Here is a 72,089-nt window from a genome sequence, read left to right on the forward strand (position 1 = left end):
TTTCAGTCATATTTCAAATTGTTTTAAATTTATTATCAGAGGTGCTAATCCCAAACATAATGCTCATACCTCTGGCCTTTTTAATAACTTTTCTTAATACAGTGCAGTAGATTTTATAATGTTTGATTATTTCTCGATCATCGCTCCTGCTAGCTGTAAAATATGTTTTCCTTTTCTGTTTTCAAGATATCTTTTCCTTTTCGAACATGCCACCATAGTGTCGCGCGGTTCCAGACTGAAGCGCCTAGAACCGCTCGGTCACAACGGCCGGCACTTACGGGTTGTAATACTGCTGTAGCTTTATAAAACTTCAGTTGGGTTTTTTTCCTGGCATTATTCTGAAAACGTTTTAAGTTCATTACATGTATGGAATTAAATTAATATAATTTCTTGTCCACGTCATGGCTATATTCGGAAGTTAAAAATGTTTAATTTTATCAAGGTTTCTATTATTCAAGACTCCGTTACATCTTACTGGTTCCTTGCCCTGAAATACGATCACTTTCTTTTCATCCATGCGTAATTTCAGGAATTTTATGGAGCATTATCCGTGGAGAAAACAGCAACCTAGAAAGCTGTAATAAAATTATTTCAATACAAGCAGTCTTTATCGCTTATACGTTATTTCAGACTGTATTCTTCACGGCCCTCCAGAGCGGCCTGCTCCATTCCACCGTAATTTGCTGTCACGAAGGAGTAAAATGGTGTGATGATGATCTTATAAGATACGGGTGGGCAGCCAGTGGCCAGTGGGCCGCACCCGACTTTCGATCGGTTTCGGCCTGACCAACGAAATAAATTCCAGCTGAAAACAGAGTGGATGTACTATCACAAAATCGTGTTTCCAGGCATAGTTTGCTGGCGTGGCGTGTCAGTATCGGTCCAAAACCGCAAAAACAGTAAACTCATGGACACTCTAGTATTCACTTTATGCGCTAAAGCACTGTTTCCGCATGAAGAGGCGGCCCGCGAGCTTAAGTTAGCATGGGAAACAGGCCCACGGGCCATTAAAATTTGCTCACGCCTGCTGTAAGAGATCGAAAACGGTCACTGAATGAGATACATAACATATATGCGATTAAGGGAAAAGATAAGTTACCTCCTCCATTGTCAGATGCTGTAAGGGCGACCACAGTCACACAAAGGATGATCCCTGTGGCTAATGGGACCAGAGAGACTGTTTTTTTAGTTTAAAGTCGAAGTCCAGATAGACAACAATCAAGAAAAATAGAATAAAAGAAGCTTCATGCACATTAAATGAGGACAAAGCTAAGTGTAGTACCAATTTACTTCATCAGAATATCAGGGGAATAAAAAATAAAGTAGGTGAGCTCTTAGGAGTGTAGGCGATCTCAAAAATAAGAATGGGACCAACATACTCTGTCTGCCTGAACACCACATAGCTGTGGGGACGGAAAGTTCCAGGATAAATGGGTATAATTTAGCATCTTACACTTGCAGATCTAGCATGGATGAAGGATGGAGTTGCCATTTACATAAAACAAGGATATAAACACAAAACTGTAGAAGTAAGCAAATTTTATGTCGACCAGCACTTTGAAACTGGTGCAAGTGAGCTGCAGCTACATAATGCAGTGTTGATATTAGCAACAGTGTACAGGACTCCATTAGGAGATTGAGAGCCATTCATAAAAACGTTGACTCCCTATTGTGCTGCCTATCACACAAAAAGAAGAAGATATTAATCTTTGGTGATTTCAATGTAAACTTTCTAAGCAATTCTGATAGGCAAAGTGAACTACAAGTGTTATTAATGACATATAACTTAGAATCAGTGATCAATTTCCCTACATTTTTTTAGGGAAATTTATTGCTCAAGACAGTAGCGCTCTAATAGATAATGTATTTCTACAGCAAGAAGATGTAAAATTAACACATGCTTTCAGTGTGATAAATAGATTATCAGACCATGATGAACAAACAACCGATTAGCTTACAAAACCTAGAAGGGTGTGCAGTTCAGAAACCATTAAGTAAAACTGTAAGGTTGCTAAAACCGGTATCTGTACAGCACTTCAGAGAAAGTGTAAGAAATGTTATATAATGAAGCAAATGCTAATGATAAATCATACATATTTCTTGATAAATTTATATCCCTTTTTAAACATTGTTGATCATAAAAATTACTATATGTAACACCAAGTAGTTTAAAAAGAAACCTTCCATTACTAAAGGTATTAAAGTGTCTTCAGGAAGAAAAAGAAAACTGTATCAGACAGCAAGAATTAGTAAAGACCCAGAAGTAATTTTACACAATGAAAATTATTGTAACGTACTGAGAAAAGGTATCAGAAAATCAAGAAATATGTATGTTATAGATGAAAGTAACAGCTCGGGCAATAAGATCAGATCAGTATGGAATGTTGTTAGAAGGGAGACAGGATTAGTAACCACTGGGGGGTAGTAATACTATTAAAGAGAATGAAGCCATCTTAGCCAAGAGTACACAAGTAGCTAATGTATTTAACAACCATTCTTAAGTGCAGGTGAGAAATTGGTGAGAATAGTTCAAAAGAAAAATTCAATCATTACATGAAGAGTCAGTTTTGAGACATCTAAGTTAGATTAATTTTCACCTAACAGTCTCCTGTGATATAAGGAAAAATCATAAAAATCTTTGAAAAATATATGTTCTGTTGTTGCAGATGACATGTCTAACAAGATATTAAAACAATATTGGGATATTACAGCTGATGTTCTGAGTCACCTATGTAATGCATCACTAACTCAAGGTATTTTCCCTGATAGGTTAAAATACGCCATTCTCAACCCTCTATACAAAAAGGAGACACCACAGTAGTCAATAATTATTGACCAGTATCGTTGCTTACAGCATTTTCAAAAATTGTTGAGAAAGTAATGTATACAAGAGTGGTTAGCCATCTCAACAGTAATGGTATATGTAGCAAATCAACTGTTCCACTGGGACAGCAATATACAATTTCACTGCCCACATAACAGTCTTTAAATAGTAAAGTGTCACCAGCAGGAGTTTTTTGAGACTTATCCAAAGCATTTGATTGTGTAAACTATTACATAATGTTACAGAAATTACAATTCTGTGATATAAATGGAACAGTATATGAGTAGTTTAAGTCATATCAACAGAACATGAAGTGAAAAGTTTCTTTATATAGTGTAAGTGATTTAAGGAAGTTTGCCACTTCATCTAACTGGGGTGAAATTACATTAGATGTTCCACAGGGTTAGATAATAGGTCGCCTTCTGTTCTTGAAATACATGAATGACCTCCCTTCTTATCTGAAACAGGAAGATAAACTGGCACTGTTTTCTGATGGTAGAAGTATCATTATTAATCCAGTAAAATAAACTCCAATAGAAAATGATAAAAATAATCTCTTTGCAAAAGTTATTATTTGGTTTTCTGTGAATGGACTTGCTCTGAACTTTGAAAAAACACAGTACATCCAATTTCCTGCCGCAAGGTGTACAGTTCCTTCAATCAATACAACACATCAACAGCAGTCAGTAGCCAGAGTAGAGCATGCTAAGTTTCTGGGTGTACATATAGATGAGAATCTCAATTCCAAAATTCGTACTTCGGATCTCCCAAAGCAACTGGGTTCTGCAACTTTTGCAATCACAGTAACTGCCAATTTTGAGGATGTAGAAATTAGTAAGCTAACATACTTTGCATACTTTCACTCTCTGATGTTCAAAAATGGTTCAAATGGCTCTGAGCACTATGGGACTTAACATCTATGGTCATCAGTCCCCTAGAACTTAGAACTACTTAAACCTAACTAAACTAAGGACAGCACACAACACCCAGCCATCACGAGGCAGAGAAAATCCCTGACCCCGCCGGGAATCGAACCCGGGAACTCGGGCGTGGGAAGCGAGAACGCTACCGCACGACCACGAGATGCGGACTATGTGTCGTGTCAGAGAGTCACTAAACCCGCCCAAGCTGTTTATGAGGTGAGGTGGATGACCTCTTCTGGGCGCTATATTCCATAACATTTCTCTGTTCACATTATCAAATGCCTTTTCATAACCCATAACAGCAGGATGGGTTTCCATATTGAATTCTTGTCTCTCTCTTCTACAGCTTGTTGTAGTGTTAAAATATTATCGGTAGTTAATAGTCCCTTTCTAAAATCAGGTTCTTCTTCGGATATTATTTTTACCATGATATTTTTTTGTCTTGCATTCAGTATTTTGGCACATAACTCCAGTAGGCATATATCTCTGTAGTTACTACATTTACATTCATCCCCTTTTTAAAGCTATTATAGCAAACACTAGTGTGTCACCTTAGAAAGTATCACAACCGAAAACTATGGCAGTAGCACTGAATGTAGAACTGAAGTGTAGCTTCAGCCAGTCGGAATTCATAACTCTATTACCAAAATCACACTTAGGCGGTAGCGACTAAAGCAAGCATTATAGAATACCTTAACTAGTCAGCAATCAAAAAATATGGTGATAGCCACGTAATTAGCGCAAAGAAGTAGCTTCGAGTTTGAATGCTTAGCCATCCCACAAGTGTATTGGAGAAGTGAGTAGCTTGTACAGGGTATTCCAGAAAAATTACGACAAACTTCAAGGGGTTGTGGAATGTGTCTAGAGGAACAAATCGAGGACTGGAACCAGTGCCGGAAACGTTTTCCATACGCTCCAAGTAGCGTCAAAGTGACAGGGGCCGACGCCTACCACAAGGCCACCCCTTCAGCAGAAAATGTGACTTTGTACACTGACAGACTGTAGGCGGAATGTCTCGTAATGTTGTTTGTTATTCAGCGATCGCGACCGATTACTACGATCTCGAATGTAGAAGATGGAGCTATATGTGTAGAAAGGCCTTGTGTCCTACGAATGCAATGCCCTGTTGATTTGATGGATGACGGTTTTGGACACTTATTTCTATCTACAGTTTATTTTTCTCCAGGAATCCTCTAAAATCTTTATTGTTTTTCAACATAAAGAAGAAAAATAAATTGGAATAAATAATATAAAAATACTATATTTTATACATATAAAAAATAAATAAATAAATTGGAATATAATGAGGAAAATGAATGTTTGAATCTGTCATCTTCCAAGGCAACAGAGCATTGCATTCATAGGAGACAAGGCCTGTCTACGCATCAGCAAGCTCGATCTTCTGCACTGACGATCATGGCAATCAGTCACGATCACTCAATACCGAACAACATTGCGAGACGTTCCGCCTATGGTTCGTCAGCGTAAAAAAAGTCATTTTTGCTGTCAAAGGAGTGACCTATTGGCAGGTGCTGGCGCCTATAACTTCGACGTTCTGTAGCGTCGTTGGATGACGTATCTGGACATGGGTTCCTATCGTCGATTTGTTCCTCAAGATACCCTCCACAACTCCTCGAAGTTTTTCGCTACATTTCTGGGATACCAGTGTGTGTATGTGCAGTAATGAATGAAGCTACACCATTAAAAACATGAATCGCAACCATAGAAAATGTTTCAAACTACAACCGATAAAAAAAGAAAAATTTGATGTGACAATAACAGTCTGCAACGTAGTTGCGTGATGCATTTTCTCAGGAAGAAAACTATAGAACTGAAAGCAGTACAATGCAGCACCCACTAGCAACAGAACGGTTATGCTAGTACTGACGCATCCAGGTGGCTGTGATCCCAAAACTGACACCCTACAGCATTATTACGAAACTGACACCACAGTTGCAACTAGGACTTCATGCAGTTTCAGTTTATTCTGATAACGCATGGATTGTGGAATAATAATTATTGTTCATAGCAACTATGAAGATGTGCTGCCAGTTAGCGAGTACAAATTAAAGAGTGAAAATGAAGAGCACAACAGGTTCCCCTGCCAAAAGAGTATCTCCAGCAGTTTAAAAAATGCTGAAACAATCACTCACAAGACAGATTACAACACTCCAAATATCACACATACCAGATGCCACAAATAAAAACAAACCACTGGAAAGAGTAACATGGGAAATTTCATAGACTTAACAGTCCTCCATCAAAATATACAATGAATAAAAACAAAATACTATTAGAAGTTGAGCTGTAATCTTTGAACTCAACAGTAGTTTGTGTTACTGAGCACTGGTGTAGAGGCACAGCAATCCAACATGTAGTATTATCATTGTATGAAAGGGAAACTCTTACTGCAGAGGTGCTTCAAGAAGTGGCAGATCATGCACTTATATCAGAAAAGTAAAACAGTTCAAATCAAGACATGACCTCAGTACAATAAGTGATGACAAACACTTTGAAACATCAGCTATTGAATTAACATGGCTTGATATCACCAAGAAATTAATTAATTTGCGTGTGTATAGATCTCCCGTGCTGCTGTGGACACTTTTTTTCAATACATCAACAGAAGTCCTAAATAAAGTCCCAAGTACAAAGGTCAACATAATTCTGTGTGGTGACATTAACACCAACGTTAATATCATAAATGAATCCAGCAGCCCCCTCATTAATATCCTTCAAAGTTTTGGCATGTCCCTATTGGTCAATAGCACAACAAGGGTTACTACAATGACTCTATCAGTAGTTGACACACAAAAATGGTCAGGGAAAATGTGAAGTAACTGTAAAAGATCCCAGACTATCAGACCACCGCTGTCAAATAAAAACAGCAAAATCACGCATCGAATCATACCCTAAACTACAAGCCTACAAACAATATTTATCAGAAATCAAAATAAAATTTTTTTCAAAAGAACTAGGAAAACAAAGCTGGGTTGAAGTGTATAAGGAAACCAATGTGAATACAAAATTCTCTAAATTCTCCACATTATTTAAATTGAAGTTTGAAAAGTCATTTCCAGAAGTATGCATATCTGTATCAACATCTCACAAAAACAGATGGATGACAGCAGGTATTAAGAAGTCCTACCAAACACTTAAATATCTCAGTTCCACGAAAAAGAGTCACAATGAACCACAATTCTTAAATTTCTATCATAGATACAAAAAAAGACCTATAGGAAGGTGCTGATTGGTGAAAAAAGTCATTTAATGACAAAATAACATGTAATGCAGAGAATAAAAGCAAAGCAGTCTGGGATGTTATAAAAAAAGCAAATGGGAAGAGGCAAACAACACAGAATAGCATACTGTTAAGGGAGGGGGATAAGATAATAAATAAGCCACAACACTTAGCAAACTATGTAAAAAAGCATTATTCAAGTATTGCAGAGAAGTTACAGCAAAAACTTCCCAACACAAATGTAGCACATGTAAATAATGTTGCACTAAATACAATGATCTTACCTCCAACCACAGAGAATGAAGCCAACAAAACTGTTCAAAAACTAAAAATAAAAAGTCAGTAGGCTTAGATGAAGTACCAATGTGTGTACTGAAACTATGCATAGAAATTATATAACGCCCCTCAACAAATATAATAAATGAATCCTTCACATCAGGGAAATTTCCATAGCAGTTAAAACATTCAAGAGTTGCACATTTGCTTAAAAAAGGTAACGCAGAAGACAAAAAATTACTGGCCCATTTCCCTGTTGTCACCATTCTCAAAAATAATAGAAGCAATTATGAAAGACAGATTAATGAATTACCTGAATAAATACAATCTTTTAAGCGGATCACAGTTTGGTTTCCAAAGTGGCAAAACTGTGGAGTCAGCCATAGTAAAACTGACAAAAGTTGTATTTGATGCTCTTGACAGAGATGAGGAGTCATAGGCATATTTTTGGATCTTTCTAAGGCCTTTGATACAATCGATCAGAAGATTCTATTAAAAAAATTAAAAGCATTAGGAATAAGATGGGTAGCTAATGACTGGTTTCGATCATACCTAACAGACAGGGTACAAATAGTAGAGATAACACACAATTCAAATAGATCTAAACATTTAATTAAACACGTATCAGAATCAAAATACATTAATATAGGCATTCCACAAGGTAGCATATTACGTCCAATACTACTCTTGATATACTCATACATCAATTACTTTCTTAGTAGTGTTAGTCATGGTGAAAAAATTCTCTTTGCTGATGACAGAAATATTATAGTCACTGAAAAAACAAGAGAACTCCTTACAGAGAAAGCAAATGAAACTCTCAAGGAAGTTTAGGGTTGGTCAATAAGTAATAAAGTTACATTGAACATAAAGAAAACTAATGTCATGAATTTCAGTTTGAAGCGGGAAAATGACAAGGTTAAATTAAATGTACGTGGTACCTCTATAGACTGTGTAACAAATGCAAAATTTCTAGGAATGAATATTGATTCTCAGTTGAAGTGGTGTGAACACACAAAGGTACTTGCAAACAGAATGTCCTCAGCATGTTATGCCCTTAGAATACTATAACCAGTGTTTAACATGCAGTGTCTTTTAGTTACATATTATTCACATGTACACTCAATTCTTAGCTATGGCATTCTTTTTTGGGGAACAAAAGCACAAAATATGAACACAATTTTCAAATTCCAGAAAAGAGACATAAGAATAATAACCAAAAATAGTAGTTGAGCTCATTGTAAAGGTCTGTTCAAAACACTGGGGATACATTTACCAGTCAGTTGTACACATCAAAAGTAACATTGGCGATTACTGCACAAACAGCTCTGTCCATGACCATGGAACAAGAGCTAGATTCAAATTACATTTACCAAGAAAAAAATAAACATAAAACTCAAAACAGCATTTCCTACCAAGAAATAAAACTATGCAATAAATTACCAAAAGAGATTAAAGAAATTGCAAAAATACACTTACTTAAAAAGGCAGCTAAAAGTACCTGTTATGTAATACATTTAATACACTGAAGGATTACTTAGATAAAACAGAGTAAGGGTTTGGTAGAAAAAGTTATACAAATGAATAATAATAATAATGCTCATAAAACATTCAACATTCCGCATAATACCTCCACACTATGTTTTTTCCTTTTCTAGGAAAACTTACCCCCATGCTACGCATAGCACAATACTAACACCTCTTTCTGAACTCAACATCTCACTCATAATAGAGGGATGCTGTTTCAGAATACCAAATGGGAAACTGCAATAGAGATAATGGCCCAGAGATCACCAGTATGTGTGTGTGTGTGTGTGTGTGTGTGTGTGTGTGTGTGTGTGTGTGTGTTTAGTGAGTAAAGTGTTATGAAACAATGTGTGTATAATGTGTGTAGTGACTGATAGTGAGATATGAGTGAACAGTATGGCATTACATTATTTAATAAGTTATTTATTGCAAGTATTGTATACCAGGATTAAGTCTAATGATTGTCTCTAACTAGAAGTCTGTAAACATATGTGTATACGAATCAGCTTATTTTAAATTGGTCTAAACTTGTAAATACTTTGACACGTCCTATATCCTTGTAAAAAGAGACCTACAGATCGATAAAGCTACTACTACAGTAGTAGTAGCAATATCCCAAATAGATAAAATTTCAAAGTCATGTAAGTATTGCAGTCATTTATACGTACTATCAATGTTATTCACTGTTGTTGTGGTTTCAGATGATACCTGTGAATATTTATTGAAAAAGCCACCACAACATAATTCATGTGATACAAATGCATTGACACAACCACCACAACATGAATCATGTAGGTATTACATTGTTATATACTAGCATTGAATACATATATGGTTAGTTGTTCATTGCTGTAATTTTCAGATGATATCTGCAAGTACTCACTGATGAAGGAGATAGTACCACAACATGGCCCAGCAGTAACAATGTTTAAACTTTGCATTTCTTAACACAAACAACTCAAAAAGAGTCATTTGTGTAATTCCATTGTGTAAGCAGTTTAACCCTGTTGTGATAATTGAAAATTCTCAGTTTTGTAGTAGTAAAGTGATGCTATCATCGGTGAATATGTGCATCTTTATGATTATTGCAGTGTTTAGCCAAGACACTGAACCCCAGCATCTCAATTGGAACACCATGCAGTTTGTGATGGAGACTTTTAGCAATCAATAAAAATATTAAAAAGAACAAGTACATACACATTCAAAAAGGACTTTTAATAATTTAATGTTTACAAGATATGCTATGCAGTGTGCTATCAGTGAACATATTACTTGGATATCAAATGTTCTAAGTACTTGTGACAATCTATTGAAGGATTTAATAGCACTCGCTTGTTGTGGTTTCAGTCACACTGAAGATAGTGTAACCAGACATTTTTAGTTGTATTCTACCTCAACATGTGGCCATGTATATGTACCTAATTTACTACATTTACTTATAGACCTGAGATCATATTTAACTTTAATTATTTATCCAATTATTTGCAAAACCTTATAAATGATGAAGAAAGTCATGAGTTGTTTTTTATTCCTATAAAATTCACACATATTAATGTAACTGCATAGACATCAACACATCTGTATAGATGAAACAACCTCTTTGAAAAGAGTTAATAGTTGCCACTGATCATGTGATACTATAGGGAAAAAAGGAATAATAGAAATGGCTCATTCCTACCTGACAACATATGTGCAATCATTATTGGTCTTTTAGATTGTGGTGAAATGAATATAATAATGATGCTACTATCTCATCCAGAACAGGTTGACTTTGAAAATGTGTATGTACTCTACAAAACGATATTCCAGCCTGAATATCAATTATTACAGGATACAATGGATAGTATTAACGAAGTAACATTTGCAAAATATATTGGTAGCATCGCTGTCCGACTTCCAGACAATGTAAAACGAAATTCAGTGTTCATTTTCGATAATGTGGTTACTGAAAAGCAACAATATATAAGAAATTATTCTTGCCTGAACAGCATAAAACAACTGATGTTTTCTATATTTCACAAATATATTCAACGATACCTGTACAATTGCTATGAGATAATAGAAAAATTATTACAGCTATTACACAGGACAAGTAGAACCTGACACATATTCATAACTGTCATGTCAGCTGGTATATGACTTTTAATGAATTTGAAAGGATTTGAACAGATTCAGACTGGTGGTATAATAATAAATATGGCTTCATAGTAATTGATAAAATTAGAAAATTGGATGACACCAGCTGCAGGCGAATTTGATAAGGGTATTTAAAACAAAAGCAGTGTAAAAATGTCCATACATCATGGACGAGTGTGTGAGAATGATTCACTCATGTAAATGAACCAGAGTTGATTCAATGAATATTCTTAAACGGCATGCCAAACTGATGCAGGAAATCAGTGTGATAAAAAATCGCTTAGCGACATTATTACATGAAGGTAGTAAAATGAATGAACGAATTAATAATCTTGAAGCAACAGTCGCACAGTAACCGCAGTATTGGAAACACACACAAAACATAATTTTCTCAAGTGGATGTAATAGACATCAGTCTGTTTAGCACACAAATATGTTGCTCCCAGAACCTATCAGCAGTATACAAAATGTGAATCTCGTATAAGTATTGAGACACTGATGTAAATACGTCATTAAACATGTACTAGAGACAAATTTGATACAACATTGAATATGTAGATGCAAAAATTCAATCGATTGCTAATTAGTCTGAAGGTGCAGATATAAGCTGCATGCAGACACTAAGTCTATTTAGCGCACAGCAACATGTAAAAAAAATTATCAAATTGGCAAAGACAATTCGTCAAAAATTACAATTGTTATGAATCAGACAACTGATTCAGGGATCATAACCTCAATGAAACTTTTCAACCAATATTGAAGTCACTAAATGAGTCTTGCAAATGGTCTTAAAGGGGCTGATGATGATATGATTGACAATTTCAGTAAACAACACACAAATGACGACTTTAAAAGGACATACAAAGTTAGCAGGATGCAGACATATAGACTAGGTATATATTTATTAAAACTAACCAGAAATGCATCTCAGAGAAAGAGTGTTTGAATCAACACCATCTTAACTAAAACTAATATTCTTTAAAAAAGGATCTGACTTATAAAGTTATAAGCCAAAACATTTAAAATCATATGCAGAAATACTTTGGATGACCAAGGCACATGAGTGAAGTGGCAGGAACATAAAAAAACAACTACAGCATGACATACATTAGTGTTATGAAACCTGTGTTGGACGGTAGTTATGCTAGTAAGGGTACCACAACTGACCTTCAGCATAAGAAATTGAACAATCGATCTAAGGAGTATATATATTACAATTATGCTGATGGGATTATAGGCTATTTAAAGCTTCTGGTGGCATCAAAGTCTGTGGGAATTATAGCGCATACAAATGAGAACATGTCATTTATTTCTGGGCTTCAACAAAGGTGCAACATTCAGTAATTATGAAAATAGTGGTGAAGAACTTCAGAAACAAGCCCATAAAAATGTTCACATAGACACATTATAATTAGAGATTTGGAACATTTATGGCAGATGTATCATATAGATTATGGCAGTATATGTAGAAGAATAAAGCTTTCAAATGTATTTTAATGTTCATTCAAACCTACTAAAACTTTATTAGGCATTACCTGTCAAAACAAAGACTGAGAAGGCAATCATATATTTGAACAACTGTTTCAAACTGATATCCATTGCATTCCAGACAATTTACAGAGAGCCCATGATGCAGAATTTTACAATCAGTACTATAAAACCCTAATGCACAGACAGGGAATACACCATTATTCCACTTTCTCACAGATGCATACAGTCATGAAACAAAAGGACAGAACAATAAAAGGCCATACCTGGAAGCAACTCAGTCTGAATGAGTCATGTAAATCGATTGATATACTTCCACAAATAATCGAACAATAAACATGAAATCTACGAAAATTCATTACAATAATCTTCTAAATACAGTATACAACCGTATTAAAACGGTAGATCCATATTAACAGTCCTTTAATGTTGGAGATTTCGTTTTTATTTCTAAACACAGATTTGTATTTCAGATATCATATTTGCGAAACAGCTCGATGGAGATATTTACAGTTTGCACTGTGCAACTAGCAAAACCAGACACACATATATCTTGAAAAATTGCAGAGAAGTGATATATCAGGCAGTTTCTACACATAAGAACTAATGAGAACTAGGGAAATGGATGATCTGCTCCTAGAGCATATCGTTAGACGCGAAGGAAATACTGAGTTGATCAAATACCTCATGTTTCTATCATTAGTCAATAGCTGGGTCGATTTCACGATGTCATATATAACAGAGTGCATGAAACAGCAAACCAAACAGTTCTGTAGCATGAGTGAAATGAGGCGCATCGTATACGGATGTGGTTTTACTTGACAAACTCCCAGATAAACTGCATATTGCGACATCTAATAATTGTGTTGTATGTGCAAAGTTACAGACGTAGTTGGCATGACATGATAAGGGAATTAATCTGTTGGATGACCCCTGTAAGGAGCATGATATAGCATACACTGAAACTAAAGATAGGATCCGACATCAAGTATCAGATCGAATTTAGTGGAGTAGCCCAAAGAGACATGGAATGCTATTGGTATTGGATAGCGTATTTTAGCATTAGCGGTTCATAAAATAATGTGAGCCGAAGTTAAATTGGATGATGGAATAAGTTTTCAACGAATTATGAATGCTAATCCTTCTCCAACAAAGCCCAGTGGGGTTTAACAATGTGCATTCGCTCATCTTTGACTGCAGCTAAAGGAGCTGTAAAGCAGAAGCAAGGGAAAACTTAACTTAAAACACACAGGACTCTACAAATACCTAAAATATCTGGAGGATTTCTTCCATTTCTAATATGTAAATGAGGACGTGGTGCATAGGTAGTTCCATTCATTTTATATTAAAAAACTAGCAGCAAGGAAGCGTAGACTCCCTCCTATATCTGTACATTATTTAAGCTGAGCGTATTTCTAGAAGCCGAAGCTGAGACCAATGTGAGTGCCCATACAGGAGGACAAGGGAGGCCATTCCCCTCGCCCCCCCGCCACCCCACCCCCCAGATTTCATGGAAAGGAAGAATTATGCTGCATTCATCTGAATTTAGTTCTATATATATATATATATATATATATATATATATATATATATTCAGCGGTTCAGGAAGGGAGGGCAAAAAATATAGCCAGGACAAAAAATTTAGAAACCTCTGCTTTAAGACATATTAACAATTAAAAAAACTTTTGTTTTCATTACCATTAGCGACACACATTATACCTTTTTCGTCTGAAACTAAAATATTTGTATGAAATTCTGTGTGCACTCTTCTCTAACTTTATTCCAAGTGCGAAAATAAAACTTCTCTGTCACCACGTCCAGATGACTTACTGTAGCTGTTCCTGACGCCCAAAATCGATAAATCATACGTATTTGTTACGAATGCTTTTGTAATTGGCTTTATACAGAAACTCGTTTCCTGCGAGCTAACTCGCAGTTGGCGCCACTGGCCAGTTCGTTCGTACGAGATACCTTGTAGTCGGCAGGCAACATGTTAAGAACACAAAGTACTTTTCCGGCTCAATATTATGTAAAAATCAACACCTATTTATTTCAGGCACTGTTTATAATGTATATGTTTTACAGATTTTTTGTTGATATCAGTTAATGCAGAACACTTCCTACGCAAATTCTGAATATTTTTGATCCTGATTAGGGTTATTAAAAAATTACAACGAAACTGATGCAATCCTCAAATTGAGGTACCGTTTTATCCAATGTTATACATTTGAAGGAGATCAAATTTTTACCAAATGTACACTACATGATAGCTTAGGTACTAGACCTACTTAATTCCATCTATTATGTATATTACAATATTAAAAAACACATCTTAGATTTTAATTTTTACAATTTTTTTAGTGAAAATGTTATTTTTTCTATAATTTAGTTGATTCTGCAATAAAGCTTAGGTCAATTACATAAGTATGGACTACTGCAAGTTACAGAAAAAAATTAGAGCATGCTTTATAAACTTTAGGAAATATTTGTACGTGAATTCTGAAAAATACAAATTGTGGGAAATTGCGGATGAAGATATGAGTCCAAACAAACTGTGCCTCAGAACATTCCTGGAACATAGTCGTCATCCTGCAGCATTTCTTTATCTTCAAGCTCCCTCTTGGCATTCCTTTTAGCACTTCTTGCTTCTTTGATAACTTGAAGAGCGCATCTTTCAGCTACATGCACCCGTTGTCTGTCACACGCAAGCAATTGATCTTCCTTATTAGAGCCACATTTCATGCCTAAATTTCTCAGGACTTCCAACCTTCCTATCACTCCATCATTGAAGCATATCACTGCATCTTCTACACCAACTTTTAATGTATTTAGTCCTACAAAAACATTCTTAGGTAATCTTTCCCATATGCAATGGTTGAATCTTTCATTTGTATTCTGAGCGCCCCCATGAAGACATTTACTAAGCAAAACAGGGTCACTCAGGTCTCTAAAAATTGGTTTTATTTCATCCATAACGGGCTCAGGAAGATAATGCTTATGATGGTATATTTGACCACTTTCATTTGCTTTTTGGTAACCACACCAAGAATCTGCTCCTTTAGGGCAAAGTCCGTGAACAAGGTGGTCATCTGTGGACAAATTATGAAAGTAGGTGGCCCATACAGCTTGTCTCAATGATGTAACATAATTCAGAGGTGCAGTTCATCTAATGGGCAGTTCATAATAACTCTGAAGAACGTCTATTTCAGTTTCTGTCAATCTGCCTCAGCCAGACAGAGATTTTCCATCAGACAGCAAATTTCCTTTCATTTCTCTTCGTAGCTCCCTCAGTGTAGCACCTATCCTCGTTTGCACATGTCCACAACACTCCAGTTTCGTTGCCGAGGTATCACCATAAACATTGAACTGATTAATTTTACTGAAAGCCTTAGAGTCCCCATCACCTAGGTACTTCGTGTATCTAACGTTATAAATGGGCACCGACCTCTGAAATATTTGTGCAGCTCCATCACATTCCATATCTCCACTGCAACCGTCATAATTCTTAAAACACTGATGTTCAATATGTCCTTCAGTGTTACCATGCCAGGTGTGGTAGTACTTACATAAGCACTCAACATCAACAACTTTTCCACTCTCCACAGAAGTAGCACTTACAACACAATTCAACGATTAATTTTGCCCATCTCTTTCTCCCTCTCACCTACACGATTGGCAATGTCACTAATTTCTAAATTTATATCGCTTTTATGAGCATCTTGCGTTTTTATACAGTCGCTTACCTTGCCCCCAAGTTCTGTCCGTATCTTATCCATTTTTTCTCCAAGATCTTTTTCCACTGATTCGATTTTTGATTTTGCAATTACAACTTCGTCTGTAATTTTCCCCATACCCATTCAGACACATTTTAATTTACCATCAATTGCTTTTTCAAGGTTACACATATTTTTTTCAACTTCGTTTTTCACGGTGGAACCTATTTCAGTTCGCATTGTACCCATATCAGTCCAAATTGTACCCATAAGTGTTTCAATTGTACTGATATTATTTGCCATTGTATTCATATTATTTCCCAATCCCTGGATCATTTGCATTAGCTGAGATATCATATCTCCCCCAAATTCATTCCCCTTGCCTGAATTCCTACTAGTTACACTTTAGTGCATAGATTTGGGAATAACAGGCTCACTTTTGTTTATAGAATTACTCATACTGGGTAACTGTTTTATATTCGCGAGATTTATAAATTGAACTTGAACTTCAGAGTCAAACACTATTTCTCTATTTGCACAGGCACGTATCTGATCTGAGATGGTCCCCTCTGCCATGGTGATGCCGTCGGTGTAGTGGAAGACGACACTGAAGACTGTCCTGGAGCACTTGAAGATGCTACCGTGGTACTGCTGTTGTACTGCATCTGCCTCTGGAGAAATCGCCTGATGTAGTTGTAGCTGCTGCCGGTTACCGCGTGTTCCAACCGTCTCCGATACCGCTGTCCGTTAAACGCGCTAACCGCTACTGTTCCCTGCACTCAACTTATTTAGACTCCGGGCCCCCACGATAATTGCCTTTAACGTGGTATATTAGGACCTCTATAAATAGCTTGTGTTAATTGAGAAAATTACTGCGTGATTTCACTGTTTCCACAAACCTCCTTGAGAGAAAAAAGCCGATCTCACTTTGTGTTTTGTGAGAGGTTCACTCTACATACATGTCTACTGGTTTTGCAAAGGCAATACACTTTGCATAGTACGCTGAATAGCAGAGGGCAAAGGAATTACCACTTTGCGGGACACAAATCCCGACGAGCCCACAATTGTGGGCTTTCAAAATAAAACTGATGAAATGTGGTGGCCCTCAGCCACGTACCCTCAGATTCAAAGTTGAAATATTGAAAGTTTTGGCTGGTTTCGTTGTCTAGGGGTTGGGATACGTAGTTGCCGCCTTACAGGCCAAATATTGCTGAGTCTACAGTATACAATCTACATATGAATCAAATGGTTGAAGGTTCCTATTACTCGGGAATTGCGAATTTTTAAATCAACATCGTAGTTTATAAATGAAAGATTGCAATTAAATAGAATCTGCGGGTACTATCTTAACGACTTTAAATGATGAGTACGATAGTAGAAATACTTTTTAGAATGCGGTATATTTCTGAAAAACACTTATTGGTGTAGATGGTCCATCAATTAAATAAAATATAAGTTGAATAACAGGGAAACAATAGATTTCTACTTCACGTATTTAGTTATGAATGACAATACATCCCGTGAGATATTCGCTTCTAAACGCATACTACGTCTCCACTGTAGAAACCACGGAAATTTCACACGTTCGCAAGTCGTCACTCCGAAGTATTTCTATCTCCCGCGATCATGCGCAAACCGCTCCCCACTCTGCAAGTCTTTCTCGCGACCGTGCGTCCGCCGTGCCGTATAGTCCCGGACTCCTCGTGTCCTGTGCGGCTCTCCCTCACGCCGCACTCTTCAGAACTCCCCTCCTTTTTTTTACGGACCTTGCTCCCCTCCATTCACTTCGGTAGTCGCCTCCCTTAGTAACGAGCGCTGTGATTGGCTATAGCACTCCCTCCATGTCTCCAAACCAACGTACACCGAGCGAGGTGGCGCAGTGGTTAGCACACTGGACTCGCATTCGGAAGGACGACGGTTCAAACCCGTCTCCAGCGATCCTGATTTAGGTTTTCCGTGATTTCCCTAAATCGCTTCAGGCAAATGCCGGGATGGTTCCTTTGAAAGGGCACGGCCGATTTCCTTCCCAATCCTTCCCTAACCCGAGCATGAGCTCCGTCTCTAATGACCTCGTTGTCGACGGGACGTTAAACACTAACCACCACCACCACCACCACCACCAACGTACACTCACAAACATATTTAAACACATACGAAATGCTGGATTTACATTTAAACAACTTGAAATTAAATAAATATTCCTATCGTTGGACCATAAACACGCTCTAACACACATTATTAGACACATAAACAAAATAAATAAATATGTATCAATGGAATGGAACAAAAGGTAGGCTAGTAGCCTAATGTATCTGTGCTTTCTAAAACACAGTAAATATTTAATAAATTTCAAATGCCTCTGAGCACTATGGGACTCAACTGCTTAGGTCATTAGTCCCCTAGAACTGAGAACTAGTTAAACCTAACTAACCTAAGGACATCACACACATCCATGCCCGAGGCAGGATTCGAACCTGCGACCGTAGCGGTCTCGCGGTTCCGGACTACAGCGCCCAGAACCGCACGGCCACTTCGGCCGGCATTTAATAAATTTCTTCGTGAATAGTATATATCGGATATAAACAAAGACATAGACAAATACATATATTTCTAAGCATACTGCTACCGCTTTTTCGTATCACTGTGGAGTACTTATGGCCAGCCATGATCGATAGTAATTGGCCACTTTGACCTCCAGTAACTCATGTACTATCAAGTTACATGCCTGTCATTCATACCAATTCAGATTTATACTAATAGCTTTCTAAATACACATCGATCGACAAAGTCGGATGAAATGTTTAGATTTTGGAAATTCGTTGCTGGGTGTTACTTGTATAATTTACAGTCAGATACTAAACTTTAAACTAATAAAGACATTGATAATCCGATTACACCATCAAAATTGTCGTGCAAATAATAGTAATGCACATGTTTCTTTTTGAGGTATCATGTTTCATCTGGCTACTATTACTTTCTATATGAACAGTGAAATGTCTGCCATGATGGATCACAAAGTCCGCCATCTTTGGCATTCTCAGCGTGTCTCCTGCATCGACACAGCGTCACCATGGAATTCCCAGCCACGATTGCTGCCGGGGCGTGGCCTGCCGAGGGGCCCCCGCGCAGCCACGCCAACTCCGAACTTTGAATATTTCCAGGGCGCCACAACTCACCCATTACCACACATAGTTGAGGGTTAATTAAAAGCAGAGTTACTACACTGTTTATGACACTAAATTATGAATCGTTACTTATCTCTCTTGCAGTTTATAACTGAAAATGCAGTGAGGTTTGGGCATTGCGAAGCTGGTTACAGTCGGTAAACGCTACAATATGCACGCCAACAAAACAATCACGAAAGAGATACAGCTAGGGAAATCTATCTCAGGAATACCAACTTCAGCACAACTTTTATTGAAGGTTTCGAATTTGAACGCATCAGCAGACAGGTCGTGTAAACGCATTCTATAATGCGGTATGTTAGGTTTGGGATATGATATGGAAATAAAGTGTAAAACACTTTTACACTGGTAATAATGTGAGAAGTTACATGCTGAAACATCCCATGACCGCGACTTGAATCTGATCTGTAAAAACTGGAACATTTATGCATCCCGGCTGAACCCGGTTGGGACAGGACTCCAAAAACCGGATCCTCCCCAGCCAAATCAGGCCGTCTGATAACTTTACATTATTTTGTCTAGTTCTTTATTAGGAACAACGAGAAGCCACCGACAATCCACGACCACATGCACCAAACCACCACTCCACCCAGCAGAGTTGTGTGGTGGCAAACCAATCATGCATGTGTACATTTTACTCCACACATCTGTGCCACAAATATAAAGTCTAGACGCTGCATTACAACGACTTACGTAAGTTTGTATCATTTATGTTCATAAAGATTTTTTACTCGTCATCGTTTTTTTGTATCTCTTGCCTACTTCTTTTAAACGTATTAATTGCGCAAACAATCACGTTGTTAAGCGCCTAAAACCCCAATATCAACAATCTGTTTCTTGTTTCCAAATGAAAAATGTCAAAACTAAATGCACATTTAATAGTGATTTTTAAAACAAATAACCTGTTTAAAAAAGAGAAAATCATGACTGGGGAGTAGTGTGCATGATTTTTTCGACGATAACTTCAAATGCAAATAAGAGTGGTTCTGACATAAATGGTCACTTAACCTAAAAAAAATTATAAAGATAATTCGAAACACCAGACTAGTACAGGGTGGAGCGCGGTAAATTGGTTTTTCATAATTCACGTTGTGGCGGCGCTGTTGGTCGAATAGAGGGAAGATTGGACGTCGTTTATAGTGACAGACGGGAGGGTTGTATTCCGTTGTTGTTCAGTTACGATAATGGAGTGGATACGCGAGGAGCGCTCATTTTGTGTTGAAGTGTATTTCTCGAATTCCCGCTCTATCATTGCAGTGCAGCGTGCTTTTCGTTTGCGATTTGCAGTATCCCCACGCGGACGTGTTCCTGGACGGCAATCCATTTTAAATTGGGTAAATGCGTTCAGAACAACAGGGGATGTGCAATCTGTACGAAGAGGATCTGAGAAAAGCGTTACAACACCAAAAAATCTCGAACGAGTTACAGCAGAAGTGCTGCAATCTCCGAAACGCTCAGCTCGGAAACACGCACTTGCTCTTCGCATTTCAAGACGTTCTCTCCACCGGATTCTTCATAATGAACTGAATTTTCACCAGTATAAAATGTGTGTGGTGCAGCAATTGTCAATACGAGATTATGTAACATGAAGAACATCTTGTGAAGACATGCATCCAACCATATCCCGTGACGCAAATGTGTTCTTTTCTGATGAGACACATTTTCACCTCAGTGGGTGTGTAAACAAACAGAATATGCGGTACTGGAGGGACACGAACCCCAGGCAAATTCACCAGAGACCCCTGCACTCGGACCACGTCACTGTGTGGTGCGCCATATCACGAATAGGCATCACTGGCCCTTACCTTTTCCAGGAAAATCGTCGTGCTGTAACTGTGAAATCGGATCGTTACTTAACTACGCTGCAAGAGTTTTTCCAGCCGATATTCGAGGCAATGCAATTACAGGATGTCTGGTTTCAACAAGACGGTGCCACTGCCTGCACACACGGCGGGAATTACCATGAATTTTCTGAGGCAAACGCTTCCTGGAAGGCTTATCTCTCGGATGGGGGATCTCAACTGACCCGCACGATCACCGGAATTAGCTCCATGCGATTTTTTTCTTTAAGTTTACCTGAAGTCAAAGGTGTATTGCAACCGTCCCAACACGCTGGAAGACCTACAGAACAATATTGAGGCTGAAACTGCAAGAGTACGAGAAGACATGCTTGAAAGAGTACATGAGAATTTCAGAAAAGGACTGCGGCAGTGTGTGGATTGTGAAGATAGACATTTGTCAGATGATGGTTCAAATGGCTCTGAGCACTATGTGACTTACCTTCTGAGGTCATCAGTCCCCTAGAACTTAGAATTACTTAAACCTAACTAACCTAAGGACATCACACACACCCATGCCCGAGGCAGGATTCGAACCTGCGACCGTAGCGGTCGCGCGGTTCCAGACTGAAGCGCCTAGAACCGCTCGGCCACTACGGCCGCCAGACATTTGTCAGATATACTGTTTAAACCATGTAATTAGAAACTTCCATTACCGTCCAACAGGAGAAAATAAACAATGTAGGTTTGTAAGTGTTCTTTTTTTTTTATTTCATTCCCAAATCAGCTACTTACCACGCTTCACCCACAGTTCAAACACACCACATTCTGTGACAAGCCGCGCGGGGTAGCCGTGCAGTCTTTAGGCGCCTTGCCACAATTCGCGCGGCTGCCCCCATTGAAGGTTCGAGTCCTCCCTCAGTTATGGGTGTATGTGTTGTTCTTAGCATAAGTTAGTTTAAGTTAGAATGTGAGATTAAGTAGTGTGTAAGCCTAGGGACCGATGACTTCAGCAGTTTGGTCCCACAGAACTTACCACAAATTTCCCTTTTTTTTCCTGTGATAAGACTAGATAGACCTGCCCCAGAAGAAAACCTGATTCATGCAGCCACACAGTTTTTCACCGAGTAATGTTTCCATAGCCAAATACGGCAAAAAAGAAACATGCTGTCGGCACGAAAGCTGCAGCTCTAGCGAAGAATTTGTTAAGCCCTCTATCACTCGGCAAAACGAAAAGTGATATAAAAGATGTGTATCTCATAAGCGCATTTGTCGATGTTATTAATTATGAAAACACTAAATCACCCACGTCATCATTCAGTGATTGCATCAAAATCGTATCACAGATCAATGATATCGAAAATATTGAAAATGAGACGTTCTACACAATTCCTTAGATTATTCTACAGCAACTACGGAAGCATAATTATACGTATCTGTCTACCTTCTCACAAAATTTGAAACGAGTCACACAAGGTGGAAGAATATAACTGGCGAGCATGAAAAAAAGTGTTTTCGCACACAAAATCCGAATGAAGTTTTGAAAGCAAGTTTTCAATTTATAAACACTCTAAATCGTTTCCGCACATTCAGTTCAAATACGAACAATTTTTACGTGCTACAATTACCTCAAGAACGGATAAGGATTGTTGGATAAAAATGTTTTAAATTTTACTTTATCCATTATCTACCTTCGCGCAAGGCTTAAGCTGATTCGAAAAACTAAATTTAAAGTGCAAAAGTTTTGCGCTTCAAAAAACTCTCAGAAAAACGTCTTTTTGCTAGTAATTTTTAACATAGAAGTGGTGCGCCCAAAATACTCATAAAAATAAAGCTGTTTTTTGAAAATGAGATTTGAATTTCATCCTAAGAACGCATTTTTTATTTGTTTGAATCACTTTAAGCCTTTTTCACGCATTCAGTTCACGTAAGAATGAATTTGGTGTGTTACATTTAACTCGACTTAAACCACCGTATTTTAATGACGCATAAATATTATTAGATATAAAATATCATTTTTAGTTTATCCATTTATCTACCATAGTCTAAATCTTTTACTGATTTGTACAAGTTTAAAATACAGAAGTGATGCGCCTCTCAGGCATGTATTTGCACATAAAATCAGAACGGTGCGCGTACAAATGGTGCCATTAGCTGAGCATTAACTTCAGCCCAATTAACATCTTTTGCAAGCTACAGTAACACAGATATTCGAATGGCTATACAGATTACCGCTGGTCCACGCTATACCAACAACCTATTCTAGCTGGAATAGGAACCGAGCATCAAGACCCCCCCCCCCCCCCCTTACCCCTGAAACCGTGATTGTGCTTGCGATCTTCTCAACCATATGTTGTAACGTTAACTACGTGTATAATGGGTGTGACTACTGCGATGTTTACAACATAGTTCTGATTTCAGATATGCTGGATAAGGCAGTATTCAAGTAGTTTACGTAATGGAATGGCTGTGTGCCGTCATGTCGCAAACCCACATTCATTAGGGCTTTCTCAGTTTCGTATATCTGTTGATATTTACCAGTATTTCATTACTAACCTTCCAATTAAGTCTGACTCAGCAGAATATTCGTTTTTCCAATTGAGAAGAAACCAGAAAAAATTTGTAACTTTTTAAACTGCTCAGCCAAATTTTATAGTAATTGTAAAACGAATACACATCGTCTTCAATATCAATAACTTCCAGTGATTATTTTTACTATCAGGTTTCATAATTGCCTCTTGATTTACTATCTGTACAAGTAGTAGCTGATATTTCCTTATAACAGTGAGAAGAAAATGGTTGATTTCATAAAACACAACCACTGTCTGGCTTTTGTTTCTTGTCTAGTAAACAACGTGTCTCACGTTCGTCTTCGTAACAAAAGCAGATGACATGCTAAGTCAGTGTCGCCTGCGTGCGAATTCAGGCTACATCAGCAACGAGGGAAGGCTGTTAGCAACGGTCGAGTACCTTCGATTTGTGTCGTTTCAGCTAGGCTCCTCACCAACCAACGCGCTGGATGTCTTCAAGGAGTGAGCGAATAGTAATCACTTATCTTTTCGGAAGTTCCAGACTTAAGTAGGGCCAGTACTCCTTAATCTTCTTTAGTGAAGGAATATTAGGAAACGGGAGTTCAGCACATCTGATTTTTCTTTGTCACCCTCAGTTCATCGATTCCAATTAAAAAGTGTGGAAACCGAAGTAAATTTCATTATCGCTGTTTTACAAGTAATTTCAAACGTTGTATTTAACTGTATGAATATGTATTTCGTCTTTTATTTTAGTTTGTTGTTGATATTGACACTTGGCGTTCATACCATGTAGCCATCACCGTACTATAGAGGTGAAATATTTGATTATTAAAAACAATGGATACTTATTCAGAGCACATAGACGGTAACAGATCATAACAACAACGATCAAGTTCCACAATGTTTCAGGGTTCATAACTTGTTACCACCTGTCGCCATATGAGGGTACGCCCAGCATTGTCGAACATAAACGTTTACGTGGTTCAGATGCTGTGGTGGGAGGCATAATGTTCCATGGGCGTATTGAACACCAATTCTCTGAACGCGATTCTCTCTTTGGTCAATGTTATTGTGAGACACGTTCACAGGGGTCTCTTCAGGGGTGCATTCGGCACGTATTTCGTTTGTATGGATGACAATGTGCGAACTTACCGTCTGTGATGATCACACACCCTATTAAGCATCATTTCCCGCCGTTTCTAATGTCCAGGAGACCATCATCAGTCGGGGTGACTTCACTGTAATTGTTATCTTTGAATAAAGTGTTACTTCTGTTCGTCTCATTGCATATTTCTTTCAGCTGCCTTTTATACTAAAGTGTAGCAGTTCAGTTTGACAGTGACACGTCATACGAAAGTTAGCTTCGTTCTTAAGCTTTGCATACCAGCCTGTATATTATTGAGGTAAAAAATAAACATATACTAATTTGTTCTTTAGTCACATTGCTACACAGTCTCCTCTTTAGCCGGCCGGTGTGGCTGTGCGGTTCTAAGCGCGTCAGTTTGGAAGCGCGTGACCGCTACGGTCGCAGGTTCGAATCCTGCCTCGGGCATGGATGTGTGTGATGTCCTTAGGTTATTTAGGTTTAAGTAGTTCTAAGTTCTAGGGGACTGATGACCTCAGTAGTTAAGTCCCATAGTGCTCAGAGCCATTTGAACCATTTTCTCCTCTTTATACGATGGATTCCATAACGCAAAAATAAGCATCGTCGTCTGAGAGTCCGTAAGTTTGGTATAGCAGCTCGCTCCCCAACCCCGTCCATCTCAAGAGTGTGACAGCGTGTAAAATATATTAGTTCGGCGACTAATACATCCTTTTCCAATACACTCTCAATGTGAGTATCTCACATGTGCATGTCATTTACCTTGGTGTTATCGTCTGATTTCCGCAATATTAGTCGTGTTATTATTGTAATCAGCATCAGTTTTAAGTTGACGCAAACATTAATGCCAGACGAAATTTCTTTCAGAGCTGTGGAGTCTGCTCTCTAGGTCTCTCTCAGACAGTGTAAGTTGTAAATCAACAGTTCGGTTTCTAGTCTCTGCCCAGTAAACTGTTTCAATCTGTCGCTGTCTGCCTCTGGTAGCTGAGTGGTCAGCGCGACGGAATGTCATACCTAACGGCACGGTTTCGATTCCCGGCTGGGTCGAGATTTTCTGCGCTCAGGGACTGGGTGTTGTGTTGTCATTATCACCGTCATTTCAGCCTCACCGACGCGCAAGTCGCCGAAGTGACGTCAACTCGAAATACTTGCACCAGGCGAGTGGTCTACCCGACGGGAGGCCCTAGCCACACGCCATTTCCATCTGTCGCTTTCGTTCAGTATTGTTGCTCCCTTACAGTCAAAATGAATGCTGCCGTGTTCTTAATTTACTGTGATAGGTATGCTGTGTGTTCGAACTGTTCGCAAATCACAAATACTTTCATGCTACAGGCCAGTTGCACGGGCTGATTTATCTTGAATACTCGTGGCAGTAGTGAAAGTATTTCTAAACAACGGTGTAAGCTAACTATTAAACAGACAACTTTCCGCGAATTGTATTGCCAACTGTGAACAACACTTACCGAAAAGCAATGTTATTTGCTAATGATTTCTGAAACTTTTTTGGAAAAATCGTTTCAATTATTTCGTTACGGTGTGAAACTAAAAAGTTTCGGAGGAATCAGTAAACCTACAATAAAAATTACTGTAACAGCCGTACCCGTAGTTGAGCGACTGACGAACATACAAGGAGGTAACAGTAACGAAGTCTACAGGTTGTTCGGAACTTCTAGGACGTGTAGAGAGGAGTGAGTACCATATTTTGAATAGGAGCCCATGTCCGGAAACGTACCGTTTCCCTCCTTCAGGTATGTAGCGACTCCTCGTCTGCTGAGGGAAAAAAGTCTCTTAATTGCTTGTTCTGGTACGCAATAGGATAGACAGGTTTTAACTCCTACAGACTGCTTCTTGTGAGGTCGTATGCAAACTTTAATTTACGAGATTCCTGTAGAGATAGAAGAAGACCTGCGGGCACGAATTCCGGCTGCTGCACTGGAAACTGAAGAGACATCGACCCACTTTGTAAAGCATCAGTACTGTTCTGTACGTACAGTACGCTGGGTTCTTTTTTGTTTTGGAATAATGTAACCATGTTATGTCTAAGTGTTAATACAATCAAATGGGCTTAAGTGGTAAGTGGATGTTTCGTTATTTTTCCTTTCGAATTGTTACCTAATAACTGTATCGCGTCGTGCCTAATTCAGTTCCACAAGCAGAAGTGGATGAGTTACAGCTCTGAATTGAAACAGTAGTAGAACGGAAACGGTAATATTCAAAATATTCTGTGCTCACTCCCTTCTACAAGTCCTAGAAATTTGTAACGGGAATTTCCGAACAGCCTGCATAACTGAAACGCACAATACGTCGTTACCTCATTCTTAATAGTAGTTCTCCTCGTATTCGTTTCTGTCAAATGAGAAGAAGCGCTACATTAACAACATTATCTTATGACTATTTTCAGAATAAATCAACAGCAGTGAATGTTGAAAGAGAGTTAAGAAGGAAACAAGAATTTTGATACTATATTCAAAGATGTGAATATACAAAAATAAGCGAAAAATATCTTGCACCAAAGAAAATGGTCAAGGCACGTAACCTGAGAACCATAGAGTAGTTTCTAGTGTCATATCTCTGGTTTCAAGGAAAAAACAATGTAAACGAAAAAATTGAAACAGTGAAAATATTGCTCAACTCATATTCCCCACACCAACAAAATTTTTCGTAACGTTTTTCTCAATTCAAGTACATAAAATTCTTTTTTATTCTTCAGCTTTAGTCACCAAAATAGTCAATATGGTAAGTTTATTGAAACAATTACTGTAAAATCAAGTTGTGACTGCTACTTGGCGATTTCTATAATACATAACTTCAATTTACTTTCAGAGGGAATGCATTTCAATACACATTGGCCAAGCAGGAGTGCAGATGGGAGATATGTGTTGGGAGCTCTATTGCCTAGAACATGGTGTGACGCCTAATGGCACCATGAAGATTACAGACAGCCAGTCGAATTCAAATAACTGCCACAATTCGTTCTTCTCTGAAAATGAAGCCGGGAGGCACAGTCCGAGAGCCATCATGTTGGATTTAGAACCTACGGTCATAGGTAATGATCAAATCTCTTTTCCCCCGCTCTGTTTCCTAAACCGCGCGCGCGCCTGTGTGTGTGTGTGTGTGTGTGTGTGTGTGTGTGTGTTGATTCACGGGTGGATAGGTTGTTGGGGTCAACATGTTGTTCATGATATTTGTCGCACGTTCCCTACGTTACTGGTCAAAGCCGACGACTGGTATCCGATTGTTGGGCACTGATATACGTATGCTTTTTCTTCGTCTCTTTTTCTCTCATAAGCTAAATCGTTGGGTCTAAAACAATATGTGTCCACTTTTGCCACATTTTTGACTCAGTAACCTCCAGTATAATAATAGTGAACCGATGTATATACTGCGAAATTAAAAATAAGAACCATACTCTCACGGATCAAGAATACTACAGCATAAAAAACTACCTTTTTTAAAAAAACATTCATGGTAACAGGTGAAAGGGCTTTCTGTTCAGATTTTAATGGTCTCCCTTGACAAAATATGCGCAGTCAAGCAAAAAGTCGCACAAACGTCTATCGCAGAAGCTATGATTCAAAATAAGGCAGATCACAGTTCTCGCCAAAGGGAATACGTCTGTAGTTCCATGGGCAACGTGGTCATAAGGGACAGAGAACGGTAGCGGTTGGAAATGGGTGGGTAACAATATCAGACTAATCGAAGAAATCATCTCAGCGTACACCTAAGCGCTTAATGGAAATCTAAATGGGGATTGCCGGATGGGAATTTGAACTCCGCAACTCCCGACTACGGGTACAGTGTTTGAATTACTGCACCTCCTCCATCAGTAGTATCCCCAGAATGTTCAGAACTGCCTACTGCAACAATCGGTACTAAATAGAAGATATAAAAAGTGTACAAAAAGATTCAAGGATATATCCAAAGCCGGTATTTAACTATGTTAGTAATTAGTTATGCTATCATCCTCAATCCAGATCTGTTTTATTCTTACGATAATTTACCGTGGTTACTATTTAGTCCTTCTTATCTTTGTGTTGATAAATACCTAGAAGATCTGTTGTAATTCGTTTTACGTTTTCTCAGATATATTAAGACCCCATCTTCAAGAAAATACTTTTTTTTTCCTGTCGTATGCCGCGCTTTCTGTCATAAGGAAGTTTATTGTTGACATACAATGATTGTAATTGTCGTGATATGTCTGTTTGTCTTTATGTGTGGAGCTCCTCTCAAAGTTCCTTCTACAATGTATTTTTTCCATAATCTTGCCGAAACATAAGGCTTCACACCATAACTGTTCACCATTTGTTACACAGTTTTGAAAACAAAATATATCTTGTCATGTCACGTATTGGCTGATCTCTGATTCCATACAGATAATAAACTCATCGTAAAACATACCTAATAGGAAAAGAAGGCTCATGATTACTATTTCTGTCTTATGGCACGAAGAAGCTCTATGATATCGTTAGCACTTTCCACAAGTTATAAAACGTAAGATGATTCAATTATTAAATATATATGTATATTGTTTTTTAACTATGTAAGTTTTTAATTTAAAAATACCTTATTCCTCTCACCGACTTACCAGTATTCATATTATTTTGCCAGCAGAAGTAGCTTGAACTTATTAAAGACGATACTTAAGTTTTGCCTCCAGGGCGCTCACGTGTCACAAAGTCCCCCACCCCGTTTTACATGAAACCCTGAGTGAAGTGGCGCCAAGTTTAAGACATTGGACTTGTATCCTGGAAGAATAGGATACAACTCTTCGTTCATCCATTTAGGTTTTTCGGGATTGCTCCAAATCGCTGATGGGAAAAGTAATTATTCCTTCAAAAGGAAACAACCAATTTCCTTCCTCAATCCAATCTTACGCTCCCTCTCTGATTATCTAGTGGTCGACGGGACACTGAACACTAATGTCCCTTATCTTTTCCAAGATGAAACATGAACACCACAAATCTCCACTTTCTTTTCTGACTCAGTGTTTTCCAAACCACGATGGCTCTCAGTTTCTTCTGCCTCTATAGCCTAGGTCGTTAAAGCACTCGATTCGAAGGCAAGCGGTTCGACTCCGGACGAGAGAAGAAATTTTCACATTTAGTGTTTGGCAAGCAAGCAGAAAACACATGATAGGATTAAGTTACCAATCGCCAGATTATTTATCAACATCGTGGATTAAATCTCATGCCCCTGTACAGTATCTTACTAGCCATGCCAACAGCAATAGGAGCACCTCACTTCACTGCACGCGAACTCAACGACCACCACCCATACTTCTTCCTTTGCTCGTGTCAAAAGTACCAAATAAAAGCAGATATTGAATACAGAGAATATGAAATACACGTGGACAAATTATTTACCTGATAAGCTGTTGTTGTTGTGGTCTTCATTCCGAAGACTGGTTCGATGCAGCTCTCCTTGCTGCTCTGTCCTATACAAATCTCTTCACCTCCGAATAACTACTGCAACCTACATCCTTCTAAATCTGCTTACTGTATTCATTTCTTGGTCTCCCTGTATGATTTTTGCCCCCCACACTTGTCTCCAATACTAGACTGCTGATCCCTTCATATCTCAGGATGCGTCCTGTCAACAGATCCCTTCTTTTGGTCAAGTTGTGCCATAAATATGTTGTCTCCTCAATTCTGTTCAGTACTTCCACACTAGTTACGTGATCGACCCATCTAATCTTCAGTATTCTTCTGTAGCACCATATTGAGTACAGAGAATATGAAATATACGTGGACAAATTATTTACCTGACAAGCTATTGTTGTTGTGGTCTTCGTTCCGAAGACTGGTTCGATATAGCTCTCCCTGCTCCTCTATCATATACAAGCCTCTTCACCTCCGAATAATTACTACAACTCACATCCTTCTGAAAATGCTTACTATATTCATCTCTTGATCTCTCTGTACAACTTTCCCCCCCCCCCTCCCCCCACACACTTCCCTCCAATACTAAATTGGTGTTCCTTTCATATCCCAGGAAGCGTCCCGTTAACCGATCCCTTCTTTTAGTCAAGTTGTTCCACAAATATCTTGTCTCCTCAATTCTGGTCAGTACTTCCACATTAGTTACGTGATCGAGCCCGTCTAATCTTCAGTATTCTTCTGTAGCACCACATTTCGAAAGCTTCTATTCTCTTTTTATCTAAACTATTTATCATCCTTGTTTCACTTCGATACATGCCCACGCTCCGGACATATACCTTCAGAAAAGACTTCCTAACATTTAAATCTATATTCGAAGTTAAAAATTTCTCTTCTTCAGAAATGCATTTCTTATCATTGCCAGACTACGTTTCATCTTCTCTCTACTTCGGCCATCATCAGTTATTTTGATACCCAAATAGAAATCTCATCTACGACTTCACCTTTCTCGTCTCCTTATCTTGGCTCTGAGCACTATGCGACTTAAATTCTGAGGTCATCAGTCGCCTAGAACTTAGAACTAATTAAACCTAACTAACCTAAGGACATCACACACATCCATGGCCGAGGCAGAATTCGAACCTGCGACCGTAGCGGTCCCTCGGCTCCAGACTGTAGCGCCTAGAACCGCACGGCCACTCCGTCCGTCCGTCTCCTTATCTGATTCCCTTAGCGTCATCTAATGTAATTCGACTACATTCCATTATCTCTGTTTTGGTTTTGTTGATATTCATCTTATATCCTCCTTTCCATTCCATTCAACTGATCTTCCAAATCCTTTGTCTCTGACAGAATTATAATATCATCGGCAACCTCAAAGTTTTTCTTTCGTCTCTCTGAACTTTAATTCCTGTTCTAGATTTTTCTTTTGTTTCAATGTACGTATTGACTAACACCGGGGATAGGCTACAACCCTGTCTCACTCCCTTTTCAACCACTGCCTCTCTTTGATGCTCATAGACTTTTATAACTGTCATCTGGTTTCTGTACAAGTTATAAATAGCATTTCTCTCCCTGTATTTTCCCTGCTACCTTCAGAATTTCAAAGAGAGTACTCCAGTCAACATTGTCAAAAGCTTCTCTAAGTATACAAACGCTAAAATGTAGTTTTGCCTTTCATTAACCTGTCTTCTAAGATAAGTCGTAGGGTCAGTATCGCCTCGCGTGCTCCTACATTTCTCCGGAATCCTAACTGATCTCTGAGGTCGGCTTCTAACAGTTTTTCCATTCTTCTTTAAACAACTCATGTTAGCATTTTGCAACCACGACTTATTAAACTGATAGTGCGGTAACTCTCATACACTATGTGATCAAAAGTATCCGTACACCTGGCTGAAAATGACTAACAAGTTCGTGGCGCCCTCCATCGGTAATGCTTTAATTCAGTATGGTGTCGGCCCACCCTTAGCCTTGATGACTGCTTCCACTCTCACAGGCATACGTTCAATTAGGTGCTGGAAGATTTCTTGGCGAATGGGAACCCATTCTTTACGGAGGTGTTCTATAGGATTCAGGTCAGGACCCAGTGCAGGCCAGTCCATTACAGGGATGTTACTGCCGTGTAAGGATTCCACCACAGCCCGTGCACTATGAACAGGTGCTCAATGGGGTTGAAAGTGCAATCGCCATCCCCGAATTGCTCTTCAACAGTAGGAAGCAAGAAGGTGCTTAAAACATCAATGTAGTCCTGTGCTGTTATAGTGCCACGCAAAACAACAAGGAGTGCAAAAACACGACCACATCACAATACCACCGCCTCCGAATTTTACTATTGGCACTACACAGGCTGGCAGATGACGTTCGCCGGGCATTCACCATACCCACACCCTGCCATCGGATTGCCACATTGTGTACCGTGATCCGTCACTCCACACAACGTTTTTCCACCGTTCAATCGTCCAACGTTTACGCTCCTTACATCAAGCGATGCCTCGTTTGGCATTTACCGGCATGGCGTGTGGCTTATGAGCAGCCACTTGACCATGAAATCAAAGTTTTCTCATTTCCCGCCTAACTGTCATAGTACTCCTAATGCAGTCTGGAATTCCTGTGTGATGGTCTGAATAGATATCTGCCTATTACACATTGTCACGCTCTTCAACTGTCGGCGGTCTCTGTCAGTCAACAGACAAGGTTGGCTTGTACGTTTTTGTGATGTACATGTCCCTTCATGTTTCCACTTCACTATCACATTGGAAACAGTGGACCTAGGGACATTAAGGAGTGTGGAAATCTCGCGTACAGACGTATGACACAATTGACGCCCAATCACCTGACCACATTCGAAGTCCGTGAGTTCCGCAGAGCGCCCCATTCTGCTCTCTCACGATGTCTAATGACTACTGAAGTCGCTGATATGGAGTACCTGGCAGTAGGTGGCAGCACAATGCACCTAATATGAAAAACGTCTGTTTTTGGGGGTGTCCGGATACTTTTGATCACATGTGTACCTCTCTGCAACTGCTTTCTTTCGAATTGGAATTACAACAATCATCTTGAAGTCTGAAGATCTTTCGCCTGTCTCATACATCTTGCACACCAGAATGGAACAGTTCCGACGGACGATAGTCTACCACCAGAGTCTTGTTTCGACCTAGATCTTTCAGAGCTCTGTGAACTGCTTCTCGCAGTATCATATCTCCCGTCTCATTTTCATCTACGTCCACTTCTCTTTCTATAATATTGTTTTCGATTTCATCTCCTTTGTATAAACACTCTATATACTCCTTCCACCTTTCATTTTTCCCTTCTTTGCTTAAGACTGGTTTACTGTCTGAGTTCTTGATATTCGTACAACTCCTTCTCTTTTCCCCAAAGGCCTCTTCAATTTTCCTGTAGTCGGTATCTGTCTTTCCCTTAGTGAAATATGCCTCTAAATCCTTACATTTGTCCTCTAGCCGTTCCTGCTTCGCCATTTGCACTTCTTGTCAGCCTCATTTTTTAAGCATTTGTGCTCCCTTTCGCCTGCTTCATTCGCCGAATTTTAAAATTTTCTCCTTTCATCGGTTAAATTCAATATCTTCCGTGTTATCCAAGGATCTCTACTACGCCTTGTCTTTTTACTTACCTGATCATCTGCTGCTTCAAAATTTCATGTCATTCGTCTTCTGCTGTATTCCTTTCCCCTGTGCTAATGAACCGTTGCCTAATGCTCCCTCTGAAACTCTCAACAACCTCTGGGTCTTTCAACTTATCCGGGTCCCACCACGTTAATTTCCTAGCTTTTTCCAATTTCTTCAGTTTTCATCTACAGTTCACAACCAATAAACTGTGGTCAGAGTCAACATCTGCCCCTGGAAATGTCTTAAAATTTAAAATCTGGCTCCTAAATCTCGGTCTAACCATTATATAATCAATCTGAAACCTTCCGGTGTCTCCAGGCCTATTCCACGTATGCCAACTTCTTTTATGATTCATAAACCAAGTGTTAACCATGATTAAATTATGCTCTATACAAAATTCTACCAGGCGGCTTCCTCCTTCATTCCTTTCCCTCAGTCCATATTCACCCACTATTTTTCCTCCTCTTTCTTTTCCTAATATCGAATTCTAGTCCCCAATCAGTTAAATTTTAGTCTCCTTTAACTATCTGAATAATTTCTTTTATCTGATCGTACATTTCTTCAATCTCTTCATTATATGTGAGCTAGTTGGCATGTAAACTTGTGCTGCTGTGGTGGGTGTGGGCTTCTTGTCTATCTTGGCTATGATAAGGCATTCACTGTTGCTGTTCATAGTAGCTTATCCGCATTCCTATTTTTTTATCATTATTAAACCCACTCCTGTAGTGTCCCTGTTTGACTTAGTATTTATAGCCTTGTATTCACCTGACCAGAAGTACTGTTCCTTCTGCCACCGAACTTCACTAATACCTATTACGTCTAACTTCAATCTATCAATTTCCCTTTTCAAATTTTCTAACCTACCTGCCCGATTAAGTGATCTAACATTCCACGCTCAGATCCGTAGAATACCAGTTTTGTTTCTCCTGATGACGACATCCTCCTGAGTAATTCCCGCCCGGATATCTAAATAGGGGACTATTTTGCCTCCGGAATATTTTACCCAAGAGGATGCCATCATCATTTAACCATACAGCAGAGGTACATGTCCTCGGTAAAAATTATGACTATAGTTTCCTCTTGCTTTCAGCCGTTCGCAGTGCCAGCACAGCAAGGACGTTTTGGTTGATATTACAAAGCCAGATCAGTCAATCAAGCGGGCTATTACTCCTGCAACTACTGAAACTTCATAACCAAATGGCAATTCTTCTTCCTTTCTCATATGTTCCGCGTGTTCAGGATACTCTTGTTTCCATAGTTCACTCCTGGTTTTTCTGGGATCTCATTGAAGCAGAGCAGAATACTGCAAGAAACTCATTCTGGACTTCAGACGAGCTCAGGGTGACCGATGTTCATGAACGGGATGTGCTGAGATGTCACAAACCTTTTGCCGCTCTATATTAGCGGCCACTTCACGTCTGATATCGGGCAGGGCTCTGTCTGCAAATGATACAGCCTCTGGGTTGGTGTTGGTTTCAAGCAGCCTGTGTATTCTCTACAGGTTCCATTCAGGGCAATATTGACAGTTTACATGAGAAGATTTATGCCTCACAAGACTAGCATATTCAGTAGCAGAGTGCTGGGACACTTACTCTTACTTTATGAGGCTCGACACCCATCCAGACTCAGTTACCTTATGAAGGAAAAATGTGTGTGATAAAACCTTTTCCCTGATGTTGATGTTATGTGTCTTGAAGGTTAGAGAGCGGTCCAAGGTAATGCCATGGTAAACTGGAGCATTACAATGTTCCAATTGTTTTTCTTCCCAAATCACACGCAGCTTCCGGCAGACTTATTTGTTCTTCAAATTAAAGGCGCAAACTTTGCTTTTCACTGGATTTGGCTGGAGATGACTTTCCTCATAGTAGTCTCAAAGCACTTCAAGGGCAATGCTGAAGTTTTGTTCCACAGTCTCAAACTTTATACTCTGAGTTACCAGGGCCAAGTCATCTGCATACAGGAAGCTCTTTTCTCATTTGGCTTTTGGTTACGTAAGCCCCACAGCCACACGTTAGTGTTGTCTGTTAATTTCGAATACGTTATTTATAGGTTATTCTGAGATTCTGAGATACGCTGTCATCAACATCCTCCTTAGCCATTCTACATTCACTGCTGGACAAAACGTCTCCTACAGACTTCTCCATGCGTCATGGTCACCACGTACATGCAGCCGGTTTGCTCCAGCATGTTCACTAATGTTATCTACCAGCCTTATATTGATTGAGTAGTCGTCACCGTGCTGAATTCCAGCACTACGAAAAAACTTCTCGGTACGTCTACCGTAAATGTTCTAAGTTACATGTCCTTCCCCACTACATGCCTTTCGTTACAGTCATAATTATGACTTTCATTCCAGTTTGTTCCCTCATAAATTGCTCAGTTTTCCTTTACTCTTGACAAATCTCAAGAGGTATCTCTCCACTGTCCGCTGTTCAATCCTCGGTTGCCGGTGTCTCGCTGCCATAAACCAGAACTGGCCGCACGCTGACAGTAATCATTCCTTTTAATATATGCTGCCTTACGAACAAAGTGAACCACCCAGAAGACATGGTTGGATGTCAGTGTAGCTTCCTACATGTAAACATCATTGATGGGTATGTAAATGATTAGAGCTGCAGTTCTCTGTAACATGTAGAACGGCAAACAAAGTGCGTTAATGTTGTTAATGTTTAGTGTTGTTACCAGGCCTGATATGGTTTCATATAATGGACCTGAACGGCGTTAGATATTGAATGATCACTATGAAGAACACGGAGATGCCGCCTTCTAATGTGAGATAGCGTTATCATCACCTGATGGAATAGGAAAGGGGCCTCATTATGAGTCTCTATCTGGGTGGTTGGTCGAATTGTGCGATACCCATATTTGTGGGATCTTCGGCTGTGACAGTGACCCAATGTTGGACTGCATGGCAATGGACTGCATGACAATGTGAGGACAGAAATACTCGTCATTAACGTTCCGGTCGATCACATCTGACCACCACAAGGGAGGATCGCCCTACTGTGCACCAAACGCCAACCTCCAACTCCAGAAACCAAGATGTGGGGAACTATTGGATACGATCACAGGACTGATTTGGTAGTTTTTTGAAAGATGATGTGAAAGGATGACGATCTAATAACATCGCTGCAGCATTATGTGTCATCTCGCATCATTCGTCAGAGACCATAAACCGTCCTACTAGAGAATTATTGTCCCATGCGTAGGCTGCCGTCAAGATTGCAACACAGATGGCTGCTTCTGGAGAGATGCCATGACTGAATCAGTGTATGCATCAAAACTATGAGGAGTGCAACGCCGTACTGACAAGTAGGATTATACTGCCAAGTTCTTTGTAAAATTGACTCTATTTTGTAATCATTACACATCATCTCAAACTGTGAAGTTTCGTTTCTTCCTCCCTTTGTGAATGCTTCACTTTTTTGTCACGCAACGCATATATAAAGACAGTCTCGAAAATTGTTTTTTACAGACAGTATTTTCGTCCGTTTTTACTTACCTTTTTATTTTATTTTCCTCTTTTTCCAGCCGTTTTCTAGCACGCTAAATACAAAACTAATCAAATGGCTCTTTGACTAATTGTTAATTAGTACTACAGTAACGGAAATGGGAAGTGTTACACTTGAACACCTTGACCAAACTCTACCAAACTGACACTCTATCTTGTCCATTTCTGTGGGATACGTTGACTGAAGTTTCATACTTATACGAGTTTATTTTCAGTACACCAAAACGCTACGCCTAAAGATGATGAATGGTTGAGTACATGGTGCCTATTGAGTGTGCCTAACGTTGGGCCACAACACAACTTGCCCAGGGGTCGGGAATGTGCAGTTTATCGCCATCTTTCGGACTTTGAGAAAGATCGAATCATTGGCCTGAGGGGCCTGGAAGTATCATACGGACATATCGCACAGGCATTTGACTGTAGTGCCATAACTGCAGAACAAGTGGTGACTAGTTGGACTGGGGATAGCACTGTGGCAAGAAGAGTAGGCGTAGGTCCTTCCAGAAGGGCTCACCACGACTAGATTGGCTCTGATGAGTAGATGGGTGACACAGTTGAAATTCGGGCAAAGGTTACAGGCGGTGTCACCATGAGCAGTCAGGAGCAGATTGCTGTAAGCTGGTTTGAGATCTCGAATTGATATGTGTCGCTTACCACTGACACCGTACCACAGACAACAGAGATTTGCAACATACAGACCCAGGATCAACTGGGATACTGAGTGCCCTCGTGTGATGTTCAGCGATGAGTCTCACCTTTATCAGTGATAGCCAGATTAATGCCAACCTTCTGTAGACGATCTGATATAAGATTCCAGGGATCAGCGATTCCCTCCAACTCCAGAAGCCAAGATGTGGAGAATTATTTTTCAAGGAAGATTCCGTGTTCGCCAGTATATGGAAATAATGGTACAGTCTGTTGTCGTACCCTTCGTGACAAAGACACCAAATGGCATATTCCAGCAGGATAATGCAAGGCCCCACACAGCAGTTCGCACCACAAATGCATTGACTAGCCTGCCTGGCAGCTGATTTCTCACCCATAGAGCATGTCTTGGATGTAATGGGCAGTCGTATGCTTTCATATCAGTCTGCAGCTGTCAGTCTATATGAAACGACACAGCATGTGTTTCTGGTATGACAAGGAAAACCTCCAAGATGAGAGGCCATATACTTCCAAGACACAACGAATACAAGAGTGTATTTGTGATCCGGGAAGTCACACCTCATGGTGATCTGGTGAGGAAAATCAGTTTCCAATTGGAATGAAAGTTTAATACCCTGTATTTGATGACCACCACCACTAAGTTAGATAAATGTTGGACTGACGCTTAATGGTGAAATTTTATTTCCGTCAATGTCTTTTTTTAATTTCGATGCTTTGATTGAGCCTTATTTTAGTGTTATGGTAATTGAGTTTCAGGCATGCTTCACAATCATATTCTGTTAAGTTCTACCATTCGTCACTGAAGTTCCCTGCACTGCAAACAAATTTATGTATCGTACGTACCATGATGTGCAAAACTTAAGGACGAAAGTAACTTTCGGGTGATGTGTCACTGCTAAGTAACATACCTCGATGGAACTTAAACCGTACATAGAAAGAATCGCTAAAGTATAGCACAGAACGTAACTGAAAGAAATACACAATGAGACGAAAAGAAATGCCACTTTTATTCACAAGCAATAATTACACTAAAGTCACTGCGATTCATGATGGTCCCCTGGATATTACAAAAGGCAGCACATGGTTCTTAATAGTGTGTGTGATCACCACAGACTGCAGTGCATGCTCTGCAACATGCTCCCATGCTGGACAAGATTGGTCAGAAGTTCTTGAGATAGAGCGTTCCATTCTTCCACCAGCGAAGCTGACAACTGCTGGATGGTCGTTGGTGCATGTGGACGTCCTGCAGTACGTCTCCCCAATGTTTCCCATACGTGCTCGAAGTAATTTGAGCCTGGGGAAGGGGCAGGCCAATCTATTCGCCGAATATCGTCTGGTTCCAAAGACTCCTCCACGTGCGAAGTTCGATGTAGTAGCGCATTGTCATTCAAAAATATAAAGTTAGTGCCGAATGCACCCTTGAAGAGAAGCACATGAAGAAGCAGTACAGTATCATTCGAGTGTGCTGTGTTCAAAGATTGGAGGCCAGTACGCCCACAAAACATTATGCCTCTCCACACCATAACAACAGGACCACCAAAACGATCATGTTCGACCATGCTGGACATGGAACGCGTAATACACCCAGGAACATTGTCGAACATGATCGTTTTGGTAGTCTAGGTATTATGGTGTCTAAATAAAGTAACAAAACAGTAAATAAATACCATTGTGTGCATAGTATGGCCACATACAGAGTGTTCTAAAATTCCACTTACAAACTTCTAGGACTTATAGAGGGAAGTGAGTAGGCAATACGAGGGGCGTTTGAAAAGCACGTGCACAAATAAAAACTACTTACGTGTTTGGGGTAAACCTTTTTTATTTTTCGACGTAGTCATCTTTTAGACTTATACACTTCGTCCAGCGCTGTTCTAATTTGTTGATTCCTTCCGAATAACAGGAATTGGTTCAAAATGGTTCAAATGGCTCTGAGCACTATGGGACTCAACTGCTGAGGTCATTAGTCCCCTAGAACTTGAAACTAGTTAAACCTAACTAACCTAAGGACATCACAAACATCCATGCCCGAGGCAGGATTCGAACCTGCGACCGTAGCGGTCTTGAGGATCCAGACTGCAGCGCCTTTAACCGCACAGCCACTTCGGCCGGCAACAGGAATTGGCCAAGTCTGCAAAATAGCTATTAGTTGCTGTAATCACCTCCTCATTTGAATAAAATCTTTGCCCCGCCAGCCATTTCTTGAAATTGGGGAACAAATAGTAGTCTGAGGGAGCCAAGTCTGGAGAATAGGGGTGATGTGAAACGAGTTGGTATCGTATTTCCCTTAATTTTGCAACCACAACTGCTGAGGTGTGTGCTGGTGCATTGTCGTGATGGAAAAGGACTTTTTTGCGGTCCAATTGCCGGCGTTTTTCTTGCAGCTCGGTTTTCAAACGGTCCAGTTATGATGAGTAATATGCACCTGTAATAGTTTTACCCTTTTCCAGGTATTCGATGACGATTATCCCTTGCGAATCCCAAAAGACAGTCGCCATAACCTTTCCGGCTGAAGGACTGGTCTTCGCCTTTTTTGGCGCAGATTCTCTCTTGGTAGCACATTGTTTAGATTTTTCTTTGGTCTCAGGAGTATAGTAATGTATCCATGTTTCATCCACAGTGGCGAAACGATGCTTAAAGTCCTGCGGATTCTTCATGAACAGCTGCAAACCATCCTTGCTACACATCACACGACTCCGTTTTTGGTCAAGCATGATCAATCACGGAATCCATCTTGCAGATAACTCTCTCATGTCCAAATGTTTATGCAAAATATTATGTACTCGTTCATTCGAGATGTCCACAGCACTAGCAATCTCACGCACCTTAAATCTTCCGTCATCCATCACCATATCATTGATTTTATCAACGATTTCTGGAGTCGTAACCTCCACGGGGGGTCTAGAACGTTCAGCATCACTTGTGCCCATATGGCCACTCCGAAAATTTTGAAACCACTTATAAATTGTTCTAATCGAAGGTGCAGAGTCACCATAATGTTTATCAAGCTTCTCTTTAGTCTCCTGAGCCGTTTTGCCTTTCATGTTTGATCACCACACGAAATTCTTCTTCGTCCATTTTTCCACAATCGCTCGACTTCCTTGACGTACACGAATGCCAAACACAAAGAAATAGACCAATATGGCTGAAACTTGGTGTGCGTTCTTTGCAAAGATGCTACTAACTGAACACGACCTCGATATGCGCCGGTGCTGCCATCTCTCGGACTTTGCACGGACTTTTCAAATGCCCCTTGTATTCTGAACTGGATCCCATGTACGGAAACGTACCGCTTCCGTGTTAGAGCCGTTTGAAAATATGTTTGCTAGGTAGGTTTGGAATAGACTGGTCATGATGGGGGTGCTTAGGTCGGAGCAGATGATGTCATCTAACGTCTATCCTACCTCTCTGACCTTGTTCGAGCCTCTTTCACATGTTTGTGAGTGTTAGAGCAACGTGGTTGAGTACAAGTTTGCAAGATTCACCAACAGGATATTCCTGTATGGCGACGTTCACAGTAATAGAAGTGCTGCTCGTCGCTTATATCAATACCGTTACCCACAGCATCTGACTCCACTGCACATCCTTTACGCCACAATTATGCAATGGCTTCGAGAATTGGGTATGTCCACCATCAGCAAGGATGATTGTGGTGGTCCAAGGAGAGGCGGCACACCCGAATTGGTTTGACTGTTAACTATAGTGTTTATTAAAACTCATTAAGTTTCCTTTTTGTTTCTTTGCTTATTAATGAGTGCAGCTGTAATACAAGTGATGTACTGGGTCACACGTAGTAATGGTTGTAGCATGGAAACGGGCTCCAATTCAAAATATTATCTACTCATTCCCTTCTACAAGTCCTATAAGTTTGTAAGGGGAATTTTAGAGCATCCTGTATATATTATTGTTATTATTATTATTATCATTATTATTATCTGCATCGAGACCCTGTAGGATCATACAAAGCATTCTGCCTCATTTCAGCATTATTTCTGATCTTCTATGATTCTCTCTTTTTTTTTCTCCATAAAGTCTCTTTCTATCCTCAGTCCACATTGTTCCTGGTTCCTTTTCGGACGTCATTCTCTGACCTAACATTCCACTTGTATATCTTGTTTCAGTATATGTTTCTATCATGAATTTCTATTGGATCGATTTGTGCTATGGTACTGTTGACTTGAGGCCTAGTATGTATGTCAGAATTCTGGTGGTGAGCCTTTTTGGTAGTAGCGGCTGATGTGCCATAGAACTTAAACCTTCTTTTTCAACATCAAAGCAATTACTATGAGACATTCTAAAATAAAAGCAAATATTATTTTCAACGATAATGTAAGTTTTGTAAAAGACACCCCACATTATTTCTTACGAAATCATTAACATGAAACATCACAAAAAGAATGGTGTTGGTTGCATCGCAATACGTCAAATACATCTCAATAAATTGCAAAGTGAAGTTGGCGCTTCAAATAAACAAAAGGTGCCGCTATTGTACATCCCAAGATGCAAGAGGGAACCCCACATTGCTCGCAATCGAGATGTAATTGACGTTCCTCGATGCAACAGACACTGTGCTTACTGCTGTTTACATGTTATCAAGTGCACTGGAAAGAATGTTCAGTCACATGACTGTATACAACCACCCCTCTGTTAGATCCCTGATCAGACATTAATAATGTCACATGACTGTATACAACCACCCCTCTGTTAGATCCCTGATCAGACATTAATAATGTTATAGTGGGACAAAAGCGATCCTCACCCCAAGCACCATTATCCAAGATGGCGGCGATGGAGTCATCAAAGATGGCGGCCTCGACGTCATCTGATGACGTCATCCAAGATGGCAGGTTTTCGTGGGAAGTTTGAATTTTGGCGGGAAGACAAGACAATTGGGCTACCTCCAACAACCGACCACCCCCCCCATCCCCTCCCCTCCCACAGAAAATGGCGGAAAGTTCAAATTCCACCAGAACAATGCAACACACCTCTACTTACCAAAGAAAATGGCACGAAGATAGGTCACTTGGGCTACCCCCACTATCCTAAGTCATTCGACCACTACCTCTTCCTATGGATTGGCTGGAAAAGGACTCAGCCTGTGCTGGATGTAAGTCTTTATTTTGCGTGCAGTACATATTTAACCAATTTGATCCAGTACAGCCATCCAGTGTATTCACCATGAGGTCCGGAGTCCAACTGACCTAGTACACAGTACCACCACCAGAGGGTGCTATCATCTGTTCCTTGACATAATCCAAGATGGCGGTCTGGGGTGGGGTGAAATGGTGGGAAACAGTGTGGTCGCCATGGGGTAGGGGGGTCCAACTGACCAAGCACACAGTACTGCTACCAGAGGATACTGTCCTCTTTTCCGTGTCATAATCGAAGATGGCAGGGGGAAATGTAGGGAAACAGTGTGGTCGCCATGGGGTACAGAGTCCAATTAACCTAGTACACAGTACTGCCACCACAGGGCGCTGTCGTCTTTTCTGTGATGTAATCCGAGATGGCTGGGAAAAATGGAGGGAAACAGTGTTGTCCCCATGGGTTCCGGAGTCCAACTGACCTAGTACACAGTACCACCATCAGAGGGCGCTGTCGTCCATTTCGTGATGTAACCCAAGATGGCTGTCTGAAGGGGAAAATGACTCAGTGTGCGCTGGGCTGATGGAGAGAGGAAGGGGTGTACTTTATTTATTTTGGAACAATTTATTTAGGGATAGATTTTAGATAGTATATTATCACAACAATACAAAACACACGCTCTGACATGCTTGGGGTCATGCCACACATCCTACAGACCTGTAAACTACTCGTAAATTACTGAAATAACACTCTGCAGACATGCAAACAACTCCTAAATTACCGAAATAATTTCAGTACTCAGCACACAGACATGTAAACTGCTTCTAAATAATGCAGTGCACTGATGTGCAGACACAAAATCGACTCGTAAAATGTCCAAATAACGCCTAGCACAGCCTACAGAACTGCCCACAAAATAATGCAACAGACATGCAAACAATGTGCGCAGGCAGCCCCCGCCGCCCCCTATCCACTGGATTGCACAGGAGGCTACTGCATATGCTCCCAGAAGTCGGGATGCATTGGCAGCTGCCAAGCCACACACAGGTGCCCAGTTTGGTTCCCTCAAGCATGACTCAGTGGCACCTTTTCATACTTGACACCTGAGAAATTTCTCTCGCAATACGTGACAGGGGGCAAAATTAGAACAATTACACAAACAGAATTCGAAGCACAGTCTTACACAAGAGAAACAAATGGCTGGAATTTTCGGTATCCTACAGCTACAGGTCTGGAGATGTTCTAATGCCACAGTAGCGGATGAGTGATGGCATCCCCGCCAGAGATCGATGGTCTGCTTCAACTTGTCTTTGAACACTTGCTTTCTCAGAACTTTCCATACCTACCTTGCCTCCATCTTGCTCGAATCAGTTTCTAGACGCTCCTACGTCCCAGCACAAAGGATGTCTCGTGCATGAATGGAGCATTTTGTACAGATCACCATATTGCACTGACAATTAAACCCTGCAAAGTGGCCTACAAATCGCCAAATACAGAAAGACTCTTAGTCAATTACACTGCTCTTCCACTGAGGACAGGAGCTTGAATATTGGATTCCTATCTTGCACCATACAAAATCAGCCCTTTTACATCATTCGTACATATACCATGAAGACAGACAGCACCGTATATACTCCTCACAGCACTAGATATTTCCCTGCAAGGTTGGTGGTCATCCACCCCCGACGGGTGACCAGAGCGCCCTCAGCAGACCAAAGTCACTCTCAGAACAGTTCTACAAATTCAGGCTCGTTCCCCTCCCCCCCCCCCCCCCCCCCAGGCACAAACGCGTTACTGTTTCCGGTCCTTGCTTGCTTGCTTTTTGTACACACATCTCCAGGCTCTGGAATTACAAGAACACATGTATTTTCGCATGGTTTGCCATAATATTATACCATTTTCGCGGTACCTCTCAATATCAAATACACTGCAATATCCTACCGATCACTCACGTAACATTATTCCAAAGATGTGGACTGGAAATTATTTTCTACAAACCCGAAACTTTAGCTAGGTGGGGCATGCTGTAAATCACTGACTAACTAGAAACTTGTCATGTCTGCGAAGACATTTACGCGGAAACTCGAAAAAATAGAGAAAACTGATATTTCCATTAGCATGTACCGATGTCGGTGATGTAGCAGATTCCAATCATCCCTATAATTTACAAAGTCAACCAAGGTGTTTCTCATGTCTAGAGAACTGGGAAACATGTCTTACACATGCTAGATGCTCACCGCACCACAATCGATCTTCTTTCAACTAAATAAAGGCTCGATATGTGCAGAAGCAGTCAACTGAACAATTTACATGGGAGGGAATAACAGTCCAGTGCAAACGCATCTCCATATTCAATCTTCTCGAATTTCCACACCATCATGAAAGCTATCCAACACAGACTAACTATCAGTTCGCTATTCGGTCGTCTAGATGGCAACACAGTTATGTCATCTACATTCATAAACTCCAACAGGCCTCTCCATTCGGACAGCTCCTACCATTAACGGGAAACATGAATCATCCCCACGCAGGTCACTGGCGCTGCACACCAAGCATGCACAGGTAGAATCATCACCCTAAGAAATCGGTCACATATATATTTTATCCCTGTACTTAAAACTAAATGCTACAAATCGCAGCCTCAGTTGAATGACATTCAACAATGAGCAAAGTATCGGAAATACACCCTGCTGACGGCTGTGGCTCCGGAAATAGAAATATCAGTACCATTCTTATGACTTGACATACTCTTCCCGTAACTATTACAGTACTCGACATCAAATCCATACCTTCCTTAGGAATGGACGTAGTCATTTCCTTTGCACATGTCAGAACACAAACATATACTTTATAAGCCTGATGCTCAAGGCAAACCTATCACACACCCCCTACTACAAAATAATACTGACCGAAAATCAACGATGGGTGGACATGTCTCATACGTTTTCCTTGCGAGTGCTACCACCGTGTCTTAGGAAGAGAGGTTTAATTGTTGAACAAACCGCCAGATGTTAAAAAAACCCAATCCCAACAACTACTGTATGTTACTGTCACAAGCGGTCTTGGTTCTACATGTGCACTCTCGTATCCATGTTAAAAGCTATATCAGCTTACAGCGCCATCTATCACAAAGCGAAAAAAGTATATATATATACTCGGTGTTCCCGTACTGGGTGTTTCCGTAAGAGCTTGTAAAAATTTAACAGGACATAGAGGATGCTTCACTGAAAAATTTGAGACAGGGAACCTGTGGTCGGAGAAGACAGCTTAAGGAGATAATAGGAATAAAATCAGATTACTGTGTACTTTTTTATTTACATTAGTTAACTGTAAATACCATGATTGACACAATGAACCTGTATCTTTCAAAATATGCTGAAACTGAGGGCCATCAATCTCACTGCAAGCATGACATCGGTGAACAAGTTTCTGGCGTACCCTGGTGTGCTGCGAATCACCATCACAGGCAGCTACAATTCTGGCAAATAATTCCATCTCCATATCCGCTGGATTCTCATACACAAGTGACTTTAGATGTCCGCCTAGGATATAATGAAGGGGGTTCATGTCAGGTGACCTCGCAGGCCATGGAATAGGGCCTCCCCTTCCAATGCAGCGACCAGGAAATACTCTACCAGTACTGCTCCATCGTACTGTACTGTATGTCTCTGAATAGCACTGAGTAATAAATGGGTCTGTCGTTGATTCGTAGCACGTTCTTCATGGGACAGTCTAAACATGACACAACAGAGCCACCTTATGGACGAGTAAAGTAAACAAAACCTGCATGGTGTTCAAAAATGTTCAAATGTGTGTGAAATCCTATGGGACTTAACTGCTAAGGTAATCAGTTTTACCTCCTTATTTTACAATATTTTAAACCAGCATCCCGACCATGTACGAGTATTTACGGATGGCTCTAAACAGGGGGACTCTGTTGGTTGTGCTGCTGTTTTCCCTGATCGAGTCGTCAAGTTGCGGCTTCCTGCGGCGTTTACCATCTTTGATGCCGAATTGTTTGCGATCTTGCGGGCATTTGAGCAGATGAGATGTGTTCCCAGTCTTAAGTTTCTCATCTGTTCTGACTCCCTGAGTGCCCTTCAGACCATGCAACACTTGTACCCAGCGAATACGGTCGTCCAGAACATCCACGATGCCCTACTCCACCTGCAACGGCAGGGGAAGGATGTTTCTTTCTGCTGGGTGCCGGGGCACGTGGGTATTAGGGGAAACGAACTGGCGGATGTGGCTGCCAAAGATGCATGTTCCCTCCCTCACGTTGTTGAATGTGCCGTCCCCCTCCATGCTGTTACCTCCCTTTTGCGTTTTCGTGTTTTGCGTCAATGGGAAGAGGAGTGGCTGGCAGTCGGTGAAAATAAGCTGCGTCTGGTCAAGGCCACCACGCGGCCATGGCGTACGTCCTAACAGTCATGCAGGCGGGATAAGGTTCTCCTCACTCGCCTCCGCATCAGGCACAGCCCGTTACCGCATGGTTTTTTACTTCGGCGGGAGGACCCCCCAATCTGCAGTGCTTGTGGCGTCCAGATTACTGTCCGCGACATTTTGCTTGACTGTCTTTTATTCTCTGACCAGAGGGCGGTGGTTTCCTTGCCACCGGATTTGCCCTCTATTTTGCAAAACGACGCAACGACTGTGGTCAAGGTCTTACGGTTTTGTGTCTTGTCCAATTTGTTGCCTCGGATTTTAGGGAGAGGATTTTAATGTGCTGCTGGGTGACTGGCTCGCCCAGGTTTTAGGTAAGAGGTCCGCCAGTCATGATTACCTGCTTGTTTCACTTCGATTTCTGTTCTCTTTTCCTTGTGTTTCCTTTCGTTTTTTAATGCGTTTCTTCTCCTCTTGTTTTGCCTCTGTATGTGAGGATTTGGAACTGAGCCAGGTCTGTGTCTTTTAGCCGTTCTCCTTGTTCGGTGTCCGTCTTCGTCCCTTCACCGCGTGTGTTCCTGTTTCTATGCGTTTGGGCGCTGATGACCATGCTGTTTAGCGCCCGAAAACCTCAAACCACAAACACACACACTCCTAAGGAGAAACACATACACCCATGCCCGAGGGAGAACTCGAACCTCCGCCAGGACCAGCCGCAGAGTCCATGACTGCAGCGCCTGAGACCGCTCGGCTAATCCCGCGCGGCCCTGCATGATGACTTCGTGGTAAACACGCTCTGACTGCTTCTTTCCTTGCAGGAAATAAAGAATATACATGTAAAGAAACAGTACACTACGTGAAAACTTGTACGTGTGTGAGTCTGTGTGTGTGTGTGTGAGAGAGAGAGAGAGAGAGAGAGAGAGAGAGAGAGAGAGAGCGAGAGAGTGGACACGCGCACTTGAGAGAAAACCGTGGTGAGAGATGACTGTCTACAGACCAGGTGCGCAGTGGACAGTACAGGGAGCTGTACCACCCAGAGCAGCTGATATCCGGCAAGGAGGACGCAGCCAACAACTACGCCCGCGGCCACTACACAGTGGGCGCCGAGTTGATCGACGCCGTCATGGACCGCGTGCGCAAACTCTCGGAGCGCTGCGACGGCCTGCAGGGTTACATCGTGTCGCATTCGCTGGGCGGCGGCACCGGTTCTGGCTTCACGTCGCTGCTCATGCAGCGGCTCGCCGACTCCTTCCGCAAGAAGACCAAGCTCGAATTCGTCGTCTACCCAGCCCCGCAGGTAAATGCGCAACGTGTGAAACCAGTCTCGCGCCTCTGTATCACCATTAGGTACACGGAGATTCCCTAGAGTGCCGGAGAAATTTGGACGCAGAGATATGCGCACAACAGGGTTTTCCGGAAATTTGCGGTCACCAGTTTTGCCAGGGAATTTGGGTACCGATTGCTTGGGGTGCCGAAAGGCCTTCCTCAGGCTGGAGGTTTCCGCAAATCTCCATTTTAAAGCATTCATGCTCTTATCTTTCCAGGCACAGTCAGTATATAAGGGGTTTCACATGTTCAATATTTATTAATTATTACATATTATCAGTTCTTCAATATAGTGAAACCACCATCACACCAGCAAAAGTTATGCCAGTATTTTCATTTGGAAACACGATTTCAAGAAACCAAGATTTCAAAGAGCCATTAAGCTTTTGTTGTTATTTTATTAACTACTGCTGTCAAATAACAATAACGAACATAGGTCATATGAATACTTGAGAAAAAAGAGCGACATACTCCACTTTTCTTTGCTCACTGATATTGGATGTCTCCGGATGCCACGCGAGGGAACTGAGAAAGAAAACATAGTAATTAGAGAGGAAATTACATTTGAAAAATGGTTGGAAGTAACTGAAATTTCTCAACAGAAAAGTCATTTGTATTGTGTCTACCTGTGTAACGAGGTGGATGAACACTAGAATACACCAAAAACTATAATACACCAAAAACTATACTTGTCAATGACAAAGGTCTTCATAGGCACTTGCGGGTTTTATTGTTGCTCTGAAGAAGATGTAGTTATCTACGCCGAAACCTGGGTTAACACTAGGTGCTTTTTTCGCAATCGAGGCGGGTTTTTAGTTTTTTAATATATTAACCAACGATCGCTGGCGCGCTGTGATGTTGAAGGTTCTTAGGATCTTATTAACTTTTAAAAACACCCGAAGCAACGTAGACGACACTGAGACAAGTATTTGAATATGAGACACATGGGGCCGCAAATGTCGGGAAATGTCCGAAACGTGGATGACAAATATTGAACATGTGACGTCACCAGACGACGTACCTCGCAGGTGTAGCGGTTGGGCTTGTCGACAGTACTGTCGCTGGTAAGGGACTGTGCTACACATCGCTCCAATAGGCTACTCTGTTTTCGTAAATGTAAAATGTTTCATCGTAGTGTCCTGTTACCACTAACGCAAGCACTATCGTGTCACATTTGACAATACAAGAATGAAAACAGAGTAACCTAATGGAGTGACGCGTAGCACTGCCATCAAGCGGCGGGGGGTAGGATCGGCGAGCCCAGCCGCTGCACGTGCAGTGAGGCACATCGTCTAGTGACGTCACATATTCAACATTTGTTATCCACTTTTGGGGTGTTTCCCGACATTTGCTGCCCCATGTGTCTTATATTAAATTATTTGTCTCGGCGTCATCTACTTCGCTTCGGGTGTTTTTAAACGTTAATAAGAACCACCCTGTAGAATGATTAAAATATAAACGTATTTCCGCAAAATAAAGAACAACCGCCTTCCATTACAAAAGTGATTTTATTTCAATGCACTATGCATTTCAAGCCCTCCGAGCTCATCTTCAGATGCTCTGACAGCCTACATCAATTGTTTTTTCAGATTTAAGTTAAGTCTGATCTGTCTCCAGCATGGGATACCTTGTTTTGAAGCACAATATGAATCAACATCTTTATGTACATGTACGTACTTCCCATTCCACAGCACGTTTGTAACTACAAGTCAAAACACTGCAGCCACAAGTCAAAATAAGATTTGTGGTTACGACCGTGTTGTAGGATGGAAAATGTATATATGTACATAAACATCGCTTATTTAAATTGTGATTCAAAACAGTGTATCCAATACTGGACCAGACCAGAATCAGCCTAAATCTTAAAAAAAATGTAGACTGTCAAAGTACCTGAGGATGAGCCCCCAGGGCCCGAAATGGATCGTGCATTGAAATACACTCACTATTGTGACTGAAGGCGGTCGTTATTCATTTTACAAAAGTAGTACAATCCACTGTTCTCAGTCACCAGTAGAAATATCTGTACTTATACCTGTTACACCCTGTGTACACAGATACGAATTTTTATCAGCATATAACTAAACTTTGCTACAGGAGAATGTCCAAATTTCTTAACGATTTGTGATAATTTTTTAGTCTAGCTTGCTCTTTTCAGATACCAATTATTGTATGAATACTAGTAATGTTCGAAGAGGAAGCAGTTTTCCGCAACCGTAGTGTGTGATACCGTCATGATTTAATCCTACATACTAAAACCGTGTTCAATATTTAAAATGAAACCAAAATGAAATTTAAAAAATTCATTCTGACGAACTAGGATTTGTTTTGTTTGAAATACACACACCAAAAAAAGTTTTGCCTCACCTCGGTTCCGAGAGTTCCGAATCTGTACAGAAGATTGGAACAGAGATGAAATAAGCATCATGCTCGTGAGAACCACACATTGCATGGTGTACCACCATACAGCGAGACCTTCAGAGGTGGTGGTCCAGATTGCTGTACACACCGGTACCTCTAATACCCAGTAGCACGTCCTCTTGCATTGATGCATGCCTGTATTCGCCGTGGCATACTGTCCACAAGTTCGTCAAGGCGCTGTTGGTCCATATTGTCCCACTCCTCAACAGCGATTCAGCGTAGATTCCTCAGAGTTGTTGTTGGCTCACGTCGTCCATAAACAGCCCTTTTCAGTCTGTCCCAGGCATGTTCGATAGGGTTCATGCAACCTATTGCCCACAGTTTGGTTCATAACACGACGTCCCGTGGCCGCACGAAACGCATTATTCAACATGGTGACGTTGCTGTCAGGGTTCCTCCGAGTTATAATCCGTAGGTAGCGGTCATCCACTGCAGTAGTAGCCCTTGGGAGGCCTGAGCGAAGCATGTCATCGACAGTTCCTGTCTCTTGTATCGCCTCCATGTCCGAACAACATCGCTTTGGTTCACTCCGTGACGCCTGGACACTTCCCTTGTTGAGAGCCCTTCCTGGCACAAAGTAACAGTGCGGACGCGATCGAACCGCGGTATTGACCGTCTGGGCATCGTTGAACTACAGACAACACGAGCCGTAACCTCCTTCGTGGTGGAAGACTGGAACTCATCGGCTGTCGTACCCCCTCCGTCTAATAGGCGCCGCTCATGCATGGTTCCTTACATCTTTACGCGGGTTTAGTGACATCTTTGAACAGTCAAAGGGACTGTGTCTATGATACAATATCCACAGTCACCGTCTATCTTCAGGAGTTCTGGGAACCGAGGTGATGAAAAACTAGTTTTGATTTGTGTATATACACTCCTGGAAATGGAAAAAAGAACACATTCACACCGGTGTGTCAGACCCACCATACTTGCTCCGGACACTGCGAGAGGGCTGTACAAGCAATGATCACACGCACGGCACAGCGGACACACCAGGAACCGCGGTGTTGGCCGTCGAATGGCGCTAGCTGCGCAGCATTTGTGCACCGCCGCCGTCAGTGTCAGCCAGTTTACCGTGGCATACGGAGCTCCATCGCAGTCTTTAACACTGGTAGCATGCCGCGACAGCGTGGACGTGAACCGTATGTGCAGTTGACGGACTTTGAGCGAGGGCGTATAGTGGGCATGCGGGAGGCCGGGTGGACGTACCGCCGAATTGCTCAACACGTGGGGCGTGAGGTCTCCACAGTACATCGATGTTGTCGCCAGTGGTCGGTGGAAGGTGCACGTGCCCGTCGACCTGGGACCGGACCGCAGCGACGCACGGATGCACGCCAAGACCGTAGGATCCTACGCAGTGCCGTAGGGGACCGCACCGCCACTTCCCAGCAAATTAGGGACACTGTTGCTCCTGGGGTATCGGCGAGGACCATTCGCAACCGTCTCCATGAAGCTAGGCTACGGTCCCGCACACCGTTAGGCCGTCTTCCACTCACGCCCCAACATCGTGCAGCCCGCCTCCAGTGGTGTCGCGACAGGCGTGAATGGAGGGACGAATGGAGACGTGTCGTCTTCAGCGATGAGAGTCGCTTCTGCCTTGGTGCCAATGATGGTCGTATGCGTGTTTGGCGCTGTGCAGGTGAGCGCCACAATCAGGACTGCATACGACCGAGGCACACAGGGCCAACACCCGGCATCATGGTGTGGGGAGCGATCTCCTACACTGGCCGTACACCACTGGTGATCGTCGAGGGGACACTGAATAGTGCACGGTACATCCAAACCGTCATCGAACCCATCGTTCTACCATTCCTAGACCGGCAAGGGAACTTGCTGTTCCAATAGGACAATGCACGTCCGCATGTATCCCGTGCCACCCAACGTGCTCTAGAAGGTGTAAGTCAACTACCCTGGCCAGCAAGATCTCCGGATCTGTCCCCCATTGAGCATGTTTGGGACTGGATGAAGCGTCGTCTCACGCGGTCTGCACGTCCAGCACAAACGCTGGTCCAACTGAGGCGCCAGGTGGAAATGGCATGGCAAGCCGTTCCACAGGACTACATCCAGCATCTCTACGATCGTCTCCATGGGAGAATAGCAGCCTGCATTGCTGCGAAAGGTGGATATACACTGTACTAGTGCCGACATTGTGCATGCTCTGTTGCCTGTGTCTATGTGCCTGCGGTTCTGTCAGTGTGATCATGTGATGTATCTGACCCCAGGAATGTGTCAATAAAGTTTCCCCTTCCTGGGACAATGAATTCACGGTGTTCTTATTTCAATTTCCAGGAGTGTAGTACAAAGACACAGAGGATACGTATATTCTATTTCAGGTATATTCTGAGGCCAAACAACACATTCTGCTTGTGTATAAAGTAGAAAACATGGGTTATTATGCGAACAATTTGCTTTTTTGTTGTACTAATGATATCTCGCTTTGTCTATCACGGTAGATAAGAGTGCAGTTTCAGAAGGCGAAGGAGGGGACAAGGTAAATCCTTCAGCATGTGAGCCGGTTGTGTCTGCAAATCGCTGGTGTCCACAACTCCAGACACCATTTCCGTTATGGTTTGTTATACCAAGGATAAAACTACAAGATGCACTTCAACAACAAAATTGCAATCATAGGATACCTTCTGTTTGCTATATTTTGCAGTATTTATTCATACACTGCTCCACATTAAAATTGTAACACCATAAGGATGTGCAGCGTGGGGCAAATAAAAGTGGCCTAGATAAATGAACACGACTGGATGTGAATGTATGCATATAACCACACCCTGTGACGTGCACTCCACATGTCCTGCTGCGACATGAACCACATCAGTTCAGAGCGTAGTGTGGGCTGTGTCAGTGTGAATGGAGCAGCGCAAAGGGGACGGTGGTACTCACAGACTCACAGTGAAGCAGTGTGTTTATTGTGGAAAGTTACGTGACAACAAAGTCGTGGAAATAGTGTGGTTAGTTGTTTGCTGAGAAGTTTAATGTTGTCAAAGTGCCAGCAGAGAGTGCTACGAAATCGTTAGTCAGAAAATGGCTTCAGGCAGAACCTGTTTTGAACAAGTCAAAAAACATTACAAAACGTGCACAAACACCAGAAAATGAGGCACAAGTAAATGCTGCAGAGTCCTATCAAATCATCCTAACGCCTGTCACAAAAGACCGACATATCACATCAATCATGCCAACGAATACTCCATCTGGAGCTGCACATGCATCCCTTCCGAGTGTCTGTTGTTCATGCACTAAACCCAGCAGACAGTCCTCAGTGCCTTCATTTTTGAGAGTGGCTGTTCACTGAGACAACAGTGAATGACTTGGACATGGATGTGTTCTTTATGTCTGATGAAGCCTAGTTTCACTTGAGTGTTTCTGTCAACTCACAGGTTCTGGATGGCAGAGAATCCACAGAACTTCTGCGAAACACCATTGCATGATCAGAAGGTTGGGTTTGGTGTGCAGTGTCTGCAAGCCACATTACTGGTCTGATCTTCTTTCATTATACACTGACCTCGACATGTTGTAGTGCCAACATTTTGAAACCATTTTTGGTGGCATTAACAGAGGAGAAAAAGACCTACAGATACTTCCAATCCGTTGGAGCAACTGCCCATATAGCTGACCAAACCCTGGAGCACATTTACACAATCTTCACATCTGACAGATTTGTTAGCAGAGGCCAGGCTCGTCACAGCCCTAGCTGTGCACCCAGTTCACTTGATCCGTCAGTGTGTGATAACTTTGTGTGGAAAGCCCTCAAATCTAAGGTGTATTACAACAATCCTCATGGTCTTCAAGAACTGTAGCAGAACATTTCAGATGAGACTGCAGCAATTACAAGAGTCCACCTTTGATCCGTCTTCAGGATTATGCAGACCAGGGCTAAAAATTGCCAAGAGATGAATGGTGGTAACTTTCAACATGTGCTGTAGTCAGTCCTTTCCTCTGCTGCATTTTTTTGCATCCTGGAACTCTGTTCTCCAGGCCACTTCTATTTGCCCCACCCTTTGTTCATTACAACAAAAAGAATATGTTATGAAATTTCTGGGGGATCTGACTAGACATTGAGTCAAATTCAGCTTGGATGACATACACATATGCCATTCAATGCTGCTTCAACTTTATCCCAGGGTTCATCAGTTGCTGTGATTGGCAAATAGAGGCATATGCTTCTCTCAACAATTGATGACCAAGTGTTTTCTATAGGTGAGAGATTTGAAGAACACCCTGGCCAGTGCAACAGCAAAATAATCTCCATACTGGGGTAGATCAGGACAGCATAGGGAAATTTCTTGTGGAAATATATTGCATGGAGATGTCGAAGGCAGAGCCACTGGTTTTAATGCATCTATAAATGTAATGGTTGCTGTCTTGATTACCAACTATGTGAACCAGAAGTGATAGTGTTGTAAGTTCAGTGGTATGCCATACTATCACTCCAGATGGTGGGACCACATTACAACGAAGAATGAAATCTGGCAATGTTCGCTTTCCTCGGAGTCTCCACACGTTGATACTTCCATTGTAAAGCTACACACAGAACTGGGTGCCTGAGAAGACGACAAGGTGCCAGTCATATGTACAGGGTTGTCATTAGGTGCCTCACTGCCAGCACGCCTCTCTCTGCTGCCGCATAGAGGGAAGCAGCGGCAACAGTCGCTATGCTGACAGTCCGTGGTGCTGTAGACGTCGTGGTACTGCCCACGAGGATGTTCGTATTGTTTTAGATAATGGGGCCATTGAAATTATGGATGGCATTTATAGCATTTCACTAACTACTCGTAATAATGGAGTTGATTATAGTTACGCTTTATCTACTGCAGTCCTGGTCCTGAGAGCATTAAGGTCACTGTAATATAACTACTGGAGAGTTGATTAAGTTTAATCTTGTATTGGTTTTATTCATTTTTATTATATCTTCAAAACAATATAAAAGTATTATTACAAAGGCAAACAGTACTTACAATACAAAAGGAGCAGCTACATGCTCACTGCTCAAAAACTAAAACCAGACTGACTCCCTATGCCAACATGGCAGTCACTATTTGTAATTTCTTAACAATCCTCAGCATTGTTTAAAATAATTTTTTGATTAATTAACCATTAAAATTTACATATAAATACTGAAAATACATATATAAATGTATGTCTGCTCAGAACAGTAAGTACACTATGATATTAGTACATGTCTGTTATTTTATTTGAGAATAAACTCTCAAATAAGGAGTTACAATAATACATTTATATTTTTTGTTAATTATTGGAGACTCCCTTCTCAGGAATTACTCCCTTCATTTACAGAGCTTCTACACTTCAAACTGAAATAGATTAAACAGTGATTTTCTCAGTTATAAGTTTTTCTAGATGAGTTACATATTTTGTTTACATGTGCGATCCTGAATTAGACTGGGAAATGTTCAATTTAAATATGCCTTAATGGACTGTTACGTTTCAACACCCCCAAAAGAATTTGTGAAACTGAAAGTTGAACAAAACCTTTTCTGACAGATGTACGTAACAGTCCTCATTTTATAAAAAGAACTGGTGGAACAAGCATTTTACTTATGGTATGAGATAAATCCTATGTTTGATTAAAAATGTAAATTATTTATGAAGCATTATGCAATAATTGTTACTCAATAGTACAAGGGAAGAAGAAATTATTTCTTAACTGTAGGAGGCAACATGCAACTTTCAAACTAGTACAATAATCCTAAGTGTATGATTGTACTAATCTCTGTACTTTACATAAATGTAAATAGTCTTGATGTTTGCAGTTCGCAGACTGCTCCAAAGTGAATCTTGAAGTATGCAGTACGCAGACTGCTTTGTAGATAATCTTGAAGTTTGCAGTATGCAGGCTGTTGTTTAGGATGAAGTGTCTGACCAATGAGCAATCTTACTATTTTTCATTTCTCAAGACACTTCCAATGCCACTTTCCCACCTTTACAGCCATTCACACATGATACATAAGAGTGCAGTCACATATATTTTTGAGTGACAATATAAGTAACTAATACATGATATTGGTTGTGTTTTATAAGTAATTGAAACAGCACCAACAACTTATGGGCAGGGTGAAGAATAGCTGTGCACTCTGATGAGAAGTAAGGAATGAAATAGAAAATTCAGATTGTTAGAGTTGAAGAAGACTTGCTTATAAGTGAGTTCACAATTTCAAGTGCTGGTGCATATAAAAAAAAATTACATACAACAACCTTGGATATTGATAAATATAGAGAGTAGTGTAGGCATGCCATGCCTCACGATAATTACAAATATTAATAAGTGAGCCATACCTCATGATAATTACAAATATTAATGAGTGTTCACAACTTTGAGTGCTGGTATGTAGCAAAATAAATACACAAGTAAAATGTTTATCCATTCGGTGACCACATACAACAAAATTAGACATAAATAAATAATATAGTATGACTGAGTATGGTTACATCTAATAATGCATAAATGCTGGCTTGATTCCTGGTTCCTCCTATAAAACTGGCTTTAGTCATTTAATAGGCTGACAAGGTAAATTAGAAGGGTTTCAGAAATAGAGATATGTGCATGTGAACAGGGACCAGAACAACTTGGCACTCATTATGCATGTGGTTATGCATGTGAACAGAGACCAGAATAACTTGGTACTCGAATGAGAAGTAATAAATGAAATAGAAGATTTGGATGCTAGTATATAGCAAAGCAAATACATAAGTAATTATTTACCATTTGGGTCACAACATACAACAAAATTAGACATACATACATAAATAATATAGTATGGCAGAGTATAGTTATATCTAATAACGCAGAAATGCTAGCTTGTCCCCCGGATCCTCCTTAAAAATAGGTTTTAGTCACTTAATTAAGTTGACACAGTAAATAAGAAGGGTCTCAGCAATAGAGACATATGCATATGGACGAAGGGAAGGATAGCTTGGTTGAAATAGAAGATTTGGAGTGTTGGAGTTGAAGAAGAAAAAACGACAGACCCCAAAGACAGGAAACCCCTCTACCCAGGACCCCCTCTGTTCCAGTACTTCACTGTGGCACCGGAGGGAGAAGAGTGTTCGGCATTCCCTGCAGAACAGACTTGCCACAGCTTCAGCTTCCCAGTATCCGAAAATTAACCCCAACACTCCCCATTCATTGATCAACGAAGGGCGAACAAATAGCATTCTGCTGAACAGAGTAAATGACAAATAAATGCTGTATTGGTTAACCAAGTAATAAATGCGAGATCCAACAGCTGACTTATAAGCAGTCCCTCTAGTATCTGGGTTTGATCAAACATAATCAATTACCTAAACATATAATATTGAAACCTATGACATTTCTGAGACATATACATGAAAATTACTAAAGCAAGGTACAGAATTACTGTGTTCCTCTGACATCTGTTGCTGCTCAAACATAAATTATTGTATAAATATAATAATATAGAAATAAGATAGCCAAATGCATTGAATACAGTGTGCTCCCTGCCGCCGTTGGATAAGCAGCTGAGCAGCAAGTCGTATACTCCTAGCTCACTCATTTGTTACATAGTTTAATTCTTAATTTCTTTGCGTGTTTTTGGTACTTGCATTGTTTAATTCATAAATTTCGGGCGCATTATCGTATTTGAGAGTTGTAGCATCGCGTTTTAGTACCTGAATAGTGTACATTCGCGTAGTCGTTTGTCTACTGTTTTTGTTTTCAACGGCCAGTGTCGGTTGGTCACAGTCAGTGTGCTCCCTGCCGCCATTGGATAAGCAGCTGAGCAGCAAGTCGTATACTCCTAGCTCACTCGTTTGTTACATAGTTTAATTCTTAATTTCTTTGCGTGTTTTTAGTACTTGCATTAATTCATAAATTTCGGGCGTATTATAGTATTTGAGAGTGTAGCATCGCGTTTTAGTGCCTGAATAGTGTAATTTCGCTTAGTCTCCTTCCGCCGCCGAGCAGTGTCAGCAGTGCGCAAGTAGCAGCATTACTGCATTCACTAGGCAATCTTGTATTTTAATAACCATTTAAATTTTGTCGATTTGTTTGAGCTCTCTGTAGATTAGTTCAGACGTTCTTTGCAAAACAGTTTTTAGCATGGATAGGGACTGCAACTGCTGTGTTCGGATGCAGGCTGAGTTGGCATCCCTTCGCTCCCAGCTTCAGGCAGTGTTGGCTTCGGTCACACAGTTTGAGGCTGTTGCCAATGGGCATCACTGTGGGGGTCCGGATGGGGGTTTGTCGGGGACGGCCAGCTCGTCCCACGCATCCCCTGATCGGACTACGACTGTGGTTGCCCGGGATACTGCCCGCATTGAGGCTGATCCCTCACCTGTGGTAGAGTGGGAGGTCGTTTCAAGGTGTGGCAGGGGGCGAAAGACATTCCGGAGGGCTGAACGGAAAGCCTCTCCAGTTTGTCTGACGAACCAGTTTCAGGCTCTGTCTCAGGCTGATACTGATCTTAGGCCTGACATGGCTGCTTGTCCTGTTCCAGAGGTTGCCCCTCAGTCTGCAAGATCCGGGCAGTTGCAGAGGGTGGGCTTACTGGTAGTTGGGAGCTCCAACGTCAGGCACGTAATGGGGCCCCTTAGGGAAATGGCAGCAAGAGAGGGGAAGAAAACCAATGTGCACTCCGTGTGCATACCAGGGGGAGTCATTCCAGATGTGGAAAGGGTCCTTCCGGATGCCATGAAGGGTACAGGGTGCACCCATCTGCAGGTGGTCGCTCATGTCGGCACCAATGATGTGTGTCGCTATGGATCGGAGGAAATCCTCTCTGGCTTCCGGCGGCTATCTGATTTGGTGAAGACTGCCAGTCTCGCTAGCGGGATGAAAGCAGAGCTCACCATCTGCAGCATCGTCGACAGGACTGCCATAGGGTGGTGGGTTTTATGGTTCTGCTGGATAGGTCAGGAGTCCACTACACGCAACAAGCGGCTACACGGGTAGCAGGGGTTGTGTGGCGTGGGCTGGGCGGTTTTTTAGGTTAGATGGCCTTGGGCAAGTACAGAAAGGGCAACAGCCTCAACGGGTGCAGGGCAAAGTCAGGACATGCGGGGACCAAGCAGCAATCGGTATTGTAATTGTCAACTGTCGAAGCTGCGTTGGTAAAGTACCGGAACTTCAAGCGCTGATAGAAAGCACCGAAGCTGAAATCGTTATAGGTACAGAAAGCTGGCTTAAGCCAGAGATAAATTCTGCCGAAATTTTTACAAAGGTACAGACGGTGTTTAGAAAGGATAGATTGCATGCAACCGGTGGTGGAGTGTTCGTCGCTGTTAGTAGTAGTTTATCCTGTAGTGAAGTAGAAGTGGATAGTTCCTGTGAATTATTATGGGTGGAGGTTACACTAAACAACCGAACTAGGTTAATAATTGGCTCCTTTTACCGACCTCCCGACTCAGCAGCATTAGTGGCAGAACAACTGAGAGAAAATTTGGAATACATTTCACATAAATTTTCTCAGCATGTTATAGTCTTAGGTGGAGATTTCAATTTACCAGATATAGACTGGGACACTCAGATGTTTAGGACGGGTGGTAGGGACAGAGCATCGAGTGACATTATACTGAGTGCACTATCCAAAAATTACCTCGAGCAATTAAACAGAGAAGCGACTCGTGGAGATAACATCTTGGACCTACTGATAACAAACAGACCCGAACTTTTCGACTCTGTATGTACAGAACAGGGAATCAGTGATCATAAGGCCGTTGCAGCATCCCTGAATATGGAAGTTAATAGGAATATAAAAAAGGGAGGAAGGTTTATCTGTTTAGCAAGAGTAATAGAAGGCAGATTTCAGACTACCTAATAGATCAAAACGAAAATTTCTGTTCCGACACTGACAATGTTGAGTGTTTATGGAAAAAGTTCAAGGCAATCGTAAAATGCGTTTTAGACAGGTACGTGCCGAGTAAAACTGTGAGGGATGGGAAAAACCCACCGTGGTACAACAACAAAGTTAGGAAACTACTGCGAAAGCAAAGAGAGCTCCACTCCAAGTTTAAACGCAGCCAAAACCTCTCAGACAAACAGAAGCTAAACGATGTCAAAGTTAGCGTAAGGAGGGCTATGCGTGAAGTGTTCATTGAATTCGAAAGTAATATTCTATGTACCGACTTGACAGAAAATCCTAGGAAGTTCTGGTCTTACGTTAAATCAGTAAGTGGCTCGAAACAGCATATCCAGACACTACGGGATGATGATGGCATTGAAACAGAGGATGACACGCGTAAAGCTGAAATACTAAACACCTTTTTCCAAAGCTGTTTCACAGAGGAAGACCGCACTGCAGTTCCTTCTCTAAATCCTCGCACAAACGAAAAAATGGCTGACATCGAAATAAGTGTCCAAGGAATAGAAAAGCAACTGGAATCACTCAATAGAGGAAAGTCCACTGGACCTGACGGGATACCAATTCGATTCTACACAGAGTACGCGAAAGAACTTGCCCCCCTTCTAACAGCCGTGTACCGCAAGTCTCTAGAGGAACGGAGGGTTCCAAATGATTGGAAAAGAGCACAGATGGTCCCAGTCTTCAAGAAGGGTCGTCGAGCAGATGCGCAAAACTATAGACCTATATCTCTTAAGTCGATCTCTTGTAGAATTTTAGAACATGTTTTTTGCTCGTGTATCATGTCATTTCTGGAAACCCAGAATCTACTATGTAGGAATCAACATGGATTCCGGAAACAGCGATCGTGTGAGACCCAACTCGCCTTATTTTTTCATGAGACCCAGAAAATATTAGATACAGGCTCCCAGGTAGATGCTATTTTTCTTGACTTCCGGAAGGCGTTCGATACAGTTCCGCACTGTCGCCTGATAAACAAAGTAAGAGCCTACAGAATATCAGACCAGCTATGTGGCTGGATTGAAGAGTTTTTAGCAAACAGAACACAGCATGTTGTTATCAATGGAGAGACGTCTACAGACGTTAAAGTAACCTCTGGCGTGCCACAGGGGAGTGTTATGGGACCATTGCTTTTCACAATATATATAAATGACCTAGTAGATAGTGTCGGAAGTTCCATGCGGCTTTTCGCGGATGATGCTGTAGTATACAGAGAAGTTGCAGCATTAGAAAATTGTAGCAAAATGCAGGAAGATCTGCAGCGGATAGGCACTTGATGCAGGGAGTGGCAACTGACCCTTAACATAGACAAATGTAATGTATTGCGAATACATAGAAAGAAGGATCCTTTATTGTATGATTATATGATAGCGGAACAAACACTGGTAGCAGTTACTTCTGTAAAATATCTGGGAGTATGCGTGCGGAACGATTTGAAGTGGAATGATCATATAAAATTAATTGTTGGTAAGGCGGGTACCAGATTGAGATTCATTGGGAGAGTGCTTAGAAAATGTAGTCCATCAACAAAGGAGGTGGCTTACAAAACACTCGTTCGACCTATACTTGAGTATTGCCCATCAGTGTGGGATCCGTACCAGATCGGTCTGACGGAGGAGATAGAGAAGATCCAAAGAAGAGCGGCGCGTTTCGTCACAGGGTTATTTGGTAACCGTGATAGCGTTACGGAGATGTTTAATAAACTCAAGTGGCAGACTCTGCAAGAGAGGCGCTCTGCATCGCGGTGTAGCTTGCTCGCCAGGTTTCGAGAGGGTGCGTTTCTGGATGAGGTATCGAATATATTGCTTCCCCCTACTTATACCTCCCGAGGAGATCACGAATGTAAAATTAGAGAGATTAGAGCGCGCACGGAGGCTTTCAGACAGTCGTTCTTCCCGCGAACCATACGCGACTGGAACAGGAAACGGAGGTAATGTCAGTGGCACGTAAAGTGCCCTCCGCCACACACCGTTGGGTGGCTTGCGGAGTATCAATGTAGATGTAGATCTCATATCAAAAAAATGGACGAAGTCAACTGCCTCACTGGGCAGATCATCCAAGTGTTGCAATGTTCACATTATGTGAAGCACTTTCTTATACATCAATATACTTGCTTAACATCACAGAGCCAAGTGTGACAATGACAAAAAAAATTTTTGTCACGTTTTCAACATTCATAAATAATCACTCATTAGCAGAGTGATAGGATCAATTACAGTTATGATACTGCTGTTAAAAATTGCTGGGGTAGGCTGTATGCCACAAGAAAGCAGTTTACCACAAATACAATGAATAGTTACAGAGAATTAGGTTGCATGTGATAGCACATCATAGCATATGTCAATACATCAGTATTTCTAATTTTGTTGTAGATTATAGTAAATGCATTTCTTTAGAAAAGAAAAGGGCATTGATAATAAGCAATTGCTGAGAACAGTATATCATTGTATTAAGTACAGGCAAAAAATATTACAAGCAGCAGTGCATTAGTACATTTGAATAAACACTTAAAGTTTGAAATTACATTGACAATAGGTTACTATAAAAGAATATATAGCGTGTAACAGGTGTATATCATTGTATTGAATCTAGATAGACCAGATTAAACAGATGATTATAGTATGCAGCATGTCATGTATAGGTAGTTGTCAAGCAATTTACAAGTCAAGCAATTTACAAGAAACATAATTGTTAGCCTTTCAGACACGTATTTTCATGGAAAAATTATGTCAGTTTTCAACTGGTGAAATGCACATAGATATAATGACTGTACCACTTGTAGGACCAAACGTCCTCATTTCTTTACAACTCAAACTCTGACTTTAGAACAACTGAACCGACATGAACATCTCAGGTCAGGAAACCACAAGGATGGACAAAGGGATTTGCCCACAATAACTGTTGAAGGCACCTTGTTCTCGTAGCTTGAATGTCATCATATCCCAATTTTTTTTTTCAGCTTCTTCTTGTAGAGACTGAGAGCCACCATGGCCACATGCCACTGTAGAATCAGATTTACATTGGCAAATTAAGTACTATCAGGTTACTTCCAGAACACATACTGCTCAACAACTAGTTGACAGATTTCTCTTTGGTCATCACCACATTAGTAGAAACATCAGATCAGACAGTAATTAGCATTGGGCACAGATAAGGTAAATTCCAACATACGCAAAACGTAAAGTACTAGTGGTTAAATATGAATGGGTTAATACTAGGAGTAAAATGGTTAGTTCAGCCAATCTAAAAGTATGATAAATGTATTTATATTTCCTCGTCAGTTACATATTAATGAATCAACTAGTCTTCAGTTGAAAGTAGATGTTTGAAAGAACCATAACTATATCATGAATTCAAATCCTCAATCTTTATTTTTTCCTTTGCTACTCATTACACATGAATTATTAGTGGTCATCAGAGTATCTTCAATAAGACATTGGAGATAATTAACCAGCTTTCATTAATAATCAGATAATAAGCTAACATTTGTATGTATTGAAAAGCATGGACTTACTTTAACATACAGCAGTATTGAACAGTTCAGATTTGTGTAGACATTGTGACAAAGAACACCTCATATCTATATTGAGGAGTAAGCATGACTTGTACAGATACCAGATATGTTGTAAACATCATCCATATCTTATAGTATTAAGATGACAAAAGAATAATTAAATAAGACTACCAATGGTTTGGTTATTAAAGTGGTAGAAAATTACATGAAAATAAAACTATGTGAATCTTAAATCCTAGGAATCAGAAAACTTCTGTCCCAATAACTACTTCCAACATAAAATTCCATTTTCCATATGCTCCACAGATGAATTACAGAAGTAATACAAACATAATTAATTTCTTTCTGATAAATGTTCCTTTTCCAATTATATATTAGATCTAACATATGTTAAGGACAAGATCGTGACAAAGTATTTTCATATTTGACAGTATATCAACGCCTATCCAGTGACTTAAAAAAAAAAAAAAAAAAAAAAAAAAAAAAAAAAAAAAAAAAAGCAGCTTGCTTAGTATAAAATACATCCACCAGTTCCTTTTGGCATCCATTCTCTAACTACTCGTCACACCAGCTTGGAGCCTTGGGTTTGCCATGCCCAAATTGCAAAAAGAGCTTGCAACCTCCTGAGGAAAATTTTCGTTACAATGATTTTATGTTGTCATCATTTGTAATAGCATCTTTTCTTACTGTCCTCACACAATTTTTATGCTTGTCAAGCAGCAACATCACCCATTCTGAGGCTAGCACCTGATACGTCACTGAATCCTAACAGGGGAGAGGCAGGGGGCTGCCTGTAGGAGGGGGAGTCATCATATGCATCACTCTGTATGGGAATGCCACACACACCTGTAGCACTGTCACATGACTAGAAGTGGGCAACATCACAAGTTCGGGAATGAGCGTCACTCATCCGTGGACTGTCGCTAGATGCCTCATGTGAGGCAGGTGTAGCAGGGGGTTGGGGCTGACTGGGTGGGTTATCAAGCAATTCTCCCAGAGACCATGCCGGTTTGAGATGGCAGACAGATACCGTTTGAGGTGCACCATTAATGAGCACCTCTAACATGTTGGTACGTCATGATATGACTCTGTGCAGGCCCGAGTATGGAGGTCTGACTGCCGGTCGAACAGTGTCATCATGCACCATGACATGAGTGCACAACACCAAGTCCAAATGCAGAAATACGGCAGGGGGTGAATGCTGTTGAGGTGGAGGCACACAAATGTTAGCGACTAACTCCTTAACATGCCTGACGAATGTCAAGTCGCAGCTTTGATCTGGAGGGAGTGAAGGCTCGACTATCTCTGCTGGGAGTGTGGGAGGTTCTCCGTACAGTAATTCTGCCAGGGATGCGCCAATGTCCTCTTTGTATGCGGCCCAAACGCCTAACATTACCCATGGTAAGGCGTCAGCCCACTCGCCTCCATGGCACATCAGGGAAGCTTTAAGTGTTAGGTGCCAGCATTCAACAAGCCCATTGCTCTCGGGGTGGTATGCTGTAGTCCTAAATCGTTTCACCCCACACAGTTCACAAAGCTGTTGGAAGAGGGTGGACTCGAATTGGCAGCCCTGGTCAGTGGTGATAGAAACCGGGCAGCCGAAGCGCGAGATCCACATTAATAAAAGGGCTCGCGCCACTGCGTCGGCTGTGATAGTAGTGAGAGGAATTACCTCTACCCAGCAGGTAAACCAGTCAATGGCAGGCATTATGTAATGGAAGGGGCCCGAGGGGGGTAATAGCCCAACAGTATCGATGTGTATGTGCTGGAATCTTCTTTTTGCCACATCAAACGTAGGCATGGGGGGCTGTGCATGGCGTCCTACTTTTGCGCACTGACAAGCCACACACGCTCGCGCCCAACTGTGACATTGTTTTATCACCCCAGGCCAAATGAAATGCTCACATACCAGACATGTGTCGGCGCGAATTCCAGGATGTGCCAAGTCGTGGATACTATTAAAAACATCCCAGCGGAGACGTGCTGGAATCATCGGACGTATGCGTCCTGTTTAAATGCCGCACCAGATGAGTGATGAAAACCCAGGAAGTGTCCTTAACTCTAGTTTGAGTCCTGTTTTAACATCGGAGTGCAATGTGATGAGTTCAGTATCCTCTGTCTGCAATTTAGGGAGTTCACTGAGGTCCAGTTGTGAAGATAAAACCAACACATGAGATAGAAAATCAGCAACGTCGTTGTCTGCCCTCTGACGTAACGTATGTCATTCATAAACTGACATATGAGGTCCATATGACGAAAACATCTCGAGGACAAGTCCTTGCCTAGGTTACAGAAAGTGTATACCAATGGCTCATGGTCGGTAAATACCATGAGATGGCGACCTTCGATATCATCCTGGAAATATTTGATAGCGGTGTAAATAGCAAACAGTTCCCGGTCGAAGGTTGACCATTTATGTTGGGAAGTGGACAGTTTGTGGGAGAAAAATCTGAGTGGCTGTACCACTGAACCCACAGATTGCTGAAGTACCACCCCCACTGCTGTATCACTCATGTCTGTAGTAAACGAGATGGGAGCAACAGGAATGGGGTCAGTGAGCGTAACGGCTGTCTGCAAGGCTGACTTTAGATTATTGACTGTGCAATGTATATCTGGAGTCCGCGTGACTGCCCGATACCCTGAAGTGTTTTTCCCTGCGAGAGCATCTGTCAGTGGGGCTTGTATTTCAGCAGCGCGGGGGATGTGTTTGTGGTAGTAATTTACCATTCCAAGGAAGCGGCCGAGGCCCTGAAAATCTTTAGGCAAAGGCAACGTACTAATGGCCTCGACCCGTTCGGGTAGGGGACGGATGCCATTGGCAGAAACCCCGTGGTCCAGAAAAGTGACACTAGTGCGGCGGAGTTGTGACTTGTGTGTCATTCATTGTGACACCATTTGCTTTTAATAGTTGGAACACTGTATTTAAATGGAGTTCATGTTCCTCGAGGGAGGAAGAAAAAATTAACAGGTCATCCAGATAGGCATATGCAAAGGCCAGTTTTGCGACGAACAAATCGATGAACCATTGCCATGTCTGTGCAGCATTTTTAAGGCCGAACGGCATAAACAAATACTTGAACAACCCGAATGGGGTAATGATAGCAGTTTTTTCAACGTCCTCCGGTGCCATTGGCAGTTGGTGATACGCCTTGTGACAGTCAATTACACTGAACATTCGTGTCCCGTGCAGTTGGGAAGCAAAGTCTTGAATATTTGGGATGGGATAATTATCTAGAATTGTTCTGGTGTTAAGTGCCCGATAATCACCGCAGAGGCAGAAAGTGTCATCTTTCTTGGGCACCAAATGAATGAATGACGACCAGGTACTAGAAGATGGGCGAATAGTCTTATTATCTAAAAGTTCTTGAATAATAGCTTTGGCATGTTTAAGTTTTTCCGGATTTAAACGCCTAGCCTTTGCATGTACCAGTGGGCCTTCTGTGGTATTGATTCCGTGGACAGTACCGTTGTTGATCGCGAACACTGATGGGGATGGTGGACCTGCATCCGATGCACTACGACTAACCTGTAATGCACATGCTTGTGTGTCCCAGGCCGGTGGGTCAGCAGGTGTGGTGGTGATCCACTGGTAGTCCTTGTTGTCATGGGCAGAGCTTCTGTCCGGCAGTAGAAACGTCACGTGGCGTCGGCGGGAGAATGGAGGAAGTGGTGCAGGTGTTGGGGGTGTGGCCATGTGTGACAGCTGGGTGACCTGCTTACGAGCATCTGTGAGTTTGGATTGCACAGCAGCGATGCGTAGGCAAAGGACTTCATTGCTGTCTCGAAGTTTGTCATTGTGTGATCTAAGAGAGAGCACTGCAACAGCGGTTTCAGCTAGCTCACACAATAGAGTGACACTCTCAGATGAGAGGGAAGAGATACCTGAACCAGTGGTACGGTCTATCAAGTTAATGGTTAGTGCACCTCATTGCAGACTGGGTGACAGTGCATGGGCTAAGAGAAAATCTACCCCGAGCACGGGTTCGTCCACCTCTCTGAAAACGAAAGTCCACTGTAAGAGGGTGTTAATGTTTTGCAGTTTAAGGCTTAACTTAGTTATTCCATGACATTCATTCAGGGACTTATTGGCAACTGGAAGCAGGGGGCAAGGTTGATGCTCGAATTTAATATCTGCAGACAAAGGTATCGCACTAACCTCGGCCCCCGTGTCGACTAGAAATGAAAGGCAAGACACTGCATCTTTCACATACAAGCGTCTTGATGCATGAGGTGAAGAAGTATTAAGTGACAGGCGTCTGTATGGTGCAACGCGGCCCATAGCACCTGAATTGGGTCGCATTATTAGTTTGGGAATGCGCATGGAGAATGACACTTCTTAGTCGCGTCGCCAAAGTGGGAATGGAAATAACACCAACTGGGATGGTGCATGGCGTTGTTCGTCATGCTGGCTGAGGTCGAAGTGGCAGTGGGTGGAGGGGAGGGTGGACGGGGGGGGGGGGGGGGGGTGGTCTTGTTTGAAGGTTCCTCTGGTGGCAGCGTTGCAGTAGTACTGGTGTGAGAGGAGTTACGGCGGAGGCTGCCAGGCGGCGTTGGGTCCGCACCCATGTGTGGAGTGAGTCGTGCGCACTCTGTACTACCCAATGGAAGCTACAGCGTAGGTGTGCCAACCTCTGAGGCCGGAGTATGCGGGGCGGGCAGAATGTTCTTCAGTTTGGCATCTAGTGGGGCTGAAGTCACATGGAGAAGTTGAATTTGAACTTCCAGAGGAAGTTTGAGCAACCAGATGGACCAAAGTGTAACATCTGGCATGTGATGTGTGTGTATCATGGCGCAGAGATGACGCCAGAGCTGCGACGGGGATCTGGAACCCAGCAATTCTTGGCTGATGAGGCGGATAGCTTCCTCTGTCGATGTGGACAGTCGCTTGAGGATGATGCGTCAGGCAAATGCATATTTGTCCATAGTGGGAGGTGAAGCCACAATATCGCAGATCAGGTCCAGATCATCATGGAGGTGACATAGTAGGAAAAGAAACTTCGAATTGTCATCGGCGACGCCTTGTAGGTGCAGGACGTGGTCAATCAAGGCAAACCATGTGTGTGGGTGGTCCTTGCGAAGGGGTGGTAGCTTCAGCCAGTGGATGGGTAAGTCTTGACATAACTGTTTATTAGAAATTGTCACTCCTTGTCCATAGTTCTGCAGCGTAATTGGCTCGGGTGCAGTAGTGGTGTACCGACTTCCAACACTGTCAGTGGCACGTGGCACGGTAGGCACGGCTGGCTCAACCTTGGTCAAGAAATTAGCGAATTGTGCGTTTGATGAAGTAACACCAACAGGCGTAGAATGGACTGGCGCGGTAGAGTCAACCAATGTGCGAAGGATGACTGAGTACAGTTTCCGGGCCCCTCCCCTACAGATGCATTAAAAATGTTAAAATCACTTAATGTTTGTTGAACACATGTGGTAGATGCAGCAGGAACGGCGTGTGCCACCGGAAACACTCGTAAAGTGTAAGTGGATACAGGTAGTGGCGGGGGGTGGGGGGGGGGGTGGGGGTGGGGGGGTGTATGGGGGGCTGGTGCTGTGGGGTTCTGGGATAAACATGAAATTTCCTGTCTTGGCCGTCCGGCTTGATTTGTACCGACACTGTTTCAGGTGGAAAGTTCACACTGGCACTTGGGAAACATGGTCACTGGGTTTTGAGTGCATTGTGTCGGTCGTTGTTGAGTGCTCGGAACACGTGGAAAGTTCATACTCAACGTAAAATGTTCATATTAAAAGTTTTGTGCATGAAAAATGTTATGTTGGTACGGAACACTGCCACACGACCGCTGACTCACGTATGATAACAGAAAGTTATTGTTTGTACCTGGTAGGTGTGTTTGGAAACTGCATCAAACTATTACGAACACACGGTGGATAATTGGAAAACCCTGTCGAAGCTTCCGTTGGGAAACTTCGTTGGCATGTGTCTGGTGTGGTTGGCGGCAAGCGATCCATTGTGCACTGCTTGACGGTACGAAAGTTCATTGTAGCACTCGCGAACAAAATTCAGGGTCACCAGTATGGGTTCTAGGGTTGTAGGACTGCAGGATCCAATAATGCACACTATACCACATGTGATAAACACTATTTTATTACCCGGAAGCACACATACAGGGTGTTACAAAAAGGTACGGCCAAACTTTCAGGAAACGTTCCTCACACACAAATAAAGAAAAGATGTTATGTGGACATGTGTCCAGAAACACTTAATTTCCATGTTAGAGCTCATTTTAGTTTCGTTCACCTACACTCAATGGAGCACATTATCATGATTTCATATGGGATACTCTACCTGTGCTGCTAGAACATGTGCCTTTACAAGTACGACACAACAAGTGGTTAATGAACAATGGAGCTCCTGCACATTTCAGTCGAAATGTTCGTACGCTTCTCAACAACAGGATCGGTGACAGATGGATTGATAGAGGGGGACCAATTCCATGGCCTCCATGCTCTCCTGACCTCAACCCTCTTCACTTTCATTTATGGGGGCATTTGAAAGCTCTTGTCTACGCAACCCTGGTACCAAATGTAGAGACTCTTCGTGCTCATATTGTGGATGACTGTGTTACAATACGCCATTCTCTAGGGCTGCATCAGCGCATCAGGAATTCCATGCGACAGAGGGTGGATGCATGTATCCTCACTAATGGAGGACATTTTGAACATTTCCTGTAACAAAGTGTTTGAAGTCACACTGGTACGTTCTGTTGCTGTGTGTTACCATTCCATGATTAATGTGATTTGAAGAGAAGTAATAAAATGAGCTCTAACATGGAAAGTAAGCGTCTCCAGACACATGTCCACATAACATATTTTCTTTCTTTGTGTGTGAGGAATGTTTCCTGAAAGTTTGGCCGTACCTTTTTGTAACACCCTGTATACAGTTAAATAAACTCTTGGTCACTCTCCACATGTCTAAACTTTCATGCATCGCCACAGACTGCCGCAAAGAGCTTGGCAATACAAAGATATTACTCGCAACATGGTCGATAGTCGCCACAGGTGCCTGGTCAAGTTATAGACATGTGTCTTAAAAATTGCACACTGTATACTCTAGGATAGTAGAAGGATCCTAACTGCTCTTACTAACTAGATAGGATAGTAAAAGGGGAGTGATCCCAGAAAATAAATATGGAGTCACTGGCTGGGGCAAGGCGTCATATGCCACATGGTGTATCTATGAAAGTACCACAGATCCCCTACCTGTTACATTTCACCACAAAATTACTGAAAAATGTTTCTGAGAGGATGTTCATCCCCAGATTTTGCCTTGATTATACAGTGCACAGAATGTATTCTCAACTATTTCAAATCCTCAAATCACTATTTAATTCATAATTTATGATGGACATAAGAATTCAAAAAAAAAATATTCAAATATTCTGTGACAACAAAAATGAAAATAAATTTCCTCTTATAGCTTATTTCACTATCACTGGGTTGAAGTACTCGCTGTAGAGTTTGCTAAAGTATACAGTATGACCTTGACTGTGTAAAGTAAGTGGCATAACAAATAAATTTCGAATGGTGTGTCAGATATCCAAGAACAAATATCATGATGCTAAATGCATGATTAAGGTTGTCTGCACAATTTCAGCTGTGTCACATTCCCC

General features: G+C 41.5%; 1 protein-coding gene across 1 annotated transcript; it reads left to right on the top strand.

Annotated features, from left to right (window-relative positions):
- Positions 1 to 27,242: 27,242 nt before the first annotated feature.
- Positions 27,243 to 48,733, top strand: LOC124613524 (tubulin alpha chain-like). Its single transcript, XM_047142235.1, has 4 exons — positions 27,243 to 27,255; positions 27,435 to 27,460; positions 27,548 to 27,770; positions 48,363 to 48,733. The coding sequence occupies exons 1-4, from the start codon at positions 27,243 to 27,245 to the stop codon at positions 48,731 to 48,733; spliced, it is 633 nt and encodes a 210-aa protein (XP_046998191.1).
- The last annotated feature ends 23,356 nt before the right edge of the window (positions 48,734 to 72,089 follow it).

Source organism: Schistocerca americana, chromosome 4, assembly GCF_021461395.2.
Source record: "Schistocerca americana isolate TAMUIC-IGC-003095 chromosome 4, iqSchAmer2.1, whole genome shotgun sequence".
NCBI classification, from domain to species: domain Eukaryota; kingdom Metazoa; phylum Arthropoda; class Insecta; order Orthoptera; family Acrididae; genus Schistocerca; species Schistocerca americana.

What these genes read in the sequence shown, in the direction of transcription:
- LOC124613524 (XM_047142235.1), top strand. An exon ending in TCACCAAAATAGTCAATATG is followed by an intron (nt 27,461 to 27,547) that starts GTAAGTTTATTG and finishes ATTTACTTTCAG; the next exon opens with AGGGAATGCATTTCAATACA. An exon ending in TTTAGAACCTACGGTCATAG is followed by an intron (nt 27,771 to 48,362) that starts GTAATGATCAAA and finishes GACTGTCTACAG; the next exon opens with ACCAGGTGCGCAGTGGACAG.